General features: G+C 36.6%; 1 protein-coding gene across 4 annotated transcripts; it reads right to left on the bottom strand.

The window, feature by feature from the left end:
• Positions 1-18981: 18981 nt before the first annotated feature.
• LOC142642897 (uncharacterized) lies at positions 18982-51808 on the bottom strand. Of its 4 annotated transcripts, none has more exons than XM_075817334.1 (6): positions 51670-51808; positions 47088-47298; positions 21562-22059; positions 21297-21446; positions 19935-20365; positions 18982-19687 (listed from the first exon to the last, which is right to left on the bottom strand). In XM_075817334.1, exons 2-6 carry the CDS (start codon positions 47152-47154, stop codon positions 19115-19117), a joined length of 1719 nt encoding a protein of 572 aa, XP_075673449.1. In that variant the 5' UTR covers positions 47155-47298; positions 51670-51808; the 3' UTR covers positions 18982-19114. The 4 variants fall into 4 exon arrangements, with proteins under 4 accessions (XP_075673449.1, XP_075673450.1, XP_075673452.1 ...); XM_075817335.1 differs by having other exon boundaries at positions 21586-22059; XM_075817337.1 differs by lacking the exon at positions 51670-51808 and adding an exon at positions 25740-25955 and having other exon boundaries at positions 47088-47157.
• Between the last annotated feature and the right edge of the window lie 11763 nt (positions 51809-63571).

Raw genomic sequence — 63571 nt, 5'->3', positions numbered from 1 at the left:
TCTAAACCAGCAATGAAACCACCCCGTCGGAGAGGCTTCAAAATTGGCAATGCCACTCTCTTTCTCATAAAGAAATTGATATCATCTTTTCTTCGTTTCCATTCCACCTCCTCGACCTCACCCAACCTGCTCCCAACTTCCTTTACTACTTGTGGAGAGACTATATCAAATAAAGCACCCCATATTTGGACCCAGAGCAAAGCATTCTCCATTTGTGTATTTCCCATATTCACTCCTTTCCTCCATCGCTGTAGCATGAGAAGTTGATTATCAAATGACCAAGAACCTCCTTTAAGTATCCAAGTCATGCCAAATTCTAATTGGAATTTGAATTGAAAGAGATTCGGTCCCACTTCCAGGATTTTCATCGAGTCATCCAATCCCCACGCTCTCCTTAATGTGTTCTTCACTGCCAGTTTGTTAAAAGGCTTGCACGTAAGAAATTTCCAATCAGACTCAGGGTATAACTCTCAATAGCTTCCAATTGCCCTTCATCTGATATGGCAATAATTTCTTCTTCTTCTTCTGTTGTTAGCTTCATCTTTTCCAAACTATCAATCACTTCATCTGCCATTCTAGATTTCAATACTGAAAAAATAATACCCTTCAACCTAGTCCAAGGGAGGGAGAAGCTCGCATTGAAACAAGAGGGAGAACTCCACTAGGGAGAGGCACACAATCAAAAGCTATATCTCAAATTGAATGTGTTTCTAGTATAGTAGAAACCACTTTATATATGATATATCAATTTTTTTTTAATATTACTCTTGCTCTTGGTGGTTACTTAAGCACAAAATTTATCCCACTAAAAATTGTTTTCCTTCCATTTCACAACTCATAAATATATGGCAAGAGATACAGATTTATTAGCAACTACACAGGATTAGTAGTCTCTAACTACTGGGAACCACTTTTCGGAACAAAAAATGTTCATAATTTTACAAGAATAAGGGACTTAATATTTTCATAAATACAAGTGGCACACCATTGTCTACAAGTGTCTACTTTATACAAGGTACCATTGTAACTTTGTTTTACAATAGGAATACCATCTTCATGTGGCACACCATTGTTCTCACTTAACAATAGGAGTACCCTTCTCTCCGTAAGACTAAACTTTTTCATACTTAGGCCAAAAAATAATTTTTATCTCAATTCTCAAGATATTTCATATAGTTGAAATTTATCATCAACTATTTTATTAGTCCCAAGTAGTATTTCTCTAAAAAAATTTTTTTAATCTCATATTCCTTTCAATCCCCCACTATTTGAGAAAATTTATAGATAACGTACCTCATAAAATTCTCAATTTCCAACATAAAAATTTAAGGTACTTGAAAATAGAAACACCATAATTTGTGGGATTCATAAAAATTTGTGAATTTTGTTTTTCAAATACTCTTAAACCCCATCAAAATTTTTTCTTCTATGAAACACGAGCATTTTTCAATTATTCCAAATTTCACATGGAATTCAAGACATAGCTGTAAAAACGTATAACCATTATACATGTATATAGGCATATTTGTCAGTAAGATTCAGAGGAAAACGCTTTTGACAGCAGGCATTATAATGCATTAATTGATTGGTAGTTTTGAAGATTCTATATATGAATCTATTGTTTATATTCAGCCAAATGCTAGGCATTAAAGAAAATTCCAAATATAGCTAACGCTAAGATTTGAAATTGGTAAAAAAAACTATTGATATATAAACAAAAGTTTTAATGGGAATTCGGACGTTACAAAAGGCTTTAATTTTTGGACAAAATTTAGTTACAAAATTGGTTGTAGCTTTAGGTTACAAACTCACTCAATAAAATAAATATTACTATCTATTTTGAAAATCTAACCGTTGAATTGCATGTTTTTTACGCTCTTAATACACATATTAAATTTTGTGTCAATCGAATATTATTTACTATATAATCTATAAACTTATATTTTATGTATAATTTTAAATTACAAAAACTTGCAATTTAAAGATTTATTGATGATATAACTATTAATCTTTAATTTTCTTGAAATTTTGCAAACATGGAGGATATAAGAAGAAGATGTTATCCAATGGTAGATTTGTCAAAATTCGCCTCCAATAAAAAGATATTGAGTGAGTTTGTAGCCTAAGGCTACAATCGATTTTGTAGCTAAACTTTATCCTTAATTTTTCCCATTTAACCACATAGCAAACTTTTATGGAAATTGCAAGTATATAGCTGACCAATTACTTCCCATATTTCCGTAACGCAAGTTTAGAAATTTCACAAATACAAATTCATTGTATTTTCAATTCTCATGTAGATATCTTTTTTCTTTTTTTTTTTTGGAGAAAAAGGTAAGCATAGTTTTATTATAAAATTAAGACAAATCGGATCGGAACACATCGTCCAAATCCTCAGGTAGATCTTCCACCCATACATCAGTGTCTGCAGATGAAACTGCTCTCCTAGCTAAACCATGAGCTAACCTATTCCCGTCCCACCAAACGTGTTGAAAGCTACATCGCCTCAAAGAAAAAACCCCTAACCTCTTAGTCTCATTGACAATATGACCATAGAGAGTATTACAACACCTAGGAGCATTCATTGCTTGTATAAGCCAAAGACAATCACCCTCTAAAATAACATCAAAAAGGCTAAAATCTCTGGCGAACTCAACAGCTTTTCTTGCGGCTAGAGCTTCAACAATCTCCACAGTTCAAGATAAGCCCACCTTTTGGCTCAAGGCAGCTATAACTTGACCTGCATGATCTCGATAAACAACTCCAAGTCCTGCACAATTCAACTCTTCAAAAATCGCAGCGTCGAAGTTAGCTTTGTAGGTACTAGTAGGTGAAGGAGACCAACAAACTTGAGGACGATGGACAGAACTCTGCTGCTCCTGTTCATTGGCTTCCCAAAATTTGCTAACCATCACATTTGCTCTTCCTTCAATCTCATGGAGTTGCCATGAAGGTTGACGCTCTCGCACCCGATTTCTCCGTTGCCATAAGCACCAAGAAATTGTGGCAAACAAGGCAACCTTGAAGCTTGACCCCTCCTTATTAAATTCTCTAGAAGTTCAACAAATGACCTACACTCTTTCCTGACCAAAAAATGGAACCCTGGGTTTGACATCCAAACTGCCTAAGCTTGATCACAAAGCCACAAAGAATGCAATGTTGACTCCGCATGATTAACATCCCTCATAGAAATCATCCACTGGTAGATGTCGAGCCTTTAAGTTCAATTTAGTAGGGAGTGAGTCTTTCGCTACATGCCAGATGAAATGTCTCATTTTATTGGGAACCTTCATCTTCCAAACTTCTTCCAAACAGCATGATCGTGACCCGAAGAAGATGAGCTAGGCATAAGGTTATCCTTGGCAAAAACAAGCATTTGGTAGGCACTTCAAACACTATATCCATCATTCGATGTTAGAGGCCAAATCAATATATCCTCCTCCCTATTGTCACAAACTTGGATTTGCCTCACTATCTCAGCTTCCCAAGGAAGAAAACAAAGTGCTAGTTTACCCAGATCCCAAATCTTTGTGTTTGGGAGAAATATTTCACAAACCCGAGCCACGGAGGTATTAGCTCTAGGGGGGATAATCTTACTATGAGCAAGGTCAGGCAGCCACCAATGACTTCAAATATCAATCAACTCCCCATTCCCAACCCTCCAAATTGCCCATTTATTAATGACATCATGTGCTTACAAAATACTCCTCCATGCATAGGAACACTTTGGGTGAATATGGGCATCAAGAACACAACCATTTGGAAAATATTTCGTGATGAACACTTTAAAAAGAAGTGTATCCTTTTGGTGAATAAGATGCAATACCTATTTTGCTATACATAGCATTATTAAATTTTTGAAGATCCCAGAAACCCATTCCTCCAATTGATTTTGAGGAGCAGAGAGAACCCCACTTGACCTAGTGGATTTTCTTTGAGTCACCACTACCCCCAACAAAAACTACAAATCATTGCTTCAATATCCTTGCACAAACAAAATGGAAGCTTGAAGACACTCATAGAGTAAGCTAGTATAGATTGAACCACTGCCTTGATCATCACTTCCTTACCAGCTTGTGACAAAAGTTTTTCCTTACAATCTTGCATTCTAGCCCAGATCCTTTCCTTAATCTATGTGAAACAAGCCCTCTTGTTTCTTCGAACAAAAGATGGAAGCCCTAAGTATTTCTCCTAATGCTGGATGGCCGGTACATTAAGTGCCACTTTAATTGCCTCTTGAGCTTGCTCATCCGTGTTCTTGCTAAAAAATAGAGTCGTTTTCTCCTTGTTAATCATCTGACCTAAGACATCTTCATATAAAGCGAGAAACTCTTGGATTTTGGTACATTCCTCCAAGGTAGATCTACAGAAGATCAAGCAATCGTCTGCAAAAAATAGATAGGTAAGTCTAGGCCTACATCTACACAGAGAAAACCTGTGGATATCACCTCTTACTGCTGCATTTCTTAGAAGTGCATTCAACCCCTCAGCACAAAACATGAACAAATAAGGAGAAAGAGGATCCCCTTGTTGCAATCCTCTGGAAGGTTTGATCATCCCCTTCGGTTCTTCATTCACCAGAATAGAATAGGTCACTGTGGTGATACATTCCATTATCAAAGCCACCCAGGACTCTTGAAAACCGAGTTTAAGAAGGATTTGCTCAAGAAACCACCACTCCACCTCGTCATAAGCTTTGCTCATATAAAGCTTCATAGCCATAAAACCTTTTTTTTTTTCCTGTACAATTATTCTTCATATGATGTAGAGATTCAAAATCAATTAAAATATTATCATAAATCAATCTATCTACAATGAAAGCACTCTGAGTCTCAAAGATAATTGAGTTGACCATAGGCTTAAGGTGGTTAGCAATAACCTTATTCATAATCTTATAAATTACATTACAAAGGCTAATAGGTCTAAAATCAGACACTCTTTTTAGATTGTTTACTTTTAGGATTAAAGTAATAAATGTATGATTTATAGATTTGAGAATAGATCCTAAATTCAAACAAGATAGCATAGCCTGAGTGACATCCATACCTACATCAATCCAATAAGTCTGAAAGAAGAGAGATGGCATACCATCTGGTCCTGGGGCTTTTAGTGGGGCCATCTCTCACTACAAAAAACGGGGTCTATAGCCGCGTTTCAAAAACGCGGCTATAGACCCCGAAAACGCGGCTATATCCTATAGCCGCGTTTTCTAGAGCCGCATTTGTAAACGCGGCCTAAGCGGCGCAGCAACAGACCCACGGGGTCTGTAGCCGCGTTTTTAAAAACGCGGCTACAGACTAGACCTGAAGCCGCGTTTTTGAACCACGGCTATAGGCATTAGGTCTATAGCCGCGTTTTCCAAAAACGCGGCTACAGACCCGCTTGAGCCGCGGTTATTAACGCGGCTGCAGGCTGCGGACTATAGCCGCGTTTATAAAAAACGCGGCTATAGCCCTCTGTCAGTTCGCTTTTTCCAACCTTGCATAGAAACTATAGCCGCGTTTTTAAAACGCGGCTATAGCTTCTCCTTTTTTTTTTTCCTGCCCTCTTTTTTGGCTGTTTTTTCACTGTTATCCAACACAACACAACCATCCAAAATAAACAAGTCTATGGCAGAAAGACAAGTAGTCACATCTTTGCTATATTGAACTATATGTTACAATATTTATAGATACTAAATATCATACTTTAGTAGTACCAATATTGCACAACTTGCTGTATGTGCCTTTGAAGCATAGTCCAACATATTTAAATGACAATGAAATCGATTGCAAATTCAAGGGAGAAACTGCTACCAAATTGTAACAATACATGGTCAAAGAGAAATTCAGCTTGGCAGGAATGGTCACAGCTCAACATTATAACAGTAAAAAATGAAATGTACACAAATAACAATAAGATAAACACTACTTAACCTTATGTTTTACAATGTAATAGCATTAAATGTCAACAACAAACCAGGATCAGCTACTCAAATCATATAACATATGGCTATTTTACAACATCCAAGGATCAATGTATTCCATGATATTCTAGGTAATGACAACATAAATGTAATGAAAAGAGAAGCCCGAACTTTAAAACCATACTCATCACACTTGGAAGCCATCCAAGCTCCATACCTAATTTTCATCTTACGAACACCATGAAAAGAAACAGACTTAAGAAATTTCATCTAAGGGTACCAAATATAGGGGTGGGGGAAAATAGTGATTGTTAACAGTAGTACACAAAGAATCATTTTAAAAAAAAAACATCTTAAACAGAAATATTTATCACTCTAAAAGGAAAGAACAAAATACCACATGAGCATCAAGGCCACTAAGTTTCATTCTTTTGGGCTGCCCAACTCTATAAAATGCTTGGAAATGCCTCTTGTTACCATTCATCATGGAAGACTCCTCAACATTATTGAACCTAAAAGTGTAACACAAAAAACAAGTCATTAAAATAAGAAACTAGAAATATATTTTGTTGGAAAATATATATACACGTATTCATATATTTATTTTACTTGATTTTCATATAAGGTGAAGCTTGTTTTAAAAGGTAGGATGTATCAAGATAGTCTTCTGCTCCTTCTTTAACAGTTAGAATCTGTAAACACAATAAACAAATAAATAAAAGAAATTGAAACTACAATGACTACAAGGTGTACAAAAGAAAGCTTTCTATGATCAATATAGTGAAGAAGGGCTTAAAGGCCAAGTACCACCCCCTGATGAAGGGGAATCTGGTGGAGCCTCTTTCTTCCAAACAGAGGATGGCCCAACAGTGTTCAGGTTCCACCACAGAAATGCACAAGTGCAATCCCTTCACTTCTCCTCTTTTGGTTTGTTTTTGTTGGCAGGCATCCAACTTTCTCCTTGTATACAGTTGTCCTTGGATACACAGTTTTTTAGGTGGAATTTTCTTTATTCTTAGAATTGTAATTAAAATGTTTCTTATCTGCCTTGTGCAAGTTATATGATCAGAAAAAATGATTGAACATTGTCTAGATTGTATGATCTAATATATGGGCCATGCCCTCATATTAATATATACACTTATATTTCTTTTTTCCCTTTTCAGATTAACACTATCTTTTCTTTCCTGGTATTGAGAGAGTGGTTACAGAAACTAGCATATGGCTCAAGGGTTTTAGGGTCCCAAATATAATTATGCAAAGGGTGCAATCTAATCAAAGGCCACTTCAAAATATGAAAACGCAAGAAAATCTGCTCTGGCCTAAATACAAAAAAGTTAACAAAAAGAATAGGAAAAGGCCAAAATGATATCATATACTAAACATGACTGGTAGTTGGGGCAGGCAAAAATCTCAAAAGGGAATTGCCATCATCCAAAACTAAGTAACTAACGACAAATCCAAGAAATCATGCTAACAAAAATCAATCCGAGGTGATCCAAGCCTATACAATATCATGAAGAAAGGTATACTAACTTATACTAACCTATACTAACTTGTCATTGTGACACCATAACTCAAAATCTGCGTACAATTGCTCAAAATCTCAGTAAAATCAAAATACACAGCTCATAGAGGCATTTCATCGAACAGTTAATTGATTGCATTTCAGTTAGACAGGATTTTGCTAATACAGTGTGTGAGAAACAATCCTAATACTGCTAAGTTAAAAAAGAAAGGAAAGGATTTTGCCAAAATTAATCTCTCTTGTTTTTTTAAGCACTTATAAATGACATCAATGATTTCTAAAATTGACCTTAATCACTATTTTTTATAATGGCAAGGCAGGGCAGCCCAAACTAGTTGGCATCAAAAAATGAACATGGAAACAAAAATGCCACATCACGAGCTTCCAAGATTATTGTGACAAGACTGAACTTTTATTGATCTGTGTTCTTTTTTTGTTTTCTTTATTATTATTGTCTTCAGCAATTTATCATGTCATGTGACTCAGATGTCCAGATTGAGTTTGGGACTCTCAAATCAATGTGAAATTATATACATATAACACCCATAAACCTAATCATCCGCTATAGGGAGGTAAACCGCCAATGCTAAATTTATTTGTTAATCCTATTCATCCAGTTTACAATGCTACCCAAAAGAATTTACAAAAAAGAGGGAAATAACAAACTTATCTACAATGCATTCAAAGTCCAGTATGTTAAATATATAAAACCAATATAACCACATCATTAATATATGCAAACCGTTTGTTTATGCAAATTTCTTTCTATTGGCAGAGACCATACCTGTCTAGCAGTGCTGCATTTTTGAAGCAAGCGGGATCTCTTCCGTTTCCAACTCGGCGAACTTGAAAGCGAGGCCAATCGACGGCGGAGATTGAAAGACGAGGGAGGCCGTTGGATGGGTTGGGTTTGGAAGAGGAGGAGTCGATGAGGCCTTGAGAAGAGCTTCGAATAGAGTTTGGGTTTGGGCAGGTGAGTGAGAGAGAGCGGATGGAGATGATTTAGGCAGAGATTGGGTTTTATGTTTATCAGGTTTTAGTTTGTGGGTATGGTGGGTTTTGATTGAGGAAGGAGAAGGCAGAGAGGAGAAGGGGAACGTGAGAAATAGGGTCTGAGGAAGGAGATCTCGTTGGTTTGTGGGTATGGTGGGTTTTGATTGAGGAAGGAGAAGACACTTAGGGTTTTTTGCGATCTGATTTAGGGATAGATTTTTTTTTATTTTTATTTATACTAAATTTTGGAGCTGAGTTTCATTAAACGCAGCTTCAACATTTAGGAGCTGCGTTTAATGAAACGCAGCTTCAACATGTCTGGAGCTGCGTTTCTTAAACGCCGCTCCAAAAATAATGAAAATCAAGAAAAAAAATTCCCTACAGCCGCGTTTCTAAAAACGCGGCTGAAATCCTACCAGCCAAACGCAGCCTCAACACCGAAGAACGCGGCTTCAGTGCGGGTCTATAGCCGCGTTTACTAAACGCGGCTATACGTGTTTCCTGGAGCTGCGTTTTTCATAAACGCGGTTCAAAACCCCTGTCTGTAGCGGCGTTTTCGAAAAACGCGGCTAAAAAACGCGGCCCAAAAGCGCGTTTTTTGTAGTGTCTCTAATTGCCTAGCCTACCTCCTCACTAGAGAAAGGCTTATCAAGATCTAATCTCATCCCTCAATTACCACAGGATGAATCCCAACCAAAATACGATCTAAATCATGAGGATTAGAGGAAGGGAAAAGTTGGGAGTAGAAATTAACTAGCATGGCCGAAAATACCTACTCCCCCTCTTGCCACACTCCATTCCCATCATGTATCCCCTTGATAAAATTCTTTCTCTTCCTCTAGGTTGCCGAACCATGAAATTTTTTTGTATTTCTATCACCATGTTGCAACCACATAACTCTAGACCGCTGCTGCCACATCTTCTATTCCTTATGTTTTTCTTTTCGTTGCCAAAGTGATGTCGACTCCAGGCTTTCAAATTGTTTTTACATCTCTTCAGTTTTTTGGTGGTAGCAAACATTGGTGTACCATTAGGAGTACAATCCCAAGCTCTAGTGATAACTTCACGACAACCAGAATCTGACACCCACATTGCCTCAAAGTTGAAGGGTTTCTTACGCCATTTTTGGTGCTCCCCATTTACATCCAAAGAGAGAAGAATCAGCCAATGATCTGAAGTGAAGCAGTTTAAATGTTTTACCCTCCTAGTAGGAAATCTAGCCAACCACTCATAATTTGCAACCCCACTATCCAATCTTTCCCATATCATCTCCCCACCACGTCTACCACGCCAGGTGAACTCCAGCCTAGAGAAACCTAAGTCAACAAACCCACAATGGTCCAAAGCATCAAAAAAATTCTGCATCAAATTGTGAGCCCTAGGTGCCCCACCCCTTTTGTCATGTACCTCCAATAGCTCATTAAAGTCACAAAACAACACCATGGTAATTGTGGCTTTGAAGTTAGCATTCTTAACATATTCCATCCCTCACTTCTATGACTAGAATCAGGCTCCCCATAAAATTCGATCATTCTCCACGCCTGTTCTGAGCCACCATGAATAATAGAATCAATGTGATACTTGGAAAAACTATCCACCCAAACATTAACTCCTACCTTCCAAAGAAGAGCCAAACCACCACCCCTTCCTTCATTTGGTACCGTAAAACACCCATCAAAAAATATCCTTTCCCGAATCCATTTCATCTGTTCCTTATCTGACCATGTTTTTAACAAAAGCACAAACATGGGATCTTGTGCTTGTACAATGTATACACAAGCTCTTGAATTGCACGGCAGTTCCCAAGCCCCCTGCAGCTCCATGCTAAGAGTTTCATGGCGGTTGGCAAGGCTGCTCAGCAGCCTCCACCGTTGGATAATCAAAGCAAACTACCCTCTTCTTCCTGCATTCAGACCCCTCTGCCCACTCCTCCTCTGGCTCTTGTCTCATGCGCTTAGCTGGGCATAGCTCAATAACTTCTGAATGTGAATTCCTTACCACTTGGCTGAGCTTTGAATTTTTTGAAAGTTGTTTGCATGGCTCGGTCTGGGTAAAAAGGTTCTTCAAAAAATTTGCCAAGCCCACCACTTTAGCTCCCACCCAATCTGACTGAGCCACTAAATCACTCCCTCTCCCCTCCTCCACCCTGTCATATCTTGCCAAATCCTTATCGATAATTGTGCCTGAAAAACCGAACTGGGTAGCACCTCTGTTCTTCGCGGAATTGGACATTCCGTCGAGCAAATAATCTCAGGACCTATAGTGCTAGTCATCGGACCCTCCTGCACCTCTACGTGACCACTCTTATCTGCAGCTATAAACACACGATCAACCTCAGGTACACTTCGCCTATCCTCTTCCACAATGCAGTCCGAACCTGTTTCCAAGCCATCGTGACCTGCGGCATCATTCCTGTAATGGCTCGGGTCTGTCGCCGTTTCGTCATCCCCCACTTCCTTATACCCCGTAACCCGGAATACTGCTTTTTTTGCAAGATTTGGAGATTTTCTCAGATATTCTCACATGTTCTCTGAAAACCATAACCTCTTTATTTTTGGTAGTTTGTTTAGGTTAACTTCTTTTTCTTCTTCTAAAAAAAATGATAATTTATTTTTCTTTTAATTTGAGTCAAATTTAATATGAAAATACTTCTAAAATTTTATATCTTTTTTTAGTAAATATCAGTAGCTATATTATTATTTATTTAATTTTATTATTTTTTTATAATTATTTATTTATTAATTAAATTATTTATAACATCATCGGTTTAACCACCAATCGAACCCTAGTCTGACCAGAAAACCAATAATCAGTCCCTTTTCCAGATCTTTCATCGTACCAGTTTTTAAAACCATGGTGGGAGGTGGATGGGGGGCATGGGGCCGGTGTGAGATATTTGAATTGAGGGAAGTAAAGACACGTGGGGTGTGTGCTAGTGCAACTAATAAAAAATAATTTAATTAACCAATAATTAATTGGGAGAAGCAACTAATAAACAATAATTAATATTTTAATTAACTAATACATTATAAAAGACAAACAAATTAAATTATGTTAGGCTAAACAACAATTAATAATTTTATAATTAATGAAACAATAATATAACAAATTATAGTTTATAAAAAACAAACAAATTAATGAAACAACTAAACAACAATAATTAATAATTTTATTAATATTTCAAATGAACTTATAGTTTATTGTTTATTCTTTTGCTAGATTTATGGACAAATATTTAATAAGAAAACCACATAAGAACACCCTAGAAAAAATTTCTCAAGCCGCCACTGCTGTTATTGTTGGAGTTGTGAGTTTTAGTGGTTCCCTGAACTTCGACTCCAAAGAATGCACGTGTATGTACGAGCTTCAAAATATAACGTAGATAAAATAACGATCCCAATCCAACTAAAACATAGTCAACACTACCAGTCTCTCTTAAATTCCTACAGGCACTCACAACACAGTGCTGCAATCAAGCTTACCAAAACTCATTACTCATCTTAAGGTTTTTACAATCAAAATAAAGTGCAGCAAAGCCCAATAATTCACATCCTCAAAGATGTTGGGTTGTAGTTATTATCTCATAACAAAAACCCTCACATTTTGAATGAGTCAAAACGTAATTTTTTTTTTTTTTTTTTGATGGGGACAAAACCTAACTTTATCAAATGTAAAAGTGTTTGTGTAATTTTATTGGGTAAATTGGTTTTCGGCAATAATGGGTTTTGGGCCTTTGATGTCAGGCTGGGCTTGGGTCATTAGATTGGAAAACTTTGGGTTGGTCCTTGTGGATTTCACATATGGATTTTTAGCATTGATCATATTATACTTGAATGGAAAGTTGTCCCGATATAGTGTTTAGGTCAGTTGAATCAGGTTACCAGTCAAATAATAGGTGCGATCAAAATTTAAAAATATTAAAAAAAATTTACAAAAATATCCAAAATTTGAAAATTGATTGATCAATTTTAAAATAATATTTTTAATAAAATATATAAGCATATAACAACAAACTTATACACTATTAATTATTGAAAGTTCTTTGTGTAAGATAAACATTTTTTAACAACAAAGAACTCAAAAATATTTTCTTAGGTTCTGAACTCCCAAGAGATCAACATTTTTTAACAAATATTTATAATGATAAATTCTTAATTTACAATATATAACGAAATAATGTCAATATTGCAACAAAAAAAAAACTAAAATAGTAAGTCATAAAAGAATATTGAGTTTATCATGATTAAAAGTTACCATTATGAACAAAAATTAAACATATAATAAAAAATGGCAACGCATAAACAAGTACGAAGAATTTTCTCTTAAATATTGTGAAATTAGTTTAAAAGTTTGAAATGAAAATAATTTAATTTATTCGAAAGTTTGCAATTTTATTCTGAAACTTTATATAATTTAAAAAGATACACTCTGGAGTTTTTCATTAATAAATCATGAATGATATTGTATTTGCTGATTTCTTTCTTTAATAGAATTCTAATTTTTTCAAAAGACCAAATATAAAAACAATTTAAAAATAAGTTTTAAAATTAGATAGATAAATAAATAATTTCTAGTATATGGAAAATCATGGTCTATTTTTTAAGAACTCATCCAAGTTGAACAGGCTATAAAGAGTCCATCAATTATGATTGGGTTTGATCAGATCATATATTTAATGGTCTATAATGATTTTAAGGTGAATTTTGCAATGCGATTCCTTCTGCACTTAATATATATAATTCCTCAAGATTTTCAAAGATGCATGGACAAAATATTTAAAGACCTTAAAGATTTTTGTGTAGTCTATATAGATGATATTCTTTTGTTCTTTAAACAATTGAAGAATATTATAAAAAAGAATCTTACAGTTTTTGTTAAGAATTCCAAACATATGTGGAATAGTCCTTTCCCCGAAGAAAATTGAGGTAGAAATTAAAAGGAATCTATATATAATTCTTAGGCTTAGTTTTATATCAATCAGGATTGAAACTACATGTTTCAAGCCTTAAGGTCCTCCCTAACCAGATCTAATATATCTTCCTCTTCATTTTTCCTCTTTCTTCTCTATTTGTACTTTATTATTTTATTTATTTATTTGCGTGTATAGTTAGTTTTACCATATGGTTCAGTGAGGGTGCTGTTTTGTTTCTTGCTGATTTGGGAGCCATAATGTTGATTGTTGTGAGTGATTCAATTCGGGCATTATCTTTTGGTAGTAGCTTGTGTTGGAAACTGGAAAGATGATCCGAGGGTTTAGGCTCAAAATGGGGTGGTGATTGGGCCATTGTGTGCGGTGGTGTATTGCGGTGGTTATATATGGTCCGTTTGTCGGAGTTGTGGGAGTTGTGGGATGTGGTCTTAAGTGAGTGTGAGTATGAGTGACAAAAGAAATAGAAATAGAAGGTGGAAGGATTTATACCTTGGATAAGTTGTCGATGTAGTCGTTGCTGTTATTGGAGTGGTTGTGAGTTTCAGTGGCTCCCTGAGCTTGGACTTCAAAATAGCACGTGTACGAGATTTATAAGGATAAGATAAAGGGACCAATCCAATAATACATAGTCAATAATGCATTGTACGAGATTTATAAAGGTACGATAACAAGACCAATCCAATAATACATAGTCAGTAATGCACATATCTTAAAATTATTATTAGACACTCACAACACGTGCTTTCTTGAGTCCAACTATTCGTGTATCATAAGAGAATCTTCAACACGCTTTCCCAATGGGAGAGTCAACGCACAAAAAAATATCCTCCAACAGTTTTTCTAACTCTTTTTTTATTTTTTTTTTATTTTTTTTGGAGTTGCTATAGTATCTCTCTTAAAGAAAAGAGCTCTGTAGCAATTATTGTAGCAACTCCAAATATTATTATCACTGTGGGGAGTAAAAAGATCTTGATAGGAATATGGGCCGTTGGGTGCTTTGTAGGAAAGTAGGCCTGCTTGAGTTTAGGGGCATTGTTAATGCGGGTCGGCCCATACGCCGAGGATCCGAGGATCCGGCCGAGGATGTTTTCCCCTCGGATCGACACCGTAGAACCGGGACTTCATGGTAAAGGTTAGGGAATGACACGGTCAAGACCAATGGTTAAAGGGGGTGAACCCTTGAATGTCCTAGAAGCACCGATGTTGGAAAAATGTCAAAGGTAAAGGCCATTACCTCCACATTAAAGACCCCGCACCTACCACCCCGCCGCATTAATGGGGAAGTGACACTTGAACAGTGGAAGGGAAACTTCTAGTTACTGTTCAAAGGCACTAAGAAAAGAAATATCTAAGCTAAGGGAGGAGTGGAGGCAACACGTGTATAAAGTATTAAAAAGAGGAGTATTTAAGGAGGAACCTAGAGCAGAAAGGGGGAGGACTTTTTGTAACCTAAAAAGAAAAAAAGACAAAGAGAAAGATATAATATAAGAACAGCTCTCGGCTTACGTCCGAGGAGGCCTATTTACAGTATTCCTTGTTGTTTCCAAGTATTTGCAATCTTTAGTTTGTCATTTAATCCCCACACACACTTCTAACCTAGGTTTCAAGCCCACACTCTACAAATTCGTATTGTTTAAGGCTCATTGGGCCTGAGCCCATAACTGTTCTTGGGTCCAGGTGCAATTGTGCACTTACAATCACTTAAAATAATCATCTGGTTGAATAAAAAAATGATTTTTTTCTCTTTCTTTTCTTTCTCTTTCTTCCTCACTCTCTTTCTGTCTTCTTTATCCCAACGGCCACAAAACATAGAACACAATCCAAACACAAAAACAAATTTTCTCATAAACCAAATAAAATCAAAATAATAAAAGCAAAAAAGAAAAAAGAGAAAAGAGAGAGACCCATCTAAGTTGCATGTTGTTGGCAGCGGAGGACGACTCTCTCTCTCTCTCTCTCTCTCAAATGAGATTTCATATTATGAACTTTGGTCAGTGGTGGATTGTGGAGTTGTAGTACTATGCAAGAGGTATGTGGTGAGAAATTAACTATGTACTGTCAGGAATTCAAGAAGTAGAAAAACAAAAACAAAAGTGAAGATAGAGAGAGGGAAAAAAAAGAGAGAGAAAGAGCTGGATGTTGTGAAATGAAGTAGAAAAACAAAAACAAAAGTGAAGATAGAGAGAGGAGTTATTAAACCCTAAGAACATAGCAAACAGAGCAAGATTCAAAACGTAAACTCTAACAACCTAACATGATTAAAACATAAAGAAAACAAAACCTAATCTAAGCAAACATGTTATGAGGCATAAAACAAATAAAGCAACAAAATAAAGACAGAATTGGAAGCAAAAGAAAAAAGAAAAGTTTAAAAGAGAATACCTCAAAGCAAAAACTCCTAAGCTTGATTTTTGACCGTTCCCCTAGTCAAATCTATCACAAACCAATAAGAGAGTGATTAGTAATATTAAAATTCAAAGATCAAGGCCAAAAAAAGGCCCTAATCAAATAAAATTGACTTGATGATATTTTGTGAAAATTTCCCTCTTTGATCCATTATTTTTAGTGAATTTTAGTATTTTTCCGTGGGATTTCTATGTATTTTTTGAAAATGTACCATGTAAGGCTATTTATATTGTGAAAATAGGGGTTTGGAACAGTTCCTAGACGATGTGGGATTCGTTTCAAACCCTAGTCCTTAATGAAGAAAACATACTTTTTTGGTGCTTCTGAAACCCTACTTACGTGCATAGACTCTTGTTTGTGTACGCATGCTTACATGTGTTAGGATTAGTGCCCTAAAATCCTATTGTATGCTATATATGACATTATATTTTATGTAATAAACTTGTTTTTATTATTATCTAAAATAATGGTAGAATGAATATTTGGATATTATCGTATAGTCCTTAAGATGCCTTGTATGTGATTTATGTGATTTAGTCATAGAAGATATAAATCACAAGTTTTTTGTAAACTTAAAATCTTAGTTCGTAGTCAGTGATAAAATTAGGCATTTCATCTATGAAGACTATAATATGTCAATTAAGATGATTTGTCTTGATTATGGAAGTAGAGACTTCTAGTTGATATGTTTTAAGTGTATAAAACATATTGAAGTGGACCGCTATGAGATTTATTATTCTATCAAAAATTGTCAAACGAATAGTAAATCTCACGACTCCTCATTTACATAAACTCTTAAACCTGAGGGAATAGTGAACCCGATCATGAAATGTAGATTGCTTTAATATATCAGGAGTGAGATCTAGACAAACGGTCAAAACCTCAGTATGTTGGACAATCACACGTAATGTTGAAGGAACACATATTCTCAAGATAGAATTCATAGTCTCTTTATAGAAATATAAAATATTACCTTGAGATAAGTTTAATGGGATTGGTTGTTCAGAGTGTTAGGCCAAACCACTTTAGTAAAGAGTTACTAAAATTTATATTTTATGAAATTAGATTTCATAAAATATATATGAATAACTTAAAGGATTAAAACGGGTACTCAATGATCAAGATGTAGTAATCTTCAAAGTGACAGTTACATATTATGACTTTGTATTACTACGAATATTTTAATGAAGGGGTTAAATGTTTAATAAAGTCTTGGGATATAATTTATTAATACGGTCTAGAGTACCATTATATTTATATAGTGGTATTAAACATAATTAATGGTAACTTTGGACTTGTCAAGATTTGATAGATAAGTCCAAAACCCATTGGAGCTAGAGCTTTATTTGTCCCTTTTGGTCACACTCCAAACCACACACTGAAACCCGATTGGGCTAACCCAAAAAGCTAACCTAATTAGATAATCAGTTATTTATTTAATAACTCTTATAAAATAAAGTAACTGCAATGTGCATAAAATATATGTGTGATCAAAAGAAGAAAGATTGAGAGTTCTTCTATAAGGGAGACACTTGGTTTTTCTTAAAAGGATTACATATAGTACTAATTGAGAGACCACAGATCTTAGACATATTGTGGAATTGGAGTGAAGATTGGAAGGTATCTCAAGTCTGATCTTCATTTGTTTAGAATTTCACTGCATCAAGGTACACTTTCTTATTTTTTATTTCTAAAACTCAAATGTTACATGCTATCTTACATGAATGAAGTAGATTCGTTTATATTCCACTGCGTGTTTTTGTATGAGATACAAAACTATATTTTTTATATGTTTCTCCAACAACATGTACGTAGGTTCATGCCTGTGTACGCAAGCTTAGGGTCTATCTTGGCCTTTATTTTCCAAAAATTGATTTTTATCTCATTAAAAAGTTATATTTTTCATTTTAACACTTCTTAAGTCAATTTATAATCTGATTGGGCCTAAACTAAACTTGAGTCTCAAAATTTCAATATCATTGGAGAATGGGGGCCTGAGGCATAAAGAGGTACAAAATACAGTGTCTACAAATGATCTTCTTTTAATTCGTAAGCTTCATTCACGGAAATATCTTGTGTAACTGTTCTCCAAAATTATCCAGTCACTTCTAGCCTTTTGTGCCCACATTAATTCTTCTCTATGCATTATAATTTCTAAGTCTTCCCTAATTAATTTCTCTTTCTTACATCATCAACAGATAGAATGGAGTCCTGAATGTCTTGGAGTTGGAGTTGCTTTTGATGTATTTCACAATTAACCTTTCCAATGACCTCCTTGTTCCAAGTAAGAAAGTCTTTCCTAACTCTAAGTTTAACCCAAACTTCCTCTCTTTTGGAGTGATTCAGATGCCCATAAACAAAAGTAATAGGCAGAGGGTTACCTTTGTCATCCAGCAACTCGGTATGGACTAAAATTTTTGATTCATAGATGATGTGAACCGGCTGTCTAGGCATCCATGCCAACAACAGACCTCTACTGAAACCTTCTCTTGGTAGCTCCTAGCCTTCAGAAAAACCACATTTTTCCCAAATTGGTTTACCTCTATCTTTAACTAACCAACCGAGTCTTCATAAGAAAAATTAGACCAGGCTTGGACTCGAGAGCATTCTTTTGGCACTGTAAAACTGCAAAGGGTTTACCTAGACCTCTATAGTTCTAACTGAGAATCCTCATGGTTGTTGGGGAAGCTGATGAGGGCCAGCTTCCCATTGTCCATTTGGATTGTCAAAGTGTAGTAGAATGAGGCTTTCACTAGGATCAGATGAATGCCCTTGAATAGGATCATGATTTACCAATTTCCACCAGGTGATTCTCACTGACAGCCTTTCTTGTAAATAAACCACAAAAAGGTCTTCGAGGAATGGGTTGAGTTTGGAGAAGGTAAAGAAGGTCTCCTCACCGAGAAGACCAGAAATAGGATAGAGATCAGAGTGGGTTGAGTTTGGAGAAGGTGGACTTGGGCCAAGAGAGAATTCAGGATTGTTAAAAGGAGCCCATACCTGTGTCTTTAATTTAAAGCAACTAAAAATAACATAAAATACAAATGAAATTGAAGCAACTAAAAAGCCTTAAAAAAAAAACATAAAATACAAATGAAATTAAAGCAACTAAAAAGCCTTAAAAAAATAACATAAAATACAAATGAAATTACTTGAGATGAATAATAATAAGAAGACGACTGAAGAAACTTGATTAAAATTATCTGAACGCAATCTCAAGACACAAATTTATAGTCATGTACCAAACGGTGGTACTCTGGAAACATTAAAAGTTGACTTCGGCTTACTTTTACAACCACAAACAACGAATGCCCGGTTGGCATCATTGATCATCTACTAAAAAGAGTATTCTTTACCATATCGACCGAATGATATCAGCCCAAAGTTTAAAATGTAGCAAAACAAACAAAATAATTGGGACACAAACCAAAACAATTATTACAAACGGAAGCCACGCCATTTCACTTTCAAATACCAAAAAGCAAGTTGCGCTGAAGGCTACCAGCATGGCTACAATAGAGATGAAGAGTGCGGTGAGTCCCGATACCAACTTTAACGGTAATGACTTAAGGAAATTCATTTCCGTGAATCGAGATGTGAGAATGGACAAGAATATTAATATTGAAGAAGAAGAGAAGACCAGTGCTACAGCATCCGATATGAAAAATACCCTAAACCACTTATTTTTCAGAAAAATAGGGGTGCCTGTCTCTTGATTGCTGCCACCCGGTACAGTGAAAGCTGCTGCGAAAACCACAGTGGTAATCAGTGTTGCCACGATCAGACAATAGTTTGCTGTATCCTTCATCCACTCTTTACCTTCTCTCTGTAGATGTTGATGTTCCTCTGTAAATATATCCCCAGGTGTTTGGCCTTTACGATTCTTCTGGTTTAGGTATGAAGGAGGCATAATCTTTTCTACCTTCTACAATTTCCAAGTATGAAGTTAAAGTCTGAAAATGCATAAATATGTGCAACCAGAAGAAAAATAATTTGAAATAAGGGCTTCTATTCTCTCACACACTTGTTAGTGGACATCATACGCACATATTAATATTACCCATTTCACGTTTTAAACGTGAATATTAATAATAAAAAATATATACCATTTTGTATACGGTGTACAAGAAGTGTGAAACAATATTTTTAGTTGAAATAATACGAACACCAACCTTAAACCACAACAGCTCCTGTTGCATTTGAAGGGCGGCTCCTGGTACAAGATTTAATCGACTTGGAGGAGCCAATTTTCCAGCTAAGTGCAAGATGTTTTGTTTATAGGAATCAACATAGGTTAGAATTATTTCCTTAACAGCGCCGATCTCATATATCAGATTGAAGACACTTTGTTGCCGATTTATAACAGCAATGTGAAATAAACTTTGATGGAAATCGTTTGTTATCCATATGATATTAGGATAAGAGCGAATCAGTATAATTAGAAATTCAACATTTCCAAATTTTGCGGCATCAAAAAGTAGAATGCGAACACAAATGTATGAAAAAGGCCTGCTTTTGAATGGTACAAAGGCTTCTGAGACGCAACTAACCAATTCTTGGACTAATGCCTGCATAGAAGTTTTGTTGCCGATACCTTTGAACCCTAGATATTGGAGGGAAAAAAAAAAAAAAAAAAATCAGTTCAAAGATCATTTAGTCAAAAAGAAATATTAATTAAAAGATTTTGTTAAGGGATGACTTAAGGACATTTATTTAGAAAATACTTTTTGTTTTAGAAAATTTTTATAAGAAAGAAAAAAAAACTGTTTTTTTTTAAGTTTTTAATATTTATCACAAATATTATATTAAAACAATAAAGTTTTTCTAAAATAATTCATTAATTAATGTCCTAAGGGCACCTTTTAACTGGACTCTTAGTAATTTATAAAGACAGAAACATGGGATACGTTAGTTTAATATCCATATCAAGAAATAATGTTGAAAGATTTGAAAGGAAAAGGACAAAGATAATTAATTAACTAAATGTGGTTATTTGGCCAGGAGGCTGTAGCTTAAAATAAATTTTATTCTGAAATTTCAAAGCACAATGACATTAACAACTTTTTTTCTGGTTATTTGTGTTAATTGGATGACTAGTGACTACCTTAATTTCAAAAAAGAAAAAAGAAAAATAAAAAGATCTATGCATGTGAAGAAATAAAACCTTCCAAACCCTCATTAAAAAATAAAAATAAAAACAAAAAGAGGAAGAAAACTTACCTACAATGCTCTTAGGCGTCAATAAAGGAATCAGGTACAAGTATTACGACAGACAAGACATTTCAAATAGAATAAGGTTGATTCTCAAAATTAAAATAAATAAATAATTAAAAAACAATAAGGTTTACCTCATGAGAACTTCCCATTGTTTAGGAAGTACACATCATCTAAAATTAATTGAGATTATACTACTTCTCATTCCAAGTTGATTTGAGTAAAGTTGTCATCAGATTGTGTTTAATGTAATATAAACACATACTTGGGAAATGTTATATCTATGCAAAGAATGGAATTTGGGTTCGAGTCAAACTAACATAAGTTTAAGCTTCCTTTCCAGAGTGACAGCCGATTTTTGCTGCCAAATGCAAAAGGTTTTCTAGCCACCTCACGCAGTGCTGCATGATTCTCTCTATACCTCGCAGTTCCTGATTTTTCATTGATTTTCAGAATATAGAGTGCTGTATCTGTCCATAAAAACAACACATTTGATCATTGTCAAAGGTTTCATGCCCAATCAAAATTTATTTAAGGACATCAAACGATGTAATGAATTTTTTTAATTAATTGCCTTAAACTCACAAATTATTGAGATGTAGGGCATACCATACATATCATAGGTAATAGTAGCCATAAGGATCTCCGTATATTCGTTAGGACTCAAATGTTCAAAAGAAGTCACACTGCATAGATACAATGCCATCTCTCTATGTGCGAACAAAACTGCTATGCAAAGTGGTGTCCTCCCTTCACTATTGCGGATCAATGGGAGTCTATTGTTCCTTGCCACCAACTCCTTAGCAATTGTCACAATTCCTAATTTCGCAGCAAAGCAAAGGGCTGTATCTCCGTCTGCGTTTGTCTTTTCAAAGTCTTGCTCAGTCAAAATTCGCACCACTTCTTTTATAAAATCCATTTGTTTTGATGCGAATGCAATGTGAAGAACTGTCTCACGCGATTCTGTAATAGAACGTCCAATGTCTTCTGGAAATATACAAAGCACATGCATAGCAAGTTGCCAATCACCTTGTTTGGCAGCTTGATAGAACATAAGGTAGAGGTACTCAGATACTTCTGTCCCTGGAATTTTAAGCAGCATATGTATTAATGAAATACATATTGTTTTGGTGATATCACGCCCAGGACCCAACTATATGAGCTAGATATGTAACGAATGTATACTTCATACAAGTGTGTACGGATCGACTAACCAAAAGTCAAACTATTTTCCCAAAAAATAATTTTATAGTTATTGATTATCAATGGTCAATATATCCAATAATAATTCAATAACAAAAAAAAAAAAAAACCCTTATAAGAGCCATTATAACCAAGAGAGTCAATACTGTACCCGAGACTGTTTCGGTTTGGTTATCGGAATGAAATATTTTGGTATCAGTTAATACCGATGTACTGTTTCAAGATTTCCGCTATTTTATATAATAATAATAATAATAATAATTCTCTTTGAGCCTATACCTTCTATGTTCTTTAGGACTTAAATAATTTGTTAATACATTTAAAGAATAGTTAAATTTCTATTTATGACCCATGTAATCAGTTAAACTAAACTCCATGCATGTCACTAGAAGTTGACACTTGCCCATCTAAGCAATTGACTAAATAACAAATAAAAAGTAATTGAAAGAGCAAATTAAGCAAGAGATAAGAACCAAGGAGGGTCACGTGGCTTTGGGAAAAGCAAATAAAATAAAAGGCTTTTATGCTTAGAGAAACCAAGAGAAATAGGTATAACAGTACAACTTATACATCCCAATTTTAAAACATTCAAGCAGAGAAAGCTTCTCAAAAAAGTAGAGAAAGAATTTCAACAAGAAGAGCAAACGAAGCAGGGAGAGACCAGACGAAGAAGGGAGCAAGTACAATGGCTAAAAAGAAGATCTAAGTGGCTAAAACGAAGAAGAAGAAGATGTTGTTGATGATCTAGCAAGTTGATGCTTCAATGAGGGTCACTAGCTGCTTTAAGTTGCTGTAAGTATAGTTTTTTTTTTTCTTAAACCCAGTTATATTTGTACCGGTCCGAAACGAAAATACCGCTGAAAAGCTCCAAAATTTGCCGAAATAGCCGATACACCCCGGTATTTTGGGCGGTATGAGTCAGCCTTGTTTCTGTACCGGCTCAGGCGCCGGAACGGAATATTCCGGCGGTATCGGCCAGTACGGTACGAAATCGTCTTCCTTGATTATAATGGGAAGAAAAATTGTTAATTTTACAAAACTTCCACGAGTTATTACAATGCTAGCCTTAAAATTTTAAAATTCGTTAGTTTTTCTCACATGCACACACCACTTTGTAGAGTCTAACTGATGATCTTAACTAGCTGGTCAAGCAAAATATAACCATTCATAAACAAATTAAATTCATAAGCTTGGAATCCATAGTTAAGTTCATGGTTGAAAGCAAATAACAATAATATCAAATATTAATTGGACTTTGAAAGAAATGCATACGATCTTGAAGGAAAAAGATATTTATACGGTCTTGCATTAGACAAAATTGTGTTCTGAATCTTGCCTCTGTATTTTGTTAGGATTTGAGTTTGTAGTGTTGGCAAATCATGACAAAAACTAAGTCTCATTGAGTTAGAATGGTGTACTTTCAAGTCCAAGACAAAATAACTCAAGTTCAAGGTGAAAAAAGTGAGATACAATCTGGTTCTCTCGATTGCTATTCGACTGCTCTCAATTCCTCTCGATTGCTGTTCGATTCCTCTCGATCGATCGAAAGTCACATATTAGCAAAAAATCAACAAACGTAAAAAGTCTATAACTTGTCCATTTGAAACCCAAATTGCGATCCTTTTTTTCCCAATATTTAAAGGAAATTATAAACTAACCCTAGATGAGGTTTTTAAGGGATGGCAATTTATGCCTGACCCGCGGGTACCCGGCCTGGCCCAACCTTAACGGGCCGAGTTTTACCTGGTCCGCTAAAGAATAGGGTTGGGTTTGGATTTTAAAAAAAAAAAAAAAATCCTGAAACGGGTCCGAGTCGGGTCCAGGTTTTGGCAAAAACCCGGCCCAAACCTGGACCCGACCGGACCCGGTTAGCTTAAATATAAAATTATAAAAAAGCCTACCTACCTATATATATATATATATATATATATATATCACAACCCTGACCTAAAACTCATTTCTCTCCTTTCTCTCTCAACTCAGCCACCTCCCTCATTGACTCACACTCTCACTTGCATCTCATCCGGCCATCACAGATTGTCACTTAGGAATGGAAGTTGTGTTCACTGGTGGCAGAAATGGAAGTTGGAGAAACAAATCAGGAACAACTAGCTAACTAGTTTTGGACACCGTAAAAAATTAGGTACAATATGAGCTTCATTGGTGTTAGAATTAGGTCTCTCCTTAATCAGCTCCACCAAGACTCTCAAAGTCACAAATCAAGTTTAGACACTCACATCTCATCCTCGCCCTCACTCTCATTCATTCACCGACCCACCCTCACCCTTGTGGAGGAGCACAAATCTCGTGGTGGTTGCCGTTTTTGTCAAAGAGGAACCCGTGATCATTAGATCAGAGAGAGATTTAGTGGTCTGAGTTCTTTTTCTTTGGTTCTTTTTTTTTTTGGGATAATTTCCTCTCTCAGTAGTTTTTGTTTTTGGGTATTTGTTTGAGGATTTAATATGTAAAAATCTGTCCATAAATCATAAATGGAGTTTTGTTCCTCTCTCAATAGTTTTTGTTTTTGGGTATTTGATTGAGGATTTAATATGTAAAAATCGGAGTGAATGTTGTGTTAATGTAAAAATCTGTCCATAAATGTAAAAATTGGAGTTTTATTCTTCCATAAATGATAATTGGAGTTTAAGGATTTAGCTGATAACAATGTTGATTGATTTGTGTTTGTGTTTTTTTTTTTTTTTTAATAAGATTGGGTTGGATTTGGCGGCCACGGAATAGGCCCAAAAGTGGCTGGACAGGGCCTGCAAAGACCCGACGGGCCGGGTTTGGGGCTAAAAAAAAGACCCGTTTATTAAACGGGCCGAGTTCGGGTAACAGGGGAGGACCCGCGGGTCGAGTCCAGGTATCAAAAAACCCGGCCTAAACCCAACCCGTTGCCATTCCTAGGATTTTTATGGGATTTTTAGAGAAAGTAGAGTGCATCTTGTGCCTCCAATTGTAGATCTATGGTTTTTACAACTCTCTAAAGTCATCTACCAGCAATATTCCTTGAAGAAACACAGGATCCGGTGTTGTAGAAGTTGCTGCCATAATAAGATCAACTATTGATGGTAATCTAAAACCTTTGAGTGGGATCTCAAAGTCACAAACGTGAGAGTTTGTGTTCTGTAAATCCAAGAAGAGAAGGAGTTCGTAGATTCAGAGTTTGCACATGGTTGAGTTAGTAAATTACTACTGGAGGTAGCAATAGGTTTGGGTTAAATCTGGTTATAAAAATTTCAATTATCTTATTGTGGATGATAGGCCAAGAATGTATTGACCCCTTTGGTAAATTAACCAATTAATTAGCTAAGTGAATTAATTAGATTCAATTACATGCAATAAGCATGGTAGCACAAACAAATCACCAACTAAGTTAAATGTAATGGAAAATAAATTTGAAATAGATAATTTGTTTACGAATGGGGAAAACCACCATGGCAAAACCCTACCGGGTGAATTTAAGGTCACCACTTCTGAGAATCCACTATTATCAAAACAAGCGGTTACAAGTAAAATGAATCCCAATACCTAATACTAACCTATAGTTGAATCCTTACCGAAATACACAATTGGACTTGTAATGTAGTGACAATCTCTCCTTTTAATGCATGGCTCCAAATACTTGACTAACCAATCGATGCACGGATTCAAGTACGTGACTAACACACCAACTTGAGAAAGATTTTAGCTGCAAAGTTCTTTAGTTCATTCAGTCGATGAAGATTAAGAAGCTCCTTGGTTACAAAACCCTTGGCGCAAAGACGCAGCAGCTTCTACAAGAGAAAGATGAACTAGGGAAAATTGTCACCACTCATAATATGCGTGTAACAATAAGTGCAACAACCTTGTGACGGCCCTTAAAATAATCTTTATATATGTCTAGGGTTATGAAAAAAGAAACCCTACATAAATAACTTGAATATGCATGAAAAATAGATCTGAAAATCTGGATTTCGTAATTCTCAATAGATATAACTTCTGTCGAGAGCTGTTGAGAATTATACATTAAAACTCGATAGATATTATCTGTCGAGTTTTAATGAACAACACTTCTTCACTTATTTCTTGGACAGATTTGCATGGCTTCAATACTAAACTTGAACTCTTGTTCTTTGAAGTATTAAACATATCCTAGATCTACCAAATTACAAGTAAAGTGCGTTTTGTCATAGGATTAGCCAATTTTACATAACATATGTTCTAACAAGTTCCACATATGTCCTAACAAGTTCCATATATGTCCTAACAGTGGATTTGTTTTACCTTGAGGATAGTTAAGTCAAATCCTCCTTAGGCTTTTATCTTGAAATGATTCGTTTCATCAGTTTTCCTAAGTCATCATATCGTGGTGTTATTTACTTTTCCACTACTGTGCATGATATGATATATGCTTGTTTAACCTAGATCTAAATAATATACCTAATAATCAACTTGGTTAATAAATTATGTTAAAAAATTTGGTTTAAAGGATCTAAACAGAACAAACAAGTGGTATTAGAGCGGGTTCACTCTAATTTGGATTAATGTTCTAAGTGAGATCCTTGATCCCTACTGTCATAAATAATTTTAAGTGTCTTAATGCTTTTAGTTGGGATGATTTGAATAAAAATGACACTATTGTTTATGTTGATCTTATTGATGCCTATAAAACTCTCCGTAAGGAATTATCTAAATCTATGAAAATTGCTAAGAAAATCAAGGAAGAGTTAAAATTGGCTAATCTTGAAAAAGATGAATTGATTGTGAGATTGGACGTATCTAATAAAAAGAATGAATTTTTGAGAAATCAATTTTCCTCTCAAGATGAAAAGATGAAAAGTTTGGAACAAAAGTTAGCTAAGTCTAAAGCTAAACTTGAAAATTTGTCTAATACCATACTTGATGTTGATAACAAATCTGTTTCTGTTTCTCTTCCTATTAAGCCTAAAGACAAAATTTATATTCCTTCTTTCAAGAGGAATCATAAACAAAAAGCTTATGTTGCTATGTTAGACAAAGGTAAAAGTTCTAATGCAAACGCTAAAGTTTCTAAACCTGTGTCTAAACCTACTGTTAGAGTGCGTAAGAAATCTGTTTTTGTGCCTACTTGTCATCTTTGTAGTGCTGTTTGTCATATTAAAAAAAATTGTTCCTTGCTGAGGTAAAAACCAAAATCTGAAACTAAATATGTTGTTAGGAATACTGATATTCCTAAATTTGTTCTTATTTGTCACTTTTGAGGTGTGTCTGGTCACATTCGTCCTAACTGTCAAAAATTAAAATTTAAGTATTTTGTATTTCAGTCTAGGATATGTGATGATTTTTCTCCTTCCACAAGTATTGATAAATTGTTTCATATGCTTTTGAAAAGTTTAAACTTGTTGGCTTGTTAAAGAAAATTGCAAGATTTCAATCTCTCTTAGACGAATGGTGTAATCCCTCAAATACACTCTGTTTCTCATGGTTTTTCACCAACAAAGCCAAAGATGTGTGCTGTATGGGTGAGAAAAGACTTACTAAGGTGAGTGTTGTTTACTTGTCCTCATACAATTCTTTCAATTATTTATGGACATGTTTACTTTTAGTTTTTGGCTATTTTATTTTTTAGGTTGTTTTGATTATTTTAAAAAAATTCCAAAAACATTGAAAAATTCCAAAAAGACAAAAATATTTTATTGCGTGTAGTTTTATTTTTCTTGAGGATTACGTGAATTCTAATATTTCTCGCTTGATTTAAAACATGCTTGATATTGTGGAGAAACATAGAAAATATGTGTTGCATAACTGAGTACATAAGCTATTTATGATTTTGTGTGAGTATGTACTAGTTTGTACACGTACTCATGGGTTAATTAAAAAATTGATATTTCTTATTTGTGTACTCTCTATAGCTTAGTTGAGCACTCTCATGCATTGTCATTGCATTTTGTTCATTTAGCATAATGTGCGCTTTTTGTTTTTGGTCAAAAAATTTTTAAAATACAAAAAGATTTTTATTTTTGCACTACACATCACTATGTAATTGAGGTTGGCCTATGAAATTTACATTTCATGACTGTGTACCTTGTTTAGCTTTGATGGGCTGTTTTCTGCACTTTGCTAGTTTGTACTATGTAGTACTTAATTGTGTGAGTTGTTTATAGTTTTTAAAAAAACAATCTTGATGTTGAAGTCACATTCTTTTGATTGTAAGGACTAAAAAAATCCTAGGAGAAAGGCATAAATAACCATCTCACCTCTGTTACTTGTCAATCATGAACACTTGTGTGCAAATTATAAAAGCCGTGCTTGGTAAGGTGTAACATTTGCACAACAAGATTAAACGAGGTGTTAATTGTGAAAAGAATGTGAAAATCAAAAGAAAAATAAAAGGGATAATATAAGACCAAATTGCTTCAAGCTTCACGCTCTCAAAAAGGCTAATTATCTACATGCTCAAGGAAATGCAAGAAGAATGCCAAGAGGAAAGCAAGCTAAGGGAGAAAATGATGGTCAACTCATTGGAGATGTCATGGAAATGCTTAAGAACATCTCATTATGCCTTGTTAGCTTCACCCCGAGTTTTGAGAGTTATGTTGGTCATACCCCTCCATCTAAGAATCTCACCCAAAGCACCCATGAGGTGTGGGTGAAGAAGGGTACTCATGCATGATTTATCCACTATGTCTATGCATTAATACTTCCAATGACTTAGAGTCATAGTATCATGCATAATGCCACATGCACTCTTCTTACTTTAATGTGTCTTCTCTAGCATGTTTCTTTTAATGCTTTTTTGTGTATTAGGTTGCTTTGATTGTTGATCTTATTTTATTGCTTTTGTTTTGAGTGAGTAAAAAATCCAAAAACTCAAAAAGTTTTGTTAAAATAATCTCAAAAAGTTTGATCGCTTGTGTTGTGTCATATCACATGTTAAGTTTGGCCTAATACTTTTGTACTAATGGCGTAGTATATTTACGAGCTTAGCTTGTTATGTATGCACATATTAAGTGTGAGTGAAATCTAGAAATCTATGTTTAATTGTTGTAAATAGATCTTCAAACTTGTCATGAATGTCTAGCCAATAGTCTTGATTGATCTTAATACATGCGTAGACTTGATCCTATATATCTCCTCATATTTATTTATTTTGTCAAAAAGCTCTTCAAACGTCAATCTCTAAATTTGAGTTGTATTGATCAAAAAATATGAAAAATGGAAGACAAATGAAAATCTTTAAATCAATGTAAACACTTTGGTGAGGAGTCATATATGTTCGTTTCTACTAGTGAGATAGGTCACTTGACTTCGTGCTATTTGTGTATGACTTGATTGAATTGATCATTGAAGTTTCATACTAGACTATGGACTAATTCATACTTGACACCCATACACAACACATAAGTCTAATGTTCAATGAATATCTATTTCATTTGTGTAATTATACGTGTTCAAATGTGATGTATGTATGCTCAATTGCTTGATGATCAAACCCAAAAAGATTTTTGAGTATTTTATTTGTTTCTGGAAGTGATTTTTGTCACTTTGGTGTTGAAAGTTTTTCTCAAAATGTCAAAATAATTGTGTTGAAAAACTTTGTGTTTGGCCATTTCGTGACTACTTTCGCGAGTGGTTCCAAGTCGCGAGATTTTTAAGGAATTCCAATTTCTTAAAAATTTTAGGCAGAGAGTTTCGCGAGTCCCTCACGAGTGGTTCGCGACTTAGACCTAGCCTGCAAAATTCTACCCTATGCATTGGCACATTTCACGAGTAGGCTCGTGATTGGAAAGGCTTTCTTCTAGCTTTTGAAGAAATGGAAAGACTTCCAGTGGACCAAGGAATGTGAACATGCTTTCCGCAGTTTGAAATCTTATCTCTCTAGTCCACCAATACTTTCTTACCCTAACCCCGACGAAGATCTTTACATGTACCTCGTCATGTCTAAACATGCCGTAAGTACAGTACTAATTAGGATTCATAAGGGTGCGTAAATGCTGATCTATTATGTGAGCAAGACAATGTTAGGTGTGGAATGAGATAAAAACCTTGGAAAAGGTAGCCTTGGCAATGTTACATGCAACCAGGATGCTCCCCCATTACTTTCAGGCCCATATCATATATGTCCTGACCAAGCATCCTTTACAACCATTGTTGAGAAGATCAGACATTACGAATAGGATAACCGAATGGGGGACCACCCTAAGGGCATTTGACATCAAATACAGGCCAAGGGCATCTATCAAAGGGCAAAATCTAGCAGATTTTGTTGTTGAATTCTCCACCAATATTATAATTGCATCAAGAGTACAGCAAATCTCGCCCTGCTCATGGAAGATATTTGTATATGGAACATCAAACTCTCAGGGATCAGTAATAGGAGAGGTGCTTAAGTCACCAAAATGGATAAGGATGGAACATTCCTTAAGATTGGGATTACAAGCTTCGAATAATAAGGCCAAGTATGAGGCTCTTTCAGTAGGGTTTCGAGCAACGACCAAGGTGGGTGCAATTGAAGTAGAAGTGTGCTCGAATTTGAAAGTAGTGTTTAGTCAATTGTAATGAGACTTTGTGGCAAGGGACGAGAGAATGTCGAGCTACTTGAAGGCAGTAAAGAAATTACAGAGCCAATTTGGGAAGGTCAAAGTCACAAGGATCTCTTAAGGAAAGAACAACCATGCAGACTTTTTGACGACATTGGCCTCTTTTGCAGGGGGCTCATTACCATAGATCATCTCAGTGGAGTCGGTTGATTTTCCCAGAATCCTCCACCCCGAAAGTAGTTAGGTATTAAGAATAACAACATCTCCTAGTTGGATAGATCTTATTGTTGCATATATATATATATATATATATATATATATATATATATATATATCAGATGGAACACTTCTCAAGGACAGGAAAGAAGCCAAGACGGTGAGAAAGAAATCCTTGAGGTACCAGTTCAGCAGAGAAAAAGCTTTACAAGTGATCATATAGGGGGACATACCTATTGTGTATCCATCCTGACATAGTGTACTTTCTTCTTTATGAGCTTCATGAGGGGATATGTGGTAGCCACACAGTGGGCTGTTCTTTGGCATACAAGGCTATGTTACAGGGGTATTGGTCGTCCAACATGCAAAGGAGCTCTTAGGATTATGTTAAGAAGTGTAACTAGTGTCAGAGATATGCATAGAACATCCATCAGTCGGGAGGAAGTCTCAACCTACTATCCAATCCATGGCCTTTTGCCTAGTGAGGGATGGACATTGTGGGGCCTTTCCTTAAAGGCACATAAGGAAGGAGGTGGTTATTGGTGGTTACTAATTATTTTACTAAATAGGTAGAAGTCAAGCCTCTAAGGAACATATGGGACACAAATGTCAAGAAGTTTGTATGGAAGAATATTGTCACCTGGTTCAGCACACCAGAGGCCTTAATATTAGATAACGGGCTCTAGTTTGATAGTAAAGCATTCAAGAGGTACTGCAGCGAGCTAGGGATTAAAAATAGATACTCCACACCAGCTTACCCTCAAGGCAATGGGTAAGTTGAGACCACCAATAAAGTCATTTTTAACAAGCTGAAGAAGAGGCTTGAAGAGTCCAAGGGTAGATGGACCGAAGAGCTCCTAAATGTATTGTGGACCTACAGAACTACCCTTTAAAGATCCACAAGCAAAACTCAATTTTTCATGATGTATGGGATTGAAGCTGTGATCCCTTTGGAGATTGATCTTCCCACCATGAGAATGGAAAATTTCTCTCAAGGAAACAAAAATCAACTAATGGTCGAGCAACTGTACTCATTGAAGAGAACAGAGAGGTAACAAGACTGACTACCAACAAAAGCAATACCGAGGATACAACAGGAACATCAAGCCACAAGAATTTGTCCTTGGAGATCTGGTCCTGCGAAAGATAACTGGGAGCACTAGAGATCTGAACTAGGGTAAACTGGGTCCAAATTGGGAGGTTCCCTATTGAGTAACTTCAATAGCCAAAAAAGGGATCTTACTACTTGGAGGACTTGGATGAAAGTCCCATACCTCGACTGTGGAGCATAAAAAATTTAAGTACTTTCATTAGTGATTATTTATGCAAATTTTTTTATGTACATTTCTTTTATTGAATTTAGCATGTACCCACATTAATAGAGTTTATGAAGAACAATATTATTCAGAAAACTTTTAACCTTTTTTATTCGTTCTAAGGGGTGACATCGGTACAAGACCATGTCTTTGCATTGGATAAGTTAAGAACAAAAGCCTTGCCTCGGCCTAACCTTGTCACCAACAAGGTGGAAATATAACAACATCCTCATTGAAGAGCACATTGACACAAGACCATGTCTTTGCCTTGTATAAGTTAATAACAGAAGCCTTACCTAGGCCTGACCTAATCACTGACAAGGTGTAAATCTAACGACATCCTCATTAAAGGGTTTGACGACGCAAGACCATGTCTTTGCCCTGGATAAGTTAAAGATAGAAACTTTGCCACGACCTGACCTCAGTCATCGATAAAGTGGAAAACCTAATGACATCCTCGCCGATGAGTTCCTTGGTATCTAATCATGTATCTACCTTAAGTTTATTCCAAATGAAAGATGCACCTCTACATTAAATAGGTCTCATTAATGAAACAAAGGTTAAAGTTATGTCTTAGTCGATTAATCTTCTACTCGGGGGTGCCTTTGCCTCAAGGGAACATGCAGTCTCATATTAAAGTCTTTTGCCAAGGTAAAAGAGTTAGCATGCAAAATGGAAATTTTTTTATAAAAAAAAAATGCACATACAATACCCATTAAGTAAAACATAGGCTTTTCTCATTGGTAAGAAATAGGGAATTACAAAAGAGGAAGGGAGAAAGGGAGACATATAGGCTTGAGGGTTCCCCTTGGATACATTTGGTGGGGGTGAGGGATTTCCCTCAGAAGCATTAGGAGGAAGGGGAGGGTTCTCCATGGGTGCGCTTGGGGGAAGAAATTGATCATCCTTAACCTCGACAACCTCGGAGCCAACTACAGTAGGACCTAACTGATCCTCGGGCACATCCAGGAAGAGCTTGTGCACGTTCAGATTACCTTAGTCCACAGCAACTAGAATCCCTCCCACATGAGGCTGAACTGCTTGCCTTAAAGCATCCTCATTGGCCCTTAGTAGCTGAGTAGGATAGGGGACGTTCTCCAAGCAACTAAAGGGAGAAGAGAGCTACAGACTAATGACATATAAAGCGGCCACCCAACCATCAATGAAACAACTGAGGCTAGCCTCCATGACCACAGTCTTGACCGAGTCTTTTTTATCAACAAATCCCATGTTGTAGAAGGTTTGCTCCTTCTATTTATGGCATTTATTCACCACCTCAAGCTCGATTGTCTTACTAGTCAATAAGCTCAAGGTCTCAGCCAGCCTAGTGTTAGACTCCTTAATCCTCTTGAGCATCCACCTTATTCTCGGCCAAGGCCTGAGCCTTCTCAAACTAGTTGGTCTTGGCCATTTGGTCCTGAAGTTTGCTCTCCAACTCCTCTCTCAAAGTGGTCTCCCTACCTCGGTCGGCCACTATCCTATTCAAACAGGCCTCCAGCATGTGGCCTCCCTAGCAAGCCTGAAAATACAAAAATACAAGATAATAATTGTTAACGTACACTCATATGTGGGCTTGGCCCATTTAGATCACTTACTTGTACTGCACACTGTACTACTTGTACTGCACTCATATTTACTTGTACAACACTCATATGCCTCCTATATAAAGGCACTCATGTATATTATTTTACTTGAGAAATACAATACTATTCAATTCAGTATTTCTAACATGGTATCAGAGCCACTGCTCTGACCTTTTCTTCGCAGTCTTGTCTTTATTGGTGTAACTCAATTCTTCATATTGCTTCCGCTGTCACAACAACTGCCACAGTCTTTCGCCGTTGAACCTTCGAGTCTTCCAGACATCGTCCTCAGGTTCCGGACCTGTAGCAGCCGCTGTTGGGGAGTTCGAACACTGCAAAGACCACTGCTTTTTCGGCACCGCCGTGAATATTGCTCCGAAAAATTTTCTGAAGGTACCACGAAGATCCTCTTGCTCCGATCTGCCTGCTAGTGAAAACCTTACAGTCATTGGAGCTTCCACGCGCCCTCATGCGCCGCCCAAAGGTTCTGCCCTAAAGGTCACGCGCCCACGCGCCGATCAGAGCCGCCACGCGCTGCCACGCGCCGTCACGCGCCAGGTCCGTCCTGCTGACGTCAGCCCTAGACACGTCAGCCTGCCACGTCAGCTTGCCACGTCATCGCTGACGTCACCTTCCAGCGCACTGCTGACGTCACCTTTGACTGTTGACCGTTGACTTTGACCTTTGACCGTTGACTTTTCTGGAGTTGACTTTTTCGGGCCAGGTTCTCCTTACTCAGTTTTTCGCGTAGATTTCATTTTTGCAGTCTGTTTTTGCATATTGTGTCTCTAAATGGATAAAAAGGATGTTTTTCTTCCTCGTCCCATCAATACTGTATTGGAGGGGACTAGGAATTACTTATCTTGGTCTCAAGCTATGCGCAGTTTCCTTAAGGGTCGCATGCTCTGGCATTATTGCACTGGTGCAATCCCTATTCCTGTGAAGGGGGCAAGTGAAGAAGATGCTGCTTTTCTCAATCGCATGATTGAATGGAATAGTCACAATCACATGATACTCACATGGATTCGAAATACTTCCATTCCCTCCATCTCCAATTTGCTGGGCAGCTTTGATGATGCGAAATCAGCATGGGATATGTTGGCCAAAAGATACTCTACCACTCACGGATCCATGAAATATCAGTTAGTGGTCGAATTGCATCAACTCAGGCAAGAACTGGGGCAATCCATCAATGACTACTATGATCAGCTTCGCTTCATTTGGGACCAAATTGACCTTTCTGATCCAACTTGGGCATGCTCAAAAGATGCCCAACAATATGCTGCTATTAGAGATGAATTTCGTCTCTATGAGTTCCTGATGTCACTCCACAAGGACTATGAGCCCATTCGAGGTCAGCTTCTGAATCGTTGTCCTCCTCCATCTCTTGATACTGCTGTGAATGAGTTAGTCAGAGAAGAAGCTCGCCTTGCAACTCTTCGAGCCCAGGATAAGTTTAATGTTCTGGCCCTTACTCCTTCCATAGAGCAACCTCAGCACTCAGGTGATTCTTTTGGCTCCAGCAATCGTCGCAGACAGACCAATAAAAAGTTCTGCAACTATTGCAAGCGCCCTGGCCACACTATTGAGACTTGTTACCGTCGCAACAAATCTATCGTGCCGAGTTGCTAACACCGAGTCTACTCCGCCAATGCCTTTCATTTCAGCTGAGTCCCAGTCTTCTGGATCCACTATCAACCTCTCATCCACTGACCTACAGGAGATCATAGCTCAAGCTGTTCGTATGGCTGGTAATGCATCTCTTTCCACTGCTCTCTCAGTTTTACCCGGTAAGTCTCAAACTTGGCTTTTTTACTCTGACTGTTTCAATCACATGACACCTCACTCTACCTTATTCTCCAAACTTAATCCTGCTCCACATCCCCTCAATATTCACATAGCTGATGGTTCCACCATGCATGGGAATAGTCTTGGTTTTGTTTCAACCTCCAACCTCTCTGTTCCTGGGGTCTACCATGTTCCTGACCTATCCTATAATTTGTGTTCTGTGGGACAATTAGCTGAACTAGGTTATCGCCTTATTTTTTACTATTCTGGGTGTATTGTGCAGGATCCGAGGACGGGGCAAGAGCTTGGGACCGGCCCTAGAGTTGGGCGTATGTTTCCAGTGGATAATCTTCATCTTCCACCTGTTGCTCCGGTGTCTGTTGCTGCTGCTGCTGCTGCCGTGTCTTCCCTACCTTCTCTCTCACTTTGGCACTCTTGTCTTGGTCATGCACCCTCTTCTCGGGTACAACAGTTAGCTTCTAAGGGTCTGTTAGGTTCTGTGTCCAAAGACAATTTTGATTGTACTTCATGCCAGTTAGGAAAACAGCCAGCTTTACCTTTTAATAATAGTGATTCTATTTCTAATAATATCTTTGAGTTAATTCATTCTGATGTTTTGGGACCTTCTCCTGTTGCTAGTATTGGTGGATCTCGATATTTTGTTGTTTTCATCGATGATTATTCTCGTTATAGTTGGATATTTCCTATGAAATCTCGTTCTGAAATTTTGCCAATATACAGTAACTTTGCAAAAATGGTTGAAACCCAATTCTCCAAAAGAATTAAAATATTTCGTTCTGATAATGCTCTTGAATACACTCAATATGCTTTTCAAGCTCTGTTACACTCCTATGGCACTGTACATCATCTAACTTGTCCAGGTACCTCTCAGCAAAATGGTCGAGCTGAACGTAAACTTCGTCATATTCTTGACACTGTTCGTACTCTTCTTCTTTCTGCCAAGGTTCCTCCTCCATTCTGGGGTGAAGCTGCTCTTCATGCTGTTCACACCATTAACCGCATTCCAAGCACTGTCATCCATAATCAAACTCCGTATGAGCGCCTCTTTGGGTCACCCCCTGACTATCATCACCTTCGCTCTTTTGGGTCTGCTTGCTTCGTTCTTCTTCAGTCTCATGAGCACAACAAACTTGAGCCTCGATCTAGACTTTGTTGTTTCCTTGGTTATGGCGAAACACAAAAAGGGTATCGCTGTTATGATCCTGTCTCTCATCGCCTTCGTGTTTCTCGTAATGTTGTCTTCTGGGAACACCGCTTGTTTTTTGAACTCTCTCATTTTCGTTCTTCCCTCACTACCTCATCTGTACTTGAAGTCTTTCCAGAGGAGTCTCATGTTCCTTCTCCAACTCCTATTGATCCTCCTTTAGACTTTTCTATACAAACACCCGTTCCTTTTAATGTCTCTTCTGGCCAGGTCGAAGATGAGCAGATTGATGACGAGCTATCCTAACTCGAGCCTAGGTCCCCCGCTCCTACTCCGCCTGAAGATCCTCCACAAGACCTTCCACCTCCACAAGACATTCCACCTCGTCACTCAACCCGGGTAAGATCCATTCCTACACATTTACTTGATTACCATTGTTACACTGCACTTGCTACCCTCCACGAGCCTCAAACCTATCGTGAGGCCTCCACTGACCCTTTATGGCAGGTTGCAATGAAAGAGGAAATTGATGCATTAACCAAAAACCATACTTGGGACTTAGTTCCTCTCCCTCCTGGACAGTCTGTGGTTGGTTGTAAGTGGATCTACAAGATTAAGACTCGCTCAGATGGGTCCATTGAGCGCTATAAGGCTCGCCTTGTTGCAAAAGGTTTTACACAGGAGTATGGGATTGATTATGAAGAGACCTTTGCGCCAGTTGCCCGCATCTCATCTGTTCGTGCCCTCACCCCATCCTTCCGCTAGAAAATGGGATCTTTTTCAGATGGATGTTAAAAATGCATTCCTTAATGGGGACTTGAGTGAAGAAGTTTACATGCAACCTCCTCCAGGTCTCTCCATTGACTCCAACAAGGTTTGTCGCCTTCGCCGAGCATTGTATGGTCTTAAACAAGCTCCTCGAGCCTGGTTTGCAAAATTTAGCTCTACTATTTCTCGCTTGGGTTACAGCCGGTCCTTATGATGCTGCCTTATTTCTTCGTCGTCTTGATAAAGGCACCATTCTACTTCTCCTCTATGTGGATGATATGATCATAAGCTGGTGATGACCTTAGTGGCATACAAGAACTCAAGGATTTTCTTAGTCAGCAGTTTGAGATGAAAGATCTTGGACATCTTAGCTATTTCTTGGGGCTTGAAATCACTCGTTCCTCAGATGGTCTTTATATTACTCAAGCCAAGTATGCTTTTGATCTTTTGTCTCGTGCTGGACTCACTGACAGCAAAACTGTTGACACTCCAGTTGAGCTTAATGCGCATCTGGCTCCCTCGGGGGGGAAACCATTGTCTAATCCTTCTCTTTACAGACAATTAGTTGGCAGCCTAGTTTATCTCACAGTTACTCGTCCAGACATTTCTTATGCCGTTCATCGGGTCGGCCGTATTTGTACGCTCCACGGTCGACTCACTATGCCGCCGTTCGCGCATTCTTCGTTACCTGAAGGGCACTCTCTTCCATGGCCTTTTCTACTCAGCTCAATCTCCTCTTGTACTTCGTGCATTCTCTGATGCTGATTGGGCAGGAGATCCCACCGATCGTAGGTCCACCACTGGCTATTGTTTTCTACTTGGCTCTTCCTTGATTTCTTGGCGAAGTAAGAAACAAACCTTTGTGGCCCGCTCCAGTACTGAAGCGGAATATCGTGCCCTTGCTGATACCACATCTGAGCTTCTTTGGTTACGATGGCTTCTTACAGACTTAGGTGTGTCTACATCCTCTGCTACACCTCTTTATTGTGATAATCAGAGTGTCATTCACATTGCTCATAATGATGTCTTCCATGAACGGACTAAACATATTGAGATTGATTGTCATTTTATCCGTTATCATCTTGTTCATGGTGCTCTCAAGCTCTTCTCTGTCTCCTCCAAAGATCAACTTGCAGATATCTTCACCAAGTCCCATCCTAAGGGACGCCTTCGTGATTTGGTTGACAACCTCAAGTTGGTCTCACATCCACCTTGAGTTTGAGGGGGGCTGTTAACGTACACTCATATGTGGGCTTGGCCCATTTAGATCACTTACTTGTACTGCACACTGTACTACTTGTACTGCACACTGTACTACTTGTACTGCACTCATATTTACTTGTACAGCACTCATATGCCTCCTATATAAAGGCACTCATGTATATTATTTTACTTGAGAAATACAATACTATTCAATTCAGTATTTCTAACAATAATGATTATAGAAAGATGGAAATAGTGAAAAACAAAAAGGATACATTTTAGTTGACTTACCACCACAGTGTGCCTTTTTAAAGCCAAGATGACATTTTCATCATCCATTTGCTCACATGCCTCTTTGTCAGCAAGAAGAAGTAGAGCCTTATCGAGTCTTTCAGCAACCCATCCCCCCTGACCCTTTCTCCATTTACGGGCATTTTTCAATGAAGGGAAATGGCTCGTCATCTAGCCTAAACTCATAGGTGTTTAGCAGAGGAAGCGAAGAAGGCAATGTCTCCCTTCTATTGGTTCGAATGGGAGGTGTTGGTTGAACCACAGTCTGAAAGGGGGGGGGGTGGCTCAGCAACAACATTGGTTGCTTGGATACTTTGACCTTGTAGTAGTCGTGATCTTTTATTTGGGCCGGCAACCTCGGGAATCACCATGATTGTAGGTCGGGTCTAAGAGGTTAGGATTTCTCCTAACTCCCTCAAAAGGGAGGCAACCAGGTCCTCAACCATAAGTGTCCTTTAAACCACCAAGTCTTCAGCATTGGGGTCCTCACCTACCTTTTGGTCCTCGGTCAAACAAATCTGCAAGGCAGTCCCGTTATCAAAGGGTGGAGAAGAATCCCCTCCATAATGATAAGGACCGAGCTGAAGATTGAAAAAAGGTACGTTTGGGAGAAATTCGGGCAACCAAATGTCTATGTATGAAAGAAGCAGACGGCTTGCCTTTAAAGCACTCCTTGCAGCTTGAAAGCCTCTATATGAAGGCTTGTCCCTGAGGATATTATAGGCGGCATGAAGCTAGCTGTTAGAATGAACAAGGATCTCATATCGAAGGATTTGGTTGAGGTCCCCCACTTCTACAAAGTTGATGTTTAGTCTCACGTACTTTGTATTAGAAAGCAAAAAAAAAAAATAACAAATAAAAAGAGTTAATTAATTAAGGATGAGAGATGACAAATAATAAAATGACGACCGTAATGTCGAAATAAAGCACTACTTGACAACTAAGCCCTACCGACATGGTGTGTCCAGGAAGGTTGGGCATGAGATCTCCCCGAAATGCTAGTTCCCTAAAAACATGAAGAATTCCCTATAAGAATTCTTGTTGGAGTCAGGAAGGCATGAAATTAGCGTTACTCAACCTTGGCAATTCTAGAAGTTATAGCTCAAGGACGGACTGGTTTGGCAGTTATGGACAAAGTTTATGTCGTGGTGGGTAAGTTTCAAGCCGAACCTCCTATTCAGCTCATCTACACAACCCACCACCCGGAACAAGTTTGGCGAACACCTATTAGTGCATTATCTATAGAATCTCAAAAGGTATTTTAGTAGAGGGCTGAAAGGCAACCTGACCCCCCTTATAATGGTTATTAACGGGATGAATGTGGTGTTTAGTCTCCTCCTCTCAACTATCTAACTCTAATTACAAAACTGGATTTGTACATCATCAGGAATGTTATACTTAATCCTAAAAGCCTCTAAGGTTTAGGAGGTGTCGACCAGCCGAGCGATTCTACCCATAACTACACTAAAGAATGATAAAACAAGAAGGTGAAAGTGTACTTATAGGGAGATTGAGAACAAGCTCTGGAAAGGCCTTTCTAAGCAAAACGATAGGAAGAAGCGAAGGAGATATGAGAAGTGAAGTCAAAGATGAAAGAGAGGAAGAAATGAGGCACTGAGCCTTAAAAGGGAATTTATAGGAGGAGAAAAGGCTGGAAAATTGCCACTCATGCCACCCATTGATATTCACGCATTACGGAAACTCAAAACGCAACCAATTGTGGCCATTTATCCAAGATAATTATCAGAAAGCATGTAGAAAAATGAAAGATCAAATCCCGTGCATATAATCATTTAATCCCTAACGGTTAATGTCATAAAGATGTGATGATTACAACAGCACATGTCCTAACATGCCAAGGATTGAGGCACGATCCCACCACTAAACATTGGAAGTGGAATCGTAGGGGGCTATGGTGAGTGAACAAAGTTTGGCCTATTTCAAAACTAGCTCGAGGCCCACAGACCTATAGCCCAACCCACAAGTAAGGGGTCTGTGTTAGGTTATCACATAAGTGACCATGCAGCCGCATTGAGACCCGTGCAGATCTCACCTACTTGCCAAGGAAGGAAGACAATGCCTTAGGAGAGCATGCCATTCGAGCATGGGGTTCAATGCTAGGTTCAAGTTACTAGGGAATCATTATAGAAGCGGAGTCATAGGGCCTACAACCTGACATAAGATTGGACACACTGGAACATTATCCCAGACCCCATGGGCCACCCAAATACCGTGAATGGCAAGGCCCATGTATAAGTAGAATATTCTCTCATCATTGCAAACCCACTAACGGAAGAGTATAAAAAGAAGGAGAGATGGTAGAAGAAGGGATTGGAGCATTTTTGAAGGGGAGAGAAACACGAGTGAGAGAGAGACTATCAACTAACATTTGGGAAAAGTGATCCAGCTCGGGACACTTAAGGGGTACCTCGGCTATCAGAGATCTTCCTCAGGCAGTCAAATTTCTAGCAAAAAACTGCCTCACAATCATTTTTGGCCACCATCTACTAAACAAACTTCGCTTGGGACCTACCATTACGGGCTATACCCAGAGCATAATAAAAATTAATTGGGGGTCCAAGCCCAACAATCCAAACATCATTGTGGGCTTTACAACCACAAAGATTTTTCCCATTGTGATCAAATCGCTATGTCAAATTTAATTTCCACTACACTCTAAGTTAGTTTAGTGATTTGATTGTGTATCCACGTAATTTGAATGTAATTTGAATAATTAATCAATTTAGGTAATTGAATTAAATAACTGGGGTCAATTTATAACCCAATAGAATGGCAAAAATGAAGAACATAATGATGTTGTTGATAGTTTGGCAAGCTAATACTTCAATAATGGTGACTAGTTAGTGTAAGTATAATGTTTTGTCAAGAAAACCCATTTTAATTCGTACTAGCCCGAAATGCAAATATCTCCAAAAAGCTTTGAAATCCTTTGGAATATCTAAAATTTACTGGTACACCCCTTTATCTGTGGGCAATTGAATTCAGCCCTATTTCTATACTGGTTCACGTACCAAAACAGAAAAATCTGGTGGTATTGGCAGGTACGATACAGAATCATCTACCTTGCTTCCAAAGTAATGACTCAAATAATGGCTAGAAATTAAAGAAACCAAAAATAAAAATATCAATTCAAGGGATAGAGCACTTTTTCTTTAAATAGGATGCAAGTCATTGCTACTCTCTCTCTCATTAGCCTATTTCACAAGAAAAATACTAAATTTATTATCACTTTTACTGCAAAATTTTTACAAATTGGCATGATAATGAATGTAATTAGACCACCTAAAAAAATAATAAATAAATATCTAAATTACTTTTTTGTTAGAGTTATGCTATAGATACTAAAAGTTTTACTACGTTGAGCTTACAAATTGATATATTACCAATTATAAAGAGACAATTTAAATATTTAGTTATGAAGTGGTTGAAACTCATTAGTCAAATTTATTGTCACATCAGTTTGTAATTTTTTTTTTTCGTGGATAGAATTCTACTATAGCCTAATCTAAGTGTATGTGTGCGAAGCACTCTCCTAAAAACTTGAACCTCGGCCCTTGCCCCCCATAACATACAAACACTAATACTTGTTGTTAGGTTCTAAAAGTTTAGAACAATTGGCAAACCGTAAGTACAAACTTGTCTAGATATAGATTCCTAGATCTATAGGTTTGATTAGACAATGCTCAAGGTGTTACAAGTCAAAACACAAGAATTTACAAGCTGCAGAAAGAAGAATTCAAATTTTGTGAAATCCGACCAATCGAAAATTAGATTCGACCGATCAAAAATTACAGAAAATCATATTCTATAGAATTTTAACTAAGCCTAATAGCCCATTGGCCCATTAAGTGATTAAGGTTTCAAATCTAATTCTCCTAGTATATAAAGGAAACCATAAGTCACGTTTTGAAGAGACTTTGGAGATGTTCTTGTGAGATCTAAAAGGTATTGTGTCTTCCTCTTTCAAAGTCACTACCAAAAATCATTCTCATACCATTAGAATCAGTAGATCTGAAGTTGCTGCAACAAGATCAATAACTACTGATGATCTAAACCTTCAAAGGTAGTTTTCGAGTCACAAACTAGAGAATTTATGTTGCTAAACCTTTGAGTGAGATCTTAAAGTCACAAACGTGGGATTTTGTGTTGCAGTAAGTCCAAGAAAAGAAGGAGTCTGTGGATTCAAAACTTGCACGTGGTCGCATCAATAAGTTACTACTTGAGATAGCAATAGATTTAGGGTTAAATCTGATTGTAAAAACTTCAATTCTCTTACGGTGAATTTGTTTTACCTTGAGGATAACTAGGTCAAATTCTCCCTAGGTTCTTACCTTGAAACGGTTCGTTTCATCAGTTTCCCTAGATCATCATATCGTGATATTATTTACTTTTTCGCTGCTTTGCATGATATGATTTATTATTGTTTAACCTAGATCTGAATAATTAACCTAATTAATCTTTTGGGCAATATATTAGGTTAAACAATCTGCTTTAAGGTGTCTAAACAGAACAAACACTTGTAAATTAGATGTAGTAAAACTTATAATATCTTTAGCATTATTCTTTTTCTTGTTATTGATGATACACTATTAACACCGATTTGGCTTATGTAGTAAAATTTGCATCATAAAATATAAAAAACTATCATAGCCACATAACTATTTTACAATATTTATACAAACTATTGATGTAAAAAAATGTTTACCGGTTCTCATCTAGAACTACCACTAATGTCACTTTTTTACTTTAACAATAACCATTCACCACATTAGAATTTGTAAAATAGTTTGTAACTTTAGCATTTTTCTTTACAAAATAATCGATAATAATCAGTGGATTTTTCTGAGTTACTTTTGGCTGTGCAACCTAAGGTGACTCATGCAATGAATGTATGGCTGGTTCGGCCTTTTGTGGGAAGTGAAGTGCATACAACTTTAAAGCAGATGTATCCACTTAAGGCACCAGGTCCTAATGGGATGCCTCATCTGTTTTTTCAACACTTTTGGGGCACTTGTGGCGTGGTGGTCACCAAAACGATACTTTATTTTCTAAACCTTGGTATTTCTCCACCTAATTTTAATGACACTCACATTACTCTTGTTCCAAAAATTAAAGAGCCAAAGAAGATAACAAATCATAGGCCTATTAGCTTATGTAATGTTGTTTATAAAATTGCTTCAAAAGCTATTGCAAATAGGCTAAAATTTTTTTTACCTTCGATTATTAGTGATACACAGAGTGCTTTTGTCCATGGGAGACTGATTACTGATAATGTGTTGGTGGCTTTTGAAACCATGCACCATATAAGCACTAAAAAAGGGGGCAAGATTGGGGAAATGGCTCTTAAATTAGACATGAGTAAGGCCTATGATAGGGTGGAATGGGTTGGGCTTGAAAAAGTTATGGAGAAATTGGGTTTTGCTATCCAGATTAGGGATTTGATCATGAGATGTGTTTCTACAGTTACTTACTCAGTTAAAATCAATGGGACTCCACGTGGGCATATTACTCCATCTAGGGGAATCCGTCAAGGAGACCCTTTGTCACCTTACCTTTTCCTCTTGTGTGCAGAAGGCTTGTCTGCTTTAATTCAATCAGCAGTGGAGAGGGGTCAAATGGAGGGTGTGAAAATTTGTAGGGCTGGTCCAAGATTGTCTCATTTGTTTTTTGCAAATGATAGCTTGATTTTTTGCAAGACAACATTAAAGGAGTGTGATGAACTACAACGATTGCTTGCTGTATATGAAAAAGCTTCCGGTCAAAATTTAAATCGTGCAAAAACATCTTTGTTTTTTAGTAGTAACACTTCAAGGGAAGTTCAAGAGGAGATTAAACATTGGTTTGCTGCCCAAATAATTAAGCAACATCAGAAGTATCTTGGCTTACCTTCTTTGGTGGGGAAAAATAAGAGACTTACCTTCAATGCTATTAAGGAGAAATTGGGGAAAGTATTGGCAGGTTGGAAAGAAAAATTGTTGTCCAAGGCGGGAAAAGAAGTATTGATTAAAGCTGTAGCTCAAGCAATTCCAACCTACACTATGAGTTGTTTCAAACTTCCGGATTCACTTTGTGAGGAAATGAAGGGGATGATTAGGAATTTTTTGTGGGGTCAACGAAAGGAAGAGAAGAAAATTGCATGGCTTAGTTGGCAAAAAATGTGTGAGCCTAAGTGTAATGGTGGATTGGGTTTTAAGAATTTAAAATTGTTTAATAAGGCTTTGCTCGCAAAGCAAGGGTGGCATCTTCAAATGGGCAGCGAGTCTCTTGTTTATAGGGTACTTAAAGCCAAATATTTCCCAACAAGTGATTTTATTCATGCTTCGATTGGCCACAACCCATATTATACATGGAGGAGTTTACTCTCTGCCCAAAGCTTAGTCATTGAAGGTATGCGATGGAGAGTTGGTAATGGAGCAAATATTAAGATTTGGCGAGATAAGTGGCTGCCTGGGGTTTCATCTTATCAAGTACTTTCACCAAGGCTGTTTGTGAGTTCTGATATGAATGTTGTTGAATTGATTGAGACAGGAACTGCAAGGTGGAAAACTGACGTGATTGACACCCTATTTCTCCCTCATGAAGCCGAATTGATTAAGAGTATTCCCTTGAGTGCTACTCTTCCAGCAAATAAAATGGTTTGGGCTGAAACTTCAACTGGAAATTTTACTGTTCGCAGTGCTTATCAACTTGCTGTTAAATTGATTATAAGTTCTACTAGTGGAACTACTTTTGATGGTAGTTCATTGAGGAAGTTTTGGAAGCAAATTTGGTCTTTGCCCATTCCTCATAAGGTGCGACATTTTTGTTGGCGTGCTTGTCGAGACACTTTACCGACCAAAGTCAAGTTAATGAATCGGAATGTGATTGCAGAAAACAAGTGTATTTGCTGTCATGGTGAAGTTAAGACAAATGGTCACATTTTTTGGAGCTGTCCTAAAGCACAAGACACCTGGGCTGCTTCAAAATTACAGCTACTGCCTTCGAATGTTCATGTTGATTCTTTCATGGACTTGCTATAGTTTGTTATGATGATTAATGTAGGTACAGAGGAAAAAATTTCACAGCTTGTAACAACGGCTTGGGCTCTTTGGTGTACCAGAAATGAGATTCTTTATGGTGGTGAAGGGAAAACAAGTTCGGACATTGCTCTTTGGACAACAAATTATCTTCAAGTGTATTGGTCTGCAATAGATTCATGCCTTCATGCTACATCAGACCCGGTTCAGCCCCTACCTGATGCTCACCAACAGCCTCTGCTTTCGGTTTGGATTCCTCCTCCAGTGGGTTTACTTAAAATCAATGTAGATGGGGCTCTTTTTTCATCAAGGAAGCAAGCTGGAATTGGCGTTGTAATAAGAGATAGTGCAGGCAGATTAAGGGCAGCCTTGTGCAGAAAAATTAAAGCTTCATTGGGGTCCCTCGAAATTGAAGCTAAAGCTTATGAAGTGGGTTTGTTGCTTGCAAAGCATTTGGGGCTGCGAGGTGTAGTGTTGGAAGGTGATTCGTTGATAATTTCTAATGCTCTTTAGCGGCTTACAATGTCACCCACTTCTATTGATGCTATTGTGGAAGGCATACATGCTTTAGATGCTGAAATCGGTGTTGTTAATTTCTCTCATGTACGCAAGTTTGGCAATAACCCAGCTCATATTTTAGCAAGACAAGCTCAAAACCTTGTCAATGATGTAATATGGATTAAAGAGATTTCTTGCTCTATTCAGCAAGCTCTTGTCTAGGATGTATCTGTTTTGTGATGTTATAATAATAGTCTCAGTGTGTTTCCTATCAAAAAAAAAAAAATCTATGTAAAATTTGTATGATAGGGTGTGGTCAATACCAACACTATTATCACCTAAGTTAAAATATTCCTAAGATCACTCATTTGGTAATGCAACTTTTGCAACAAAAAAAAAAAAAAAAAAAAAAAAAGAGGGGTAACAAGCGATTTCATAAAACTTTTCACTTAGGAAGTTAGGATATTCCAAAACACATTCGTGCGTAATTTTGTTAATTTGTGTAACTGCACGCATACAAGAGATAAAAAGAGAGCACTTACAATTGTCATAAGTCTCCCTCTCTTCCTGTGCGACATTCCCGCTTGTCTCCACAGCTCTTGGTATCATTTCTTCTTGTAATGTTGAAACACCTGACCTAACTTCTTTGGGTATGTCAAAAAATAATCGGTTGCCCTAATGATGTAGCTGCATCCGATTGAGTTAACCGCCAAAGCCGTCTGCAGACTAGTATCTCCGGCAATAGGCACTTTTCTGTGATTTGTAAAACTGTTAAATTCAAAGTTTGATACATGTAGTCGTTTGCAGAGAGCTTCTCCATGAGTCAATTAAGTAGAGGGAGAATCAATATGCTGTTGTTCGAAATGATTGAAAGGAAAAAAAATCCTTGTTGCCTTCAGTCTTGTAAGATGCACGCACCCTCTTTGATTTTTTTTTTTTTTTTAAAGAAATAAGATTAGATGAATAATACACGAACTAATTCATTGTAAGATATGATGAATGTAAATTGGAAAACAAAATTAGGAGAATAGAAGAAGAGGTACTACTAAAAATAATATGTAATCTATACTATTATTTAAAAGATTTCTTCCTATTTGAGTTAGACTTTTCAATGGTTTAAAAATATCTCAACGCCATAATTTTAATAGTCCATTTGGTTGAAGGAAATAGAATAGAGTAGATTTAGCACAAAATTAACTTAATTTTAGCTAACTCTACTCTTCTCCCCTCACTATTCCTTCCTTTCCCCCTTCATCCAAACAAATATAAGTAAAGACAAAATTAAAGGTCTGTTTGGCAACATTACTCAAACACAAAACTACACATTTTAAACACACAAACACACATTCCATACACTTTTTCACCCACACGTATATAAAAAACACCCAAATAATTTTACTTAAACTCCTTTACCAAAAACCCCCCCTAAATGTTCATTAGTCTCTTTTCTTTTCTTTTCTTTTCTTTTTTTTTTTTCAGTTTTTCCAGTTTGTTCGTTAGAGGTTGATAAAATCTGCAAATGGCAATTGGTTGTTTTTAAATACCAAATATCTCCCACACCAAATAAACCCCAAATACAAATCCAACAAATTTTACAGAACACACATCTACCACTAAACCCATGTTGAAATGAAACCCAAATAAATAAATAAAAAATATATCAATCAACCCCAAATCCAAATAAAAAAATATTCAATCAACTCCAAAAACAAATCCAAAAAATATACGGAACAAGCATCTACAACAAAACCCATATTGGAATCAACCCCAAATTCGAAAATATTCAATGAACCTTTTAATACACCACCAACATCAGCCAAAATTTAAACTAAAAATAAAATAAAAAAGAAGAGAAACGAAACGTAAAACAGAGAGAGAGAGAGAGAGAGAGATCTGAGGCAGAGAGTGTTGGTAGTGCAAGAAAGAGAAAGATAAAGATAGATGAGAAGTAATGGAGGTAACGAAAGAGAAAGAGAGAGAATGTGAGAGAGATGAGAGCTTTTGAATTTTATTGATGAAGACGAGTCCAAGAAGTAACAAAGAGTCGTCCTGTGAGAGAGAAAAAATGCATTTGTGTTTTGTTAAATCAATTATGTGTGTTCGTCTCAAAATAAAAAATAAATAAATAAAATATTAAAAAAAAACCTCTGAGTATGTATGGTCCCGTGATTTTCATAATATTCACAAGTGTAACTCTCTTTTTTTATTATTATTATAGGAGAATTATTACTTAAGTGCTAAATACGTGGCCTCTACTGGTTTTCTAAATACATATTTTAAGCCACCTATTGAGTTCTGTTATCTAAATACCCTTAAAAGAGTTCTCCTACCAAACAATTCACTCCAAAGAGTGACCCATAATTATGAGTATTTAAATCACAAAAAACAGTTTTCAAATGTGAAATGCCCTTACCAAACAGGTCCATAAATTGCCTATGTGGGTTATTCATGATATTTGTGTATAGATTGACTTTATCTTTTGAGAAATGAAAAAATAAATTAAGTGAGAATTAACTGATCCTTATCATCTTATCAAAAACAAAAAAATGATCCTCATCATCTGCCCATATATGAAAGCTACTTTTAATTATTATTATTATACATTTTTTTAGATATAATAAAATATCAATTTATAACATTCAATAATAAATATTTTTACCATGAATTATGCCAAGATGCTAATTGACTTTTAGTATAGGTCAGGTTTATACCATAAATATGTTATTTTGCCGCAAAAGATTTTACAACTAAGCTTACCAAAACTCATTAATCATCTCAAGGTTTTCAGAATCAAAATAAAGTGGAGCAAAGCCATTGCATCCTCAAAGATGTTGGATTGTAGTAATTATCTCGGATTCAGATCCTCTAGAGTTCCTAGGGTACTCTACCAAGTAGAGTTCATTAAATCCTAACCACTCTTTAATGATTTAATGGTCTAGATTTTGCCACGTCAACATTTTATTAATAATCATCTTAATTGTTTTGTTTACAACATTATTTTATTATTTCAAGAATATTATTAATGAAATGCTGACATGGCAAAATCTAGACCATTAAATCATTAAAGAGTGGTTAGGATTTAATGAACTCTACTGGTAGAGTACCCTAAGAACTCTAGAGGATCTGAATCCAATTATCTCGTGTCTGTTATGGATAACAAGCCTCTCAAATTTTGAATGAGTCAAAATGTAATTTTATAAAATGTAGTGGTGTTTGTGTAATTTAGTAAAGTAGGGGTTGGTGGACCCATGGACTAGGCTTGATTTTATTGGACTTAGCTTTTGTTTATTTATTGGGCGCATTGGGTCAAAAATATGATTGGGTTAATTGGTTTTGGCAATATGGATTTTGGGCCTTCGAAGTCATGATGGGCTTGGGTCATTAGGATGACACATATTTTCATAGCACTCAAACATGTGGAAATATTTTCACCACCCTAAAAACGGAATAAAAATACTTAAATATTGTTACTAGACAGGCCTAAATTGTACAACTTTGGGTTGGTTCTTGTGGGTTTGACATATGGATTTTTTGCACTGCTATTATACTTAAATGAAAATTTGGCCCAATATAGGTTTTAGGTTATTGAGTTATGATTCAACTTGCAAGTTACTAGTCAAATAATAGGTGCAATCAAAATATAAATATAATTAAAAATATTTTTCAAAAAATATCTAAAAGGTTAAAAACTGATTGATGAATTTTTAATAAAAGATATAAGCATATAACAACAAACTTATACAATATTAATTATTGAAAATTCTGTGTAAGATTTTTTTTTTTTTTTCAAAAAGAGCTCAAAAATATTTCTCTTAGGTTCCGAAGAGATCATAATTTTTTTAAAATTTTTTTAACAAAAATTTATAATGATAAAATCCTTAATTTACAATATATACATAAATATAGTCAATATTCAAAAAAAAAAATAGTAAGTCATAAATGAATATTGAGTTTAGCAATTTAGAGAAATATATAATTAAAAGTTACGATTATGAAAAAAAAAATAAACATATTATAAAAATGGCAACGCATACACAAGTACGAATGACTTATTCAGAGAAAAAAAAATTATGAAATTAGTTTAAAAGTTTGAAATGAAAATAATTTAATTTATTCGAAAGTTTGTAATTTTATTCTGAACTTTATATAATTTAAAAATATATATATTTTGGAGATTTTCATTAATAAATCATAAATGATATTGTATTTGTCGATTTCTTTCTTTAATAGCATTCTAATCTTTTCAAAAGGACAAATATAAAAGGAATTTAAAAATAATTTTTTTAAATCAGATAAATAAATCATTTCTAGTATAAGAAAAATCATGGTTTATTCTTTAAGAACTCATCCAAGTTGAATAGGATATAAAGAGCCCATCAATTTTTATTGGGTTTGATCAGATCATATATTTAATGGTCTAATGATTTTAAGGTGAATTTTTTAATGTAATGCCTTTTGCACTTAATATATATAATTCCTCAAGATTTTCAAAGATGGATGTGGACAAAATCTTTAAAACCTTAAAGATTTTTGTGTAGTCTATATAGATGATATTCTTGTGTTCTCTAAAACAATGGAAGAACATAAAAAGGCATCTTAAAGTTGTTTGTGAAAAATTCAAAAAAAATATATGTGGAATCAATAGTCCTTTCCCGAAAGAAAATTGAGGTAGAAGAGGAATCTATATAATTCTTAGCAGTTAGGCTTAGTTTTATATCAATCAGTTTTGAAACTATATGTTTCAAGCCTTAAGCTCCTCCCAAACCAGATCTAATCTTCCTCTTCATTTTTCCTCTCTCTTCTCTATTTATACTTTATTATTTTAATTATTTATTTGCGTGTGTAGTTAGTTTTACCATGGCTCAGTGGGGGTGCTGTTTTGTTTCTTCCTGTTTTGGGAACCATAATGTAGATTGTTGGGGGGTGATTCAACTCGGGCATTATCTTTTAACAGGAGCTTGTGTTGGAATGATGGTCCGAGGGTTTAGGCTTAAAATTGGGTGGTGATTGAGCCACTGTGTACGGTTGTGTATTGCGGTGGTTATGGTTGATGTGTGACAGTTTGTGTGATGAGAGAAATAGAAATAGAAATAGAAATAACAGGTGGAAGGATTTTGGGGATACCTTGGCTATGCTGTTGATGTAGTCGTTGCAGTCGAATGCTCTACCACTGAGTTACAGTATTTATTCAGCCAAAAAAAAAAAAAAAAAAGATGTATTCGTCGCTGTTATTGGAGTGGTTGTGAGTTTTAGTGGCTCTCTGAGCTTCAACTTCAAAGAAGTACGTGTACAAGATGTATAAAGATAAGATAAAGACCAATTCAATAATACATGGTCAATAATGCATTGTACGAGATTCATTAATGCGATTCAATAATGCATTGTACGAGATTCAATAATGCATATATCTTATAATTATTAGTAGACACTCACAACACGTGCTTTCTTGAGTCCAACTACTCGTGGACTATAAGGTTATTTTGAACCCACCAAATGCCTTATAGAAAAAGCCACTAATTTTATGCATTTTATCTCAAAAATACTCCACATCAGTGTTTTTAAAAATGTACATATTTGCACATTTGCTACAGTAATTATAGATATATACACAGTTACGATCACTTTTACATTTTATATTTTATTAATTTTTTCTCTCTCCTTTACCTCACTCTCTTTTTTCTCTCTGGACCCTCTCACTCTCTCCTCACTCTTGCCACCGCCGATCACCATAGCTCTTGACAGAAGAAGAAGATGCAACCACCAACCTAGTAACACCCAACCACCACCACCCCATGGAAAACCAAAATCATACCAAACCCAACTCAAATGAACTCAAACCCAACTGCCGAGACCAACAAACAATTGTAATATACACCAAGGTGAAGTTAAGAACTTTACACTAGTAAAGGTCAACGTCAATCAGCATCGATCAACACCAAGGTGAAGTTAAGAACCTGATCTAGCGTCAATCAGCGTCGATCAGAGCTGGGTATTTGGTTGAATGGGAGGCGTCAATTTTGTTGCACACTAGCTGGGTTGAATGGGTATTTAGGTGGGTTGATGTTGATGATGGGTGGGTTCAGAAAGAAGAAGAAAGAGGAGGAAGAAAAGAAAGAGGAAACGACAGAGAGAAAAGGAAATAGAAAGAAGAGGAAGAAAAGGTTAATGTTTATTGGTTTCTCAACCCAAAAAAAAAAAAGTTAATGTTTATTGGGAGATAAAATAATATTAAAAAAGAATATCAAATATTATTTAGATAAATTATACTATATAATAGATGGATTGACGTGGGTATTTTGTAAAAATGAATTTGTAAAATAGAAAAAGTAGCTTATATTATGCAAAATAGATGATAAGTTTGCATCGATGTAAATGCTCTTATTTCTTTCGTTTTCTATCCTTTCTTTTCTTCATTTCATACCCGAATACAACAAAGACTACAGCCTAGAATTTTTATCCCATATTTGTCTCAAATTTGATACCCCCAATTTATTTTGGCTTGGATTTTTTTTTTTTTTTTTTTTTGGTGGGAGAGAATATTTATTAAAAAAAAGAGTGGGGTTTGGTCCAGTGTCCATGGTTCTCAATTTCAGACCTAAGAGCATCCACATCAGTTCATTCATTTTACACATCTATTTTTACACTAAAAACCTACTTTTTCTATTTTACATATCCACTTTTACAAAACACCCACATCAGTTCATCTATTTTATCACCTCTTTTAATTAAATAATCAATTTTCTCCATTTTTTTATTATTTCCCTCAACCACCCCTTTAATACGCGCGCTCTCTCTCTCTCTCTCCCTCCCCATTTTTTCTGATTTTTTCCTCTCTCTCTCTATACCCATCTCTCTCTACCCACTCTCTACCCATCTCTCTACCCAGATCAACTCTCTCGATCACGATTAGATCCGACTAGATCAGACCCACGACAGGGCAGCTCCGACACCGCGACCCACGTCCACCACTCTGGCCTTGCTCCTGGGCCGCACCACGGGGTGTCACGGCCCATCCATGCTAGTGTGGGAGACAGCAGCGCAGTAGTTGGAGGAGCGCAGGGCCGACTAGGGGTACTCGAAGCTCGTGGTGGCTCTGGACATCATGTGGAATGAAGCTCGATCTCTCCCTAACTCAGACCCATAAGCACTGACCGATCTCTCTAGCTCCGATCCACAAGTACCGATCAAATCCGAGATCTCCCTTGCTCCGATCATTCCATTCGTTCCACAAGCATCGATCAAGCACCGGTCGTTCCGATCAGGCACCGATCTGTCTCTCTGTGTTTTTTTTTGTTTTGAGCAAGTGTATCTCTGTTGATTTGTCTGTGTGGATGTGTTTATGTGTGGGTGCGTTTGTGTGCATCTGAGGAAAAAGAAGAAGATGAGGGGAGAACTGAGTTTGTTGAGCATGAACAAGAGAGAGAAAAAAAGGAGGAAAAAAGAAAACAATAAAATATTGAATGAACGAGTTACAGTAGCTGTGTATATTTACACGGTTACAAAAGCTCGTGGATGGATTTGCAAGATTTTACACGGTTTTACACTTACTGACGTGGGATTTTTTTTGACCAAAATGTGTAAAATGAAGGATTTTTTATATTATAGAAGATTATAAAAGAACTGATGTAGATGATAAGTTCGCATCAATGTGAATGCGCTTATTTCTTTCGCTTTCTATCCTTTCTTTTCTTCATTTCATACTTGAATACAACAAAGACTACAGCCTGGAATTTTCATCCCATATTTGTCTCAAATTTGATACCCCCAATTTATTTTGGCTTGGATTTTTTTTTTTTTTTTTTTTTGGTGGGAGAGAATATTTATTAAAAAAAAAGAGTGAGGTTTGGTCCAGTGTCCATGGTTCTCAATTTCAGACCTAACCACACGGTCTCACTGGATTAACTGCACACCTTTTATGCCAAAAAAAAAAAAAACAGGAAACCGCTCAAATTGTAATTAGACCATACAGTTCTAAGAACCGTAACTGGTTTTCACAGTTCGCACAATTCCCTTTAAAAAAAAGTTAACGGCGTTGTTCTGGGATAGATACCACATTTAGGTCGGAAAACAGATATCGCTCGGTGAAGAATTGGAATAAAAAAATCAAGAGAGAAATAAAAAAAGAAAACAGAGAGCCACATTTTACATTATAAACGATTTCCACCTGAATGAATTCATCCTGTCGCAGCATGACGTTGATCGCCTAAAGCAACCCATAGTTGGTCGCTCCTTTCTTCTTCTTCTTCTTCTTATGCGTTTCACATCCTCTGCTCTGGTTCTTCTCCTCTTCTTTTTCAGTTTTTTGTCTGTGGTAATGTCTGCCACTTCAATGCCTTATGCTTTGTTTTATGTGTTATTTCTTAGAATTGCGAGCCTTCACATGACTATTTCAGCCTTTTGGTCATTCAGTCATTCGAGTTGACTAAGACTTCCTCCACTTTACATTAAGAACATTCTCATAAGATGTTTCAAAAAAAAAATGTCATTTTGACACACCAAACACCTACTTTATCATTTTACCGCATCATTTTACAACATCTCATTTATCAGATATTTTATCCTTCAATTCTGTACATTAAAATAATATTTCTAACAAATTAAAATAATATGTTATCTCCTCCCATCGTCAATAGCAACAACACCAGCATCAACGGCATAACCAACACCACTGCCGCAACAACACCGACAGCCACCACCGGCACAAACTCACATCCACCAACACCACCTTATAAATAAATAAATAAATAACCACAACCAAAAAAAAAAAGAAGCGAAAAAGAAAACAATAAAATTTTGAATAAACGAGCTACAGTAGCTGTGTAAATGTACACGGTTACTGTAGCTCGTGGATGGATTTGCAAGATTTTACACGGTTTTACACTTACTGACGTGGGAGTTTTTTTGACCAAAATGTGTAAAATGAAGGATTTTTTGTATTATAGAAGATTATAAAAGAACTAATGTAGATGATAAGTTTGCATCGATGCGAATGCTCTTATTTCTTTCGCTTTCTATCCTTTCTTTTCTTCATTTCATACCCGCATACAACAAAGACTACAGCCTGGAATTTTCATCCCATATTTGTCTCAAATTTGATACCCCCCAATTTATTTTGGCTTGGATTTTTTTTTTTTTTTTTTTGGGTGGGAGAGAATATTTATTGAAAAAAAGAGTGAGGTTTGGTCTAGTGTCCATGGTTCTCAATTTCAGACCTAACCACACGGTCTGACCGGATTAATTGTACACCTTTTATGCCAAAACAAAGCAAGAAACCGCTCAAATTGTGGTTAGACCGTACGGTTCTAAGAACCGTAACCAGTTTTCATGGTTTGCACAATTCCCTTAAAAAAAAAGTTAACGGCGTTGTTTCGGGATACATACCACATTTAGGTCGGAAAACAAATATCGCTCGGTGAAGAATTTGGATAAAAAAATCGAGAGAGAAATAAAAAAGAAAACAGCGAGCCACATTTTACATTATAAACGATTTCCACCTAAATGAATTCATCCTGTCGCAGCATGACGTTGGTCGCCTAAAGCAACCCATAGTTGGTCGCTACTTTCTTCTTCTTTTTCTTCTTCTTCTTCTTCTTCTTCTTCTTCTGCGTTTCACATCCTCTACTCTGGTTCTTCTCCTCTTCTTTTTCAGTTTTTTGTCTGTGGTAATGTCCGCCCCTTCAATGCCTTATGCTTTGTTTTATGTGTTATTTCTTAGATTTGCAAGCCTTCACGTGACTATTTTAGCCTTTTGGTCATTCAGTCATCCGAGTTGACTAAGACTTCCTCTACTTTACATTAAGAGCATTCTCATCAGATGTTTCAAAAAAAAATGCAATTTTGACACACCAAACACCTACTTTATCATTTTACCACATCATTTTACAACATCTCATTTATTAGATGTTTTATCATTCAATTCTATACATTAAAATAATATATCCAACAAATTAAAATAATATATTATCTCATCCCATCGTCAACAGCAACAACACCAGCATCAACGGCACAACTAACACCATTGCCGCAACAACACCGACAGCCATTGTTAAGGACATATTTTATGTAGTTGGCTAATCCTTTGACAAAACACACTTTACTTATATTTGGATTGATCTAGGATGTGTTTAATACTTCAAAGAACATGTTGTTCAAGTCTAGTATTGAAGCCATGAAGATTGGACCAAGAAACAAGTGAAGAAAAGGTGTTTACTAAAGCTGGACACCTAGGGATAGTTGCTGGACACCTGGTGGACAGCTGCTCGACAGCTACTCGACAGATGCTATCTATCGAGGTTTAATGAGACCGGACAGATGCTATCTATCAAGGTTACGAAAATCAGAATTTTCAGATCTGATTTTTGGGCCAAGCTTTTGTATTTGTGTAGGGTTTCTTTTCTCACAACCCTAGACATATTATAAGGCTTATTTTAGAAGCCGTCACATAAGAGAATACAATGAGAACAATTGAAAAAGGTGACCGAAACCTTATTCTCTCAAAAAGAAGCTACTGCGTCTGTACGCCTTAGGGTTTTGTAACCAAGTGCTTCTTGATCTTCATTGTTGATAAAGTGAAGAACTTTGCAACCAACATCTTCTTCTCTAGTTGGTGATTGAAGTTGCGTACTGAGATCTACGCAATTGGTTAGTCACGTACTAGGATTCGTGCATCAAAGGGTGGCGTTCATATATTGAAGAGTTCAGAGGTTCTAAAGCGGTAGAATGTTTTTGCTGTGAGTTCATCTACGGGGATTGTAAAGTCTAGGGACAAAGGTTTTGTACTAGATCTGAAACTTCTCTTTACTATAGTGAATTGCTTTTCGGGAAGGTTTCCCCCCAGGTTTTTTACTATGAAACTGGTTGGTTTCATTGGTTTTCTGGAGTCATCATATCTTGTCTTTTTTATTTTTCCATTGCACTTAGTTTTGACATGATATTGATGTTTGTTTGTTTAACAAGTTTTATGCATAATAAATCTAATTAACAACTTTGGTTTAAAACTTGTTAATTTTATCAATCGAGGTCTAAATTTCCCAACAAGTGGTATCAAAGCGGGTACACTCTGATTGGATTAATTTCCTGAGTGTGATCCTTGACCCCCGCTGTCATGGATCATGGATAATCTCTTTTGATTCCTCCTTTATTTGATGGCACTAATTATGCGTACTAGAAAGTCTATATGAAAGTGTTTTTGCAGGCTCTAGGTGAACATGTATGATAAGCTATTGAAGTTGGCTAGATTAAGCTAAAGGAATCGTCGGTGGATTGGGATGATGCAACAATTATAGCGGCAAATTTCAACAGTAGAGCCTTGAATGCTTTGTTTTGTGGGGTGACCAATGAGGAATTTCAAGAAAATTTCATCCACAGAAGTTGCTAAAGAAGCATGGACCATTATTGAGACCACCTATGAAGGTATCATGGCAGTAAAGACTGTGAAGCTTCAAAGACTCACTAGCAGTTTTGAAGAAATAAGGATGGAGGAGGATGAGACCTTTGATGAGTTCTATGCTAAACTCATGGATATTGTGAATTCTACCTCCAATCTTGGAGAATCTATTATGGAATCCAAAATTGTTAGGAAAATCCTTAAGTCCTTACCCAAAAGATTTTCTGCCAAGATCACTGCCATTGAAGAAGCAAAGGACATTGATCAAATTCCTTTGACTGAGCTCGTAGGGAACCTTCAAACCTATGAGATGGAATTAGGCTCAATGGGAAAAGGTGGAGAGAGTAAAAATTTAGCTCTTACGGGTATAAAGGAAGAGATTGAGGACTCTGAAGATGAAGATGATGATGATAAGGATCTAACTTTCACAACTGATGAGATTATCAAGCTTCTTCAGTTTAGGAAAAAAGATAAGGGCAAACCTCCTAGGAAATCATCTGGGAACGGTAAGAATGAGAAGCCCCCCATCCAATGCCATGAGTGCAAGGGTTTTGGACATATGAGGATAGAGTGCCCAAACTATCTTATGAAGGAAAAGACCAAGAAGTAAAATGATAAAGGGTTGGTTGCTACTTGGAGTGACACTGAGAATGACTCTTCTGATGAGTATGTGGATGAATGTAGGTACGTTTTGGCCTTTGCTGCCTCAACCGATAAGGTGATTGTGGAGAGTGCTAGTGACAGTGATGATTCTTCTGATGATGAAGTATCCAAGAAGTTGACCATTCAGGAAGCCTATGATAAGCTATATACTGAATTCATAAAATCTGAAAAGACTTCTCATCTTTGTAGAAAAGAGTTTAATGAGGTAAAAACTGAAAAGGCTGATATGTTAGTCAAACTAGATGAGACTACAAGGTTAGTTGAGACTCTCATTGTAGAGAACACCTCATTAGAAGATAATGTCAAGAATCTTGAGGTTGAGCTTAGTCAAGCTAGAACTCAAATAGAGAGGATGTCTAGTGCAAAGCTTGAAGAGGTCTTGAGTGCTCAAAAACCTAGTTCTGATAAGACTGGCTTAGGATATGTTGTTTCCTCCGACCCCTCCTCTTCCACGGCTTTTGGATCAAGGACTGTCATTGTGCCTTAATTCGAGAAAGGTAATAAAGGTATAAAATCCAAAACTATTTTGGCTAATTCTAAATCCTTTGTTAAACCTCATGTTTGTCACCATTGTGGTGTTCCTGGACACATTCGTCCTAATTGCTTTAAGTTGTATCCTCAAAAGTAAGTGTCTAAATGGTCACAGGTTTCCTCTTAAGGACCTACACCTTTGTTTGGAGAGTTATTAAAAGTCTTGAGGTTTTTAATTCAATTTCAAGAGAATCTTAATTCTTCTATGTCCTTTAGTAGTCATACTAAGACACGTGCCTTTTCATCTTCACGGCCAAAGACTTGTGCTATGTGGGTGAGAAAGGAACCTAAGACTTAATTGTCTTTTCTGTTGTCCTCTGCTTTTATTCTTTCTATCTGTAGTAGGACTCTCTTTGCTTGATTTCTTTTCTACTTTTGAAATCATGCTTTCATACATCTGCATTCTTCTATCATGCCTTCATGCATTTGCATCTTTCTTTCATGTTGTTTGTCTATTTTTGTTTGGTTATTTATTTTTTATTTTGTTTTGTTTTCAAAAAAAATGAAAAATTAGAAAAATACAAAAACAATGTGTGTTTGTGTACATCGGTTCTTGTGAACCTTAAAATGGCCATTGAAACAGAGTTTTCTAAACTTTTTATCTCTTATAACTTAGATGAGCATCTCTATGGACAACTAAGCAAGTGAGTTTTGTAGCTCTTTGTTTGTGATGAGTAAGGTTAAGTGATCTCTTGAACTTAACACTCATATCACTCTTTTTGACGGGTTGAACTAAAAAATCCTAAGAGAAATGCATAAATAACTATCTCACCACTGTTACTCGCCAATCATGATATGACATCTGTATGCTTTGGCATAGCAAAAGTGCAATGTCAATGACATCTGTATGCTTCGGTATAGCAAAAGTACAATGCCAAAAGCTTAACATAACTGGGTATCTCTTTTCTCTCTTTCATATACCCATGCATGATATGCTTAATAAAAAGAAAATATGCAAAGAAAATAAAAGCAAAAAGATAAAAAATGCTTTAAATATGATTGCAAGCGTGTTTTCTAAGAAATGTGAGAGTTATAGAATGTACCTCAAAGGTGATAGTCCCCATCAAATAGTTATGATTGTGTGTGAGTTAAAGTGATTTTCTCATATCTCAAATCGTCATAACATAGAAACACTTATGCAATCTTGCGATGTTTTCACACACAACACGCAATATTCTTTGCTACTCTTGATACATGTGCAGGTACAATGTAATTTGGCCATCACAAGGTTTACATGTGTTGATGAATACTCACTAAACTATCTTGACTTGTTTTTGAAATATAAAATCAGTTAGACTTGTTTAGTGTGTGTGTGTGTGTGTGTGTGTGTTTTTGGGATCTCAAATGCTTAACTCTTTGTTGTTTGAGAGATGTTTTGAGAGGTTAAAATGTTGGTTGGTTCATTGGCTTAGTTACATGTTTGATTGCATTGATATCTGTGTTTTTCCCTTCTTGAAAAACTGTTTTTAAGCCATCTCGACACATTCTCGATACCTCTCAATACCTGGCTTATCTGTCGAGTTCTTCTGCTGCATCTTATCGCAATCTCAACACCTCTCGATAGCCAGGTGGTTCGATCGAGAAAGTTTTTGTCCTCTCGATAGCTTTTCGATAACTGTTCGATCCATCGAGGTCTGCTCGATAGCTCCTCGATACCTCTCGATCCATCGAGATCCTCTGCATGCATTGTTTTTCACATGTTTTGCATGTTACTCTTATCTTGTCATCCATAGCATCTTGTTTCATTACATTCATGCATTTATATGGATTCTTTGTACCCCCCTGATCATCCTTGATCATCTTTCTGTTTCTCAAGTGAAGCTTTCTAGCTTCTTGTACCCATTGTCAATCGTGACAAAAAAGGGGAGAAATTGAAGAATTTTTGGTTTCTTTCTTTAAGATTCTACAAGTTAGGGGGAGAAATACATGTTGTGGTTTCTTTCTTTAAGATTCTACAAGTTAGAGGGAGAAATACATGCCTTTGTAAAAGGGAGATGTATTTCATCTTGTTAGGGGGAGTGTTTACCTCCTTGTTGTTGTAGAAGCTTCTTTTAGCTTCTTGTTCTTGTACCTTAGGTCTTGTGACCATTCTTACATACATTGTGCTCATCAAGTGGTATATGTGATGATGTATGTTTTCTTCACCTACATCTACATGTGTTGTTTCTTTTCTTTCTTTATATACATATTTCTTTATTTGTATGCAATCTATTATTTCTGCTTCACACAAAGATGCCTTGATGAGTTTTGTTTAAAGAGTTTCAGAAATACAGGTTGTCAAAGTCTTCCATGCCATGAACTCTCTTCTTGCAAAGTTTTTTAAGAGTTTGTGTTAGGGTAGATTTTATTGTATTCAACAAGTGAGTATGAGTTGAGTAATTTATTGTATTCATTTTTTTGTTGTGGTTTTATCACGGATTGCCAAAGGGGGAGATTGTTAAGGATATATTTTATATAGTTGGCTAATCTTTTGACAAAACGCACTTTAGTTGTATTTGGATTGATCTAAGATGTGTTTAATACTTCAAAGAACATGTTGTTCAAGTCTAGTATTGAAGCCATGAAGATTGGACCAAGAAACAAGTGAAGAAAAGGTGTTTATTAAAGCTGGACACCTGCTGGACACCTGCAGATAGTTGCTGGACATCTGCTGGACACCTGGTGGACACCTGGTGGATAACTGCTCGACAGATGCTATCTATCGAGGTTTAATAAGGCTCGACAGATGCTATCTATCGAGGCTATCTATCGAGGTTACGGAAATCAGAACTTTCAGATCTGATTTTTGGGCCAAGCTTTTGTATTTGCATAGGGTTTCTTTTCTCACAACCCTAGACATATATAAGGCTTATTTTAGAGGCCGTCACATAAGAGAATACAAGGAGAACAATTGAAAAAGGTGACCGAAGTCTTATTCTCTCAGAAAGAAGTTACTGCATCTTTGCGCCTTAGGGTTTTGTAACCAAGTGCTTCTTGATCTTCATTGTTGATGAAGTGAAGAACTTTATAACCAACATCTTCTTCTCTAGTTGGTGATTGAAATTGCATACTGGGATCTACGCAATTGGTTTGTCACGTACTAGGATTCGTGCATCAAAGGGTGGCGTTCATATATTGAAGAGTTTAGAGGTTCTGAAGCGATAGAAGGTTTCTGCTGTGAGTTCATCTACGGGGATTATAGAGTCCAGAGACAAGGTTTTCTACTAGATCTGAAACTTCTCTTTACTATAGTGAATTGCTTTTCGGGAAGATTTCACCCCAGCTTTTTTACTGTGAAACTAGTTGGTTTCATTGGTTTTCCTGGGTCATCATATCTTGTCTTATTTATTTTTTCGCTGCACTTAGTTTTGACATGATATTGATGTTTGTTTGTTTAACAAGTTTTATGCATAATAAATCTAATTAACAACTTGGGTTTAAAACTTGTTAATTATATCAACCGGAGTCTAAATTTTCCAACACTCACCACCGGCACAAACCCACATCCACCAACACCACCTTACAAATAAATAAATAAATAAAAAACCACAACCAAAAAAAAAAAAAAAAAAAAAAAAAAAAAAAAAAATCCACAACAACCCAACGGCACAAACACCACAACCACCCAATAATCACAAATCAAACAAACCCACAGCTCAGGCGGTGGGATCGGTGAGATCGGCTTCAGGCGGGAGACGTCGACAGTGAGATCGGCCTCAGGCAACTTCAGGCAAGATTGGTTTTAGCAGCTTGAGGTGGCTTTAGGCGAGAGAGAAGACGACTATGGCTTAAGGTGGCTTTAGGCTAGAGGGAGCTGTGGAGGACGACTATGGCGAGATCAGCGGGCGGCGGCTTTAGGCGAGATCGGCGGGCGGCGGCTTCAGGCGAGCATGTTCTGATTCTTCTGCAGAGTAGAGTGAAGAGGAGAGAGGAAGAGAGTGAGAGAGAAAAAAATGAAAGTGAGAAAGAAATAGGGAGCAATGGGAGAGATGGAGACCAGAGAGGAGAGAGAGCTATTGCAAACGAAGAGAAAGATGTGTTGGGAGAAGAGAGAAGCAAATAAAATAAGGAAAAGAAATTTTGGCACACCAGTCCATACCGTCTCATATTTGAGACGGTACTGTAGCGGTGTGCCATAAGTTTTGGGATTTGAGATACCTCATGAGAACTGATTTTTGGTGTTTGGTGTGCCAAATGGGTTATATTATAGCATTTAACACATTTAGAATACCTGTTACGAATGCTCTAATATCTAGGTTTTCTCTTCTCCGTTTTTTCCTCCTTTTTTTTCACATTTGTTTTATGATTACTCTTACTAAAATTTAAAAACTATTATTAATTGTCATTTATATTAGTATTATTGAACTGATACATGGGATTAGATAAATTGACATACTAGTGGAAATATGAACTTATTACAATAGGTTTTTTTTTTAAACTTATACTATTAGTATTATCACAAGTGTA

The sequence above is a fragment of the Castanea sativa genome, chromosome 7 (assembly GCF_040712315.1).
Source record: "Castanea sativa cultivar Marrone di Chiusa Pesio chromosome 7, ASM4071231v1".
Lineage (NCBI taxonomy): Eukaryota > Viridiplantae > Streptophyta > Magnoliopsida > Fagales > Fagaceae > Castanea > Castanea sativa.
This window is presented reverse-complemented; position numbering and strand designations above follow the sequence as displayed.

Coding starts and splice junctions, on each gene's coding strand:
- LOC142642897 (XM_075817334.1), bottom strand. CDS start 47,154: ATGATACCAAGAGCTGTGGAGACAAGCGGGAATGTCGCACAGGAAGAG. Junction 22,060..47,087: donor GAGGGAGACTTATGACAATT/GTAAGTGCTCTC, acceptor TTAAAATTCCAG/GGACAGAAGTATCTGAGTAC. Junction 19,688..19,934: donor AGGAGCTGTTGTGGTTTAAG/GTTGGTGTTCGT, acceptor TGGAAATTGTAG/AAGGTAGAAAAGATTATGCC.